The sequence below is a fragment of the Pelobates fuscus genome, chromosome 4, assembly GCF_036172605.1.
Source record: "Pelobates fuscus isolate aPelFus1 chromosome 4, aPelFus1.pri, whole genome shotgun sequence".
Taxonomy (NCBI): Eukaryota; Metazoa; Chordata; class Amphibia; order Anura; family Pelobatidae; genus Pelobates; species Pelobates fuscus.
The window spans coordinates 320,696,007-320,768,095 of NC_086320.1; positions in this window are offsets into that span (position 1 = coordinate 320,696,007).

A 72,089-nucleotide genomic window follows, 5' to 3' on the forward strand; every position below is an offset into this window, starting at 1 on the left:
ATGAGGAATTGTTGATTCGAGCAGAACAGCATTTCACAGCACATGTGCAAGATTCTCTCAAGGCATTGGATTGACTGAGATCTTCAAGACTGATGATCTCAGACATAGAGGCGGAGCCAGGTGGGGCCAGTCGTGGTGATCGAGAAAACGTATGTAGAATACATTAAGAGGGAGGCAAGGGGACCTAAACAGGTATACCAGCACTATAGAGTTCCTTTATTATTAATTCAGTTTTCTTTATCTAAGTGGATGAAGAAAGCAGGAGGAGCAGAGGAATTGATACGTGCCCCTCAAGTCGTTTTTTCGAGGGGGGCTTGGGGGAGTGGTCAGAACCCTTCCATTCGTGATGGTCTAGCTCAAGCTAATTTAAATTGCTACACAGTCAAAAGATATAAAACAAAGTAGGGACTTAATTTTCTTATGGTAAAGTCTCAAGTTGACAAAATGACAAAGCTACCACCATCACTGTATTTCAGGTTCCAGAGCTGCTGCAAGTGGCTGCAGTTAAAATAATCCAATGTATATTTTGAACGCTGCACTCAGGGACTTGATAAACCAATGTGCACTGGTGCTCCATCATCAGGGCCGGTACTAGGATTTTTAGTTACACAGGCAAAGATGCATTTTGGCGCCCCCAACCCTCATAAAAAAAAAAAAAAAAAAATGCATCTTCACCTGTGTGTCTTTCCTCCCAAGCCACAGGCACACAGGCATCATTTTTCAGTCACACAGTCAGAGTCATACAGGTACACTGTCATACAAAGACAGAAATAATCATACAGAGACATACAGTCAGAGACATACAAGCAGAGACATACATGCATACAGAGACATGCAGGCATATAAAGACATACATGCATACAGAGGCATACCGTCATACAGACACATACATACAGACAGGCATACAGAAACATACATACAAAGACATTCAGGCACATACATACAGACATACAGGCATAAAGAAACATACATACAGAGACATACAGGCATGCAGACACATACATACATACATACAGGCATACAAAGACATACACACATACAGACACATGCATGCATACAGAGACATAACGTCATACAGACACATACATATATACAGGCATACAGAGACATATAGGCATACAGACACATACATACATACATACATACAGAGGCATACCGTCATACAGACACATACATACATACAGAAAAATGCATACAAAGACATACAGGCATACAGAGACACACAGACACACACATACGTACATACAGAGACATAAAGGCATACAGTAACATACATGCATACAGAGACATATATACAGACATTCAGAGACAAACATACATCCAGTTACATACATGCATACAGAGACATACAGAAACATACGTACAAGACATACAGGCATACAGACACATACATACATACAGAAACATACATACAAAGACATACAGGCATACACAGACACACACATACGTACATACAGAGACATAAAGGCATACAGTTACATACATGCATACAGAGACATATATACAGACATTCAGAGACAAACATACATCCAGTTACATACATGCATACAGAGACATACAGAAACATACATACAAGACATACAGGCATACAGACACATACATACAAACTGTCAGGATCGGGACAGGGATCCAACACGCAGAGTACAAAGAGTGGAAAGGTACGTATACCGGGCCTTAGAATGGCCGGACTAACGTACCGAGAGTAAAGAATAGTCAGAGACAAGCCGAGATCGAGGGAACGAGAAGACAGATAAGCGAGAGACAAGCCGGGTCAAGGGATAACAGAGAAGCAGGGTAGTACAACGAGCCGAGTCAAAACCAAAAGAGCAAACTAGAATACCAGAGCACTGAGTGACTAGACAAGCTAGAACCACGACAGGGCAATGAGCTGAAGTAAGGAGTAAGCTTAAATACCCTGGCTCTGGATGGAAATCACGCCTCTGACAAGTACCGATTGGATATCGGACACTTGAGTGACAGATTGCTCGTGATAGCGTCATGACGTCACGTATTGAGCGTCCTGCTAGAAAAGGACGTGGATTCCTCGCGGCCGGTGTTTAAGTGACTGGATGAACCGCGAGGAACGGGGGAAACAGCTCGCCTGGACGGATAAACCACCAAGTCTCTACCTCCCTTAGAGGTAGAGGCCTCAGGTACCCTGACAGTACCCCCCCTCTCAGATACGCCCACCGGGCGGAATGAACCGGGGCGAGATGGGAAGCGGAGGTGAAATGCTCTGCGAAGGCGAGAAGCATGGACGTCCTCCTGAGGTACCCAACTCCTCTCCTCAGGACCATATCCCCTCCAGTTGACCAGATATTGCAATTTTCCCCTTGAAATTCTGGAGTCAATGATGGAGCTGACCTCGTACTCCTCCCGACCCTCCACCTGAACAGGACGAGGCGAGGAGACCTTAGAGGAGAATTTGTTGCAAATGAGGGGTTTCAATAAGGAGACATGAAAAGAGTTAGGAATGCGTAAGGCAGGTGGCAGAGCAAGGCGATACGCAACCGGATTGATACGAGTGAGAACCCTGTAAGGGCCTATGTAGCGAGGAGCAAATTTCATAGATGGAACTTTTAGGCGAATATTCTTGGTACTCAACCATACCCTATCCCCAGGAACAAAAACAGGAGCCGCTCTTCTATGTTTGTCGGCGTGTTTCTTGAACAGCGAGGAACTATGTAATAGAATTTGCCGAGTCTGATCCCATAATTTCTTCAGGTTGGCGACATGATCATCAACCGACGGTATCCCCTGAGAAGAGGAAACCGAAGGAAAAATCGAAGGATGAAAGCCATAGTTCATGAAGAAAGGGCTAGAGCGAGTTGAATCGCAAACAAGGTTATTGTGTGCGAACTCCGCCCAAGGAATCAGACCGACCCAATCGTCCTGGTGTTCGGAAACAAAGCAACGCAGATACTGTTCGATCTTTTGATTAGTACGTTCAGCAGCTCCGTTAGACTGAGGGTGATAGGCAGAGGAGAAGTTCAATTTGATGCCCATTTGAGAACAAAAGGATCTCCAGAAACGTGAGACAAATTGAGAACCTCTATCAGAAACAATCTCTGAAGGAATCCCATGTAGGCGAAAAACCTCTCTCGCAAAAATCTCCGCCAATTCAGGAGAAGTCGGAAGTTTAGGTAATGGCACGAAATGGGCCATCTTAGTAAATCTATCCACCACCGTGAGAATAACAGTCTGTCTCTTGGAAGCAGGCAAATCAACGATAAAGTCTATAGACAAACAGGACCACGGTTTCTCAGGAATGTCCAAGGGGTGTAACAGGCCACATGGAGATGCATGAGGTAGTTTAGTCTTGGCACAAGTCTCACAAGCTGCGACGAACTCCTCAATATCTTTTCGAAGTGAAGGCCACCAGAAATCCTTGGATATCAGAGAGTATGTCTTGCGAATACCAGGATGACCAGCTATTTTACTTTCGTGAAAGCATTGTAAGAGCTCCAGTTGAAGTTCAGGAGGAACAAAGTTTCTTCCCTCAGGAGTGTTTCCGGGAGCTAGATGTTGTGACTTCAAGATCTGGTCAAGTAGCGGAGAATGAATTTTGAGACTGGTATTAGCAATAATATTGCATTTGGGTACAATGGAGGACAAAAGTGGTTCAACTGAAGCAGAGGGTTCATATTGGCGAGATAGCGCATCAGCTTTAGAATTCTTTGACCCAGGTCTGTAAGTCAGAACGTAATTGAAATGGGTAAGAAACAACGACCAACGAGCCTGCCTGGAGGACAGACGCTTGGCCTCTCCGATATAGGACAAGTTTTTGTGGTCTGTCAGAATGGTAACAGGATGTAATGTACCTTCCAATAAATGTCTCCATTCTTTCAAAGCCTTGATGACCGCTAGTAATTCTCTGTCACCAATGTCATACCTGCTTTCAGTACCGGTCAATTTTTTAGAGAAAAATCCACATGGATGTAATGGTTTATCAACACCCAACCTTTGAGATAGAACAGCACCTAAACCAGTCTCTGATGCGTCTACCTCAAGCAAAAAAGGCAGAGAAGTGTCAGGGTGAACTAAAATTGGAGCGGAAGCGAAAAGCTCCTTGAGAGTCTTGAACGCAAGGAGAGCTTCAGTAGTCCAATTCTTAGTATCAGCCCCCTGTTTGGTCATGTTAGTGATAGGTGCAATAATGGAAGAATAGCCCTTAATAAAGCGCCTATAATAATTGGAAAAACCAATAAATCTCTGTATGGCTTTAAGACCTGTGGGTAAAGGCCACTCTAGAATGGATTGGAGCTTATCCGGATCCATCTTAAATCCCTCCCCAGAGATCACATAGCCGAGAAAGGTTACCTGGGTTTGATCAAAGCTACATTTCTCCAACTTGCAGTACAAGCCATGCTGGAGAAGCTTGTGCAAAACCCTCCTGACTTGCTTGTGATGAATCTCAATCTCACTAGAATGAATGAGTATATCATCTAGGTATACAATGACGTAATCTTGCTGGAATTCCCTAAGAACCTCATTTATCAGATCCTGGAACACAGCTGGCGCATTGCATAACCCAAAAGGCATAACAGTATATTCATAGTGACCATATCGAGTATTGAATGCCGTCATCCACTCATGTCCCTGCTGGATTCTCACCAAGTTATATGCCCCTCTGAGGTCTAACTTGGTGAAAATTGTAGAGCCCTTCAAACGATCGAAGAGTTCGGTAATCAAGGGAATCGGGTAGGCATTTTTAATGGTTATCTTATTCAAGCCTCGATAATCAATACAAGGTCTCAAAGAACCATCTTTCTTTTTAACAAAAAAAAATCCAGCCCCGGCAGGGGAGGAGGACCTCCTGATGAATCCCTTGTCTAAATTCTCGTGAATATATTCCTCTAGGACTGAGTTCTCCTTTATAGATAATGGGTATACATGACCTCTGGGAGGCATGGTACCAGGGAGTAGGTTAATTTTGCAATCAAAGGACCTGTGTGGGGGTAAGGTATCGGCTTTCTTTTTGTCAAATACTGCCTTTAAATCTAGATACTGAGGCGGAATTTGTGTTTCTGTAAGATTGTCAGAGGTATTCGATGTATTAGTTAATCCAAGAGGTAAGACCTTCCGCAAGCATTTTTCTTGACAATTCTCTCCCCACGAAACTATCTCCCCTGATTCCCAATTAATAATAGGGTTGTGTCTCCTCAGCCAGGAGTACCCCAGGACTATGGGAATAGACGGAGAAGAAATGAGCATTAAGGATATATCCTCTTTATGCAGGATGCCAACAGTCAAGTTAATCGGTATGGTCTCATGAAAAATAACAGGCTCAAGTAACGGTCTACCATCGATGGCCTCGACAGCCAGAGGTGTCTCTTTTAACTGGGATGGAATAGCATGCTTGGCAGCAAAACCCTGATCTATAAAGCTCTCAGCAGCTCCAGAATCGATTAGTGCCATAGTCTTAACTACTCCCTTCTCCCACTTTAAAGAAACGGGTAACACAAGCCTGAGCTCCTTGTAGTTGTGAATAGAGGACAAAGTAGAAACACCCAAGGCCTGTCCTCTAGAGGAACTTAGGTGCGAGCGTTTCCCGAACGATTGGGACAATTTAGGCGTAAATGACCCCTGACTCCACAATACATACATAAACCCTCCCTTCTCCTGTACTGTCTCTCCCTTTCAGTGAGATGAGTACTGCCTATCTGCATAGGTTCAGGACTACGTAAGTCTTCGAACTCAGAGATTTGAAAGGTAGGCGCTAGTTTAAAGGAGGGTCTACGGGTCCTATCTCGAGTGTTCTGCCTCTCTCTTAAGCGTTCATCAATACGAGATATAAAAGAAATTAAATCCTCCAAATTTTCAGGGAGTTCTCTAGTAGCGACCTCGTCAAGAATTACATCTGATAACCCATTCAGAAACACATCTATATAAGCCTGTTCGTTCCACTTAACTTCTGACGCCAAGGATCTGAACTCTAGTGCATAATCCACAAGTGTTCGATTGTCCTGTTTAAGGCGCAACATTAATCTAGCTGCATTGACCTTTCTGCCAGGAGGGTCAAAAGTTCTTCTAAACGCAGCTACAAAGGCATTATAATTATAGACTAGTGGATTATCATTCTCCCATAAAGGATTGGCCCATCTCAAAGCTTTTTCAATGAGTAGAGTAATAATAAATCCAACCTTTGCTCTATCTGTAGGATAAGAGCGGGGTTGTAATTCGAAATGGATGCTAATCTGGTTTAGAAAGCCACGACACTTCTCCGGTGACCCGCCATAACGTACTGGTGGGGTAATACGGGAAGAAGCACCTACAGTGGCTACCTCTAGACCTGAGACTGCAGGAGAGATAGAAGGAGTACGTGTCTCCTCAGGTGAATTACTAGCACGAGACAAAAGTGCCTGTAGTGCCAAAGCCATCTGATCCATCCTATGTTCCATGGCGTCAAACCTGGGATCCGAAGAACCAAGCTGACTGTTTGTACCTGCAGGATCCATTGGCCCTGTCGTAATGTCAGGATCGGGACAGGGATCCAACACGCAGAGTACAAAGAGTGGAAAGGTACGTATACCGGGCCTTAGAATGGCCGGACTAACGTACCGAGAGTAAAGAATAGTCAGAGACAAGCCGAGATCGAGGGAACGAGAAGACAGATAAGCGAGAGACAAGCCGGGTCAAGGGATAACAGAGAAGCAGGGTAGTACAACGAGCCGAGTCAAAACCAAAAGAGCAAACTAGAATACCAGAGCACTGAGTGACTAGACAAGCTAGAACCACGACAGGGCAATGAGCTGAAGTAAGGAGTAAGCTTAAATACCCTGGCTCTGGATGGAAATCACGCCTCTGACAAGTACCGATTGGATATCGGACACTTGAGTGACAGATTGCTCGTGATAGCGTCATGACGTCACGTATTGAGCGTCCTGCTAGAAAAGGACGTGGATTCCTCGCGGCCGGTGTTTAAGTGACTGGATGAACCGCGAGGAACGGGGGAAACAGCTCGCCTGGACGGATAAACCACCAAGTCTCTACCTCCCTTAGAGGTAGAGGCCTCAGGTACCCTGACACAAACAGAGGCATACCGTCATACAGATACATACAGACAGACAGACAGGCATACAGAAACATACATACAAAGACATTCAGGCACATACATACAGACACATACATACATACATACAGAAACATAAAGGCATACAGTTACATACATGAATACAGAGACATATATATAGACATTCAGAGACAAATATACATCCAGTTACATACAAACATACATACATACAAAATTACATACTTACATCTGTTAAAGCGTGTCCCTGGGGTGCATGCTGTCCGGCTCCTTGGAGTCCTGTCCTGTAGCCCAGCCCCATCACTGTGCGCCAGCCGCGCTGTGTGATCCACAGGGAGCAGGGATATGATGTCATATCCCCGCCCCTTCCATACAGCCTGCAGCAGACAGCAGGGTAGGAGGTGGGCGGGCAGAGGCTGGGATCCGCAGGCGGAACGGTAAGGGCTGCGCTCGGCCACGCTACAAGTAGTAGCCGGATAAAGGGGAGCGCAGTGCGCTTCCCTCCTTCCGGTCCGCCTGGTTTTGTGCCCCTAGGGCCAGTGCGCCCTAAGGCAGCCGCCTGGGCCGCCTTATGGTAGCGCCCGCCCTGTCCATCATAGGGAGAACCAAGAACCCCCTATAACAAATCCAACAGTGAGTAAGGAATGGACTTCTTCACTCACTATTGCTGTGGGGACAATACCTTTGCAGGCTCCCACAATCTTGCGAGATCCTCTGGCGCATGAACTCAAGTACAGGAGGCTGTATGACCTTCCCAATATGGTGGAATTTAACTGAAATGCCATATATGGGCTTTTTTATCATGTGTTTTGAATGTTCTAATTATCTGTATGTATATAATAGAATGATGCAAACTCAGTAGGTTATGCACCTGAGGAAGACCAGCTACGGTCGAAACGCGTTGTGCTTACTACTTTTACCACTTATTATCGTGTGTTTGTTTTACTTTTAATTTTGTAATAAAATACAATATTTATTTTACTGCGGTTCCTGACTTTCATCTTACCAACGGGGCCCTTCGACTAAACAACACGCTGAGTGGATATATAACACCTACTGAGTTCAGAGCCGACCTTAAGGGCTCTAAAATATGTGAGTGTTCTCCACATTTGATTTTACGGATATCACCGTTTATACAGTCTACGCTATGTTGGTTTTATGTTCATATTAATAGGTTTTATCCTGTATATTGATGCCGAAGTGAAGTACACCTATCATTTTGTGCGCTATCACTTTATTTCTCTCCAAGACTGAATATGGCTTCTGGCAGATGAAGTGCCCGGAGCTGAAGCTTGAAGAAGGCAGCACCCATGGGAATAACATTTGGTAAGTATAAATCACTTCTGCTGCACCCCGATGCCACTGCACCCTGAACAGCAATCTCACCATCAAAGACCCTGGAAGGTGTCAAAGTTGCAGAACTCCAAAAATACTAAGAATCCTCACTACCACCTCCCCAGTGCTAGAGACCATTTGTGCCCTACAAAAAAACATGTGGTCTAATGGCTACGCCAAATTTCATACTGGCAAGCTGTCCCATCTTCATATTTTTTCAGCTATGTTTATGATTATATATTAGCCCTTTTCAGTCAGACAGATCACAATGACTGGAAGAATGTATACTTTTTTTTAGCCATAGTCATTCTTTTTTATTTTTTTTCCTTTTTGGGAGTGCAAAATATAATCAAAGCTATTAAAAAAAAACCAAAAAAAAACATTTTTTGTGCTGGCCATATCAAGCGAAATATAATTGTTATTTTTCTCTTGATTTTTGCGTAAACAAAATTAGATACATGTACTCCTCAATATTGGAGATGAGAGCTGTCTAAAATTAAACCAGAATGATTAGCATTAAATAGTTATCAGAAATGTTGTTTGAATTACTGGGAAATGAGAAATGTTTCCTACAATGTTTTAACATAATGATAAATTGATTTGCTTTTCCTAACTCAACCTCTGTTCGCCTCTATTATCTCTTTGTGGTCTCCTAAGACGCACAGTATTACCATATTAATTCATTATAATGCTTAGCTCCTAAATGAAGGTAACCTTATGCCCATTTAATAGCATCCTCATTAAGGTTGGGTTGTGAAATGGATGCTGAAAATACAGAATGCATTAGAAAATGAATGATGTATAATTTTCGAGAAACATTACACCTACAGTATTTTTGTAACACATTTTGAAGTCTGATCCCAGTACATGATTATTATATATAAAAAAAATAAAAAAAATTATAAAAAACTTTTTTACTCCTGAGATTAAAGCAATTTTCACAATACCTCCTACCAGGGCCGGCGCGTCCATAAGGCGGCACAGGCGGCCGCCTTAGGGCGCACCGGCTCTGGGGGCGCAAAATTCCAGTGACCGGCAGGAGGGAAGTGCTCCCTCCTGCCAGGTCACCTCCTGGATCCCCGGAGCTGCTGCGCGGCGTGCGGCTGAAGTTGATTAGGAGGCGGCGAGGGAGCTCTCTGATCTCTCTGACCGGCTCCCTCGCAGGCTGTTTTCTGATGCCGCGGGAGCCGGAATATGACGTCATATTCCGGCTCCCGCGGCATCAGAAAACAGCCTGCGAGGGAGCCGGTCAGAGAGATCAGAGAGCTCCCTCGCCGCCTCCTAATCAACTTCAGCCGCACGCCGCGCAGCAGCCTCACTGGACCACCAATGAGAGACCCACGCCAGCACTCCAGGTAGGGAGGCTGGGTGGGACATTTAAATGTATTTTTTTTATTAATTACTGTGTGTGTGCATGTGAGTGTGAGTGTCTGTCAGTGTGTGTGTAAGTGTGTCTATGAGTTTATGTGTGAGTGTGTATGTGTGTGAGTGAGTGTGTGTGTGTCTGTCAGTGTGTGTGTAAGTGTGTCTATGAGTTTATGTGTGAGTGTGTATGTCAGTGTGTATGTGTGTGAGTGAGTGTGTGTGTGTCTGTCAGTGTGTGTGTAAGTGTGTCTATGAGTTTGTGTGTGAGTGAGTGTGTCTGTCGGTGTGTGTGAGTGTGTATGTCAGTGTGTATGTGTGTCTGTGAGTTTGTGTGTGTGTGAGTGAGTGTGTGTGTGTGTCTGTCAGTATGTGTGTCTGTCAGTGTGTGTGTGTAAGTGTGTCTATGAGTTTGTGTGTGAGTGAGTGTGTCTGTCGGTGTGTGTGAGTATGTCAGTGTGTGTGTGTGTGTTCGAGTATGTGTCTGTGAGTTTGTGTGCGTGTGTGTGTGTGTGAGTGAGTATGTATTTTTCTGTATGCCTGTCTGTATGTATGTATGTATCTGTATGATGGTATGCCTCTGTATGTATGTATGTGTCTGTATGCCTGTATGTCTTGTACGTATGTTTCTGTATGTCTCTGTATGCATGTATGTAACTGGATGTATGTTTGTCTCTGAATGTCTGTATATATGTCTCTGTATGCATGTATGTAACTGTATGCCTTTATGTCTCTGTATGTACGTATGTGTGTGTCTGTGTGTCTCTGTATGCCTGTATGTCTTTGTATGCATGTTTCTGTATTTATGTATGTGTCTGTATGACGGTATGCCTCTGTATGTATGTATGTATGTGTCTGTATGACGGTATGCCTCTGTATGTATGTATGTGTCTGTATGCCTGTCTATATGAATGTGTCTGTATGACGTTATGTCTCTGTATGTATGTATGTATGTATGTGTCTGCATGCCTGTATGTCTCTGTATGTATGTTTCTTTATGCCTGTATGTCTGTATGTATGTGCCTGAATGTCTTTGTATGTATGTTTCTGTATGCCTGTCTGTATGTATGTGTCTGTATGACGGTATGCCTGCATGTCTCTGTATGCATGTATGTCTCTGCTTGTATGTCTCTCACTGTATGTGTCTGCATGTCTCTGTATGATTATTGCTGTCTTTGTATGACAGTGTACCTGTATGACTTTGACTGTGTGACTGAAAAATGATGCCTGTGTGCCTGTGGCTTGGGAGGAAAGAAACACAGGTGAAGATGCATTTATTTATTTATTTTTAATGAGGGTTGGGGGCACCAAAATGCATCTTCGCCTGTGTAACTAAAAATCCTAGCACCGGCCCTGCCTCCTACAAACTCTCAGCAATTAACATAATATGGAGAGATAACTTGTGGTACAATCAGTGGTAAGAACTGTGGTTGTTCGCAAAGTAATGTGCCAATGTATTATTTAGTGTACATAGATAGAATATTATTTAAAGTATTTAACTTGTTTAAATGTAACATTTAAAGTATCTATGTCACCTATATTCAGATATTCCCACTCTGTATCTGAGTGCCCATTAATGAAGTTGAAGAGAGTTAGCCTTATCCAGAATCAGGGCCGGTGCAAGGATTTTTGACCCCCCCTCCCCCCGCCCCCTCCCCCCGCCCCCTCCCATGTGACATCACAATGCCCCACCCATATGATCTGCCATATGAACTAACGTCAGTGCTGCACACAGTGTGTGTTTACATTAAAACGTCTGCAGGGACAGGCTATAGACACCAGAACCACTTCATTAAGCTGCAGTGGTTCTGGGGACTATAGTGTCCCTTTAATGTAAGGTAAATTAGAGATTAGTGTCACTAATAATATACTAGATTGCCTACTTACAACCAGATGAGGATGGTGATGGGCTCTGGCTGCAGTTTGGCTCCACTGGTCTGGTGTAGAACAGGATCTCTGGAGGCTGTTTGTAACTGTGGTCACAAAATTCAATGTTCTGGGAGAACAGGAAGCAGCTCCATTTTTGGGGGCCCCTTACACAGCTCAAGGTCTGGGCCCCAGGGCCTGACGGTGAGTATGCCCATAAGGCCCACCCATAAGTCCACCTACATGTTCCACCTATGAGTTCGCTCACAGGGAGTGGAGTGTGTAGGGGATGGGTTGTGTCATTGTAGAGGATCTAATGTGTGTGCTTATGGGATGTAGTGTATAGGGATACCAGTTTGTGTAGGTAATGCAGTGTGTTTGTGTGTAGTGGAAGCAATGTGTTCTTGTGTAAGGGATAAAAAGCAGTGTGTGTTTGAGTATAAGGAATGTATTGTGTGTTTCTGGATGTGTGTAAGGGTTGCATTGTGTGAATCTGTGTATGTAAGGGATGCAGCGTGTGTCTGTAAGGTGTGCATTGAGTGTGTAAGAGATGCATTGTGTTTCTGGGTGTATGTAAGAGAAGCAGTGTGTGTTTGCATGTGTGTAAGGGATGCATTGTGTGTTTCTGTGTATGTGTGCAAAGGATGCATTGTCTTTATGTGTAAGGGTTGCATTGTGTGTGTGTGTGTGTGTGTGTGTGTAATGGATGCATTGTGTGTTTCTCTGTGTGTAAGGGAAGCATGTTGTGGTTCTGTGTATGTAGGGATGCATTGTGTGTTTCTGTGTATGTATAGGGATGCATTCTGTGTGTGTGTGCGCGCGTAGTGTGAAAGAGCTCCCTGTCCTATAGAGCTCTCTCTTCCATCCCTTAGAGCTCTCCCCTGCCCCTTAGTGGTCTTTCCTCTTCCCCACCCTCCCCTACCAGTCTCTCCTCACCCCACCCCTGTGTTCTCCTCACCCCCCTCCCTGTGTCCTTCTTACTCCCCTCCCCCCCTGTGTCCGTCTTACTCCCCTCCCTGTGTCCTTCTTACTCCCCCTCCCCGTGTCCTTCTTACCCACCCTCTCCCCCTCCCTGTGTCCTTCTTACTCCCTCCTCCCCCACCCTGTGTCCTTCTTACTCCCCCTCCCCCTCCCTGTGTCCTTCTTACTCCCTCCCTGTGTCCTTCTTACTCCCCTCCCCCTATGTTCTTTTTGCTCCCCCCTTCCTATGTTCTTTTTACTCCCCCCATCCCTATGTTCTTTTTACTCCCCCATCCCTCCCAATGTTCTTTTTACTCCCCCATCCCTCTTTATGTTGTTTTTACCCCCCCTATGTTCTTCTCACCTCCCCTTGCCAGTGTGGCCGAGCTCCTCTTCCTCCTGTCAGTCCGGCCGGGTACCGCGCGGTACAGGAGATTCAGTTTCCTGTTCCCAGCCGGACTGACAGGAAGTGCCCACTGAGTATGCACTTCCTATTAGTCCGGCCGGGTTGCGGACCAAGAGCAGCTCAGCCATGCTACTGGGAAGGGGAGGTGAGAAGAGACTGAGAGTTGGTGCTGCAGCCACCTGAACGCTCTCTATAGAGCACTCAGGCGGCTGCAGCATTAAAAGGGCCAGCGATGGGGGCGCAGGGCACCCCCTCCTATATGGCGCCCTAGTCGGCTGCCTAGTTCGCCTTATAGGAAGCGCCGGCCCTGCCCAGAATGCTCCCTCGCAATCGCCGCTATCTTCTTTCTTCAGCTTCTGGTACATCATCCCCTATTGAGCTCGACACTGTTGTTCTGTTCATCATGCATGCGGGTACAACGCTGAGGGCTATTGATAATCCACAAGACTGCTTGATCCTCCATAGAGCAACTCTTTAAATGCTCAAGAAGAAAGCTTGTCAGCAGATGCGCCACCTTTTGTCAGTATTGGTTTTAGCCAAAAGACAAGTAGTTCCTACTTTGACTTATGATACATTTTGATAATGATATCTGATCATTTTATTTGCAGCATAACTCAGTAAGTTGGACCTCCTGCATGGCATTGGACACAAATGGTCTCCATTAACGGGACTCATGCAGCACCGGGGCTCCCTGTCAGTGGTGTAACTAACGTAGAGAGGGCCCTGGTGCAAGGAATTTTTTAGGTCTTGCTCTCTGGCGTAAGCGTAGACAAAAGTTAGATGTTCAACTGTCATGTCGTATTCTTGTAGCGCTGTATTTTTGAGCAGTGACTGTGTAATTGAATGTGGGCATGTTTTTGTATGGACTATGTGTGTGTTATGGTACTTTTTAGCAGTAAACCAAAATGTTTAAATGTCTATCTGTTCCTGTCCAAATCAATAAAATTAAATTGCGTATATACGCTGAAGTAATTAAGTCTGACACACAGGGTTCAGGTTAAAATAACTTCGAGAAAATGTATTGGCAAGTGATTAAAAAGCGGACGCGCAGGCCCTTTTAAGAGACATTTTACGTCATCATTGATTATTAGAATATCAGCAAATAAACATCATTAATTGGATTAATTGTTAAGTGTCGGGATTAGTGTCCACCTATCAATATTATTAATTGGCTCAAAAACTAAGTGGTTAGTCCCGTGTCCACCCACCAAGAGGTGGGATTGTTCTGGACACGGGTGGGGACAAGGGGGTCTTGAGCGTCATTTTACACGGTCGGTGATCTCAGGCCTCGTGGCCAGGTGCAAGGTCTCTTATGAATAGAACATTTCATTACTACTGTGTTCTCATGGCCTTCAAATTATACTATGTTGCAAGTTTAAGGAAAAGTCAGCAATTCCTGTGTTAATCATGTCTTTATAGAAAATACAGTCTTTGTCTATTGTATTAGATGTGCTGGGAAATTCTGTCATGTAAGGTAGTTTTAAAATGAACAAGTTAGGTTATGAGGACAAAATGGAGGATTGAAGAAGTCAGGTTAGGAGGACAAAATGGAGGATTGTCACAGTGTAAAGTTAAAATGGAGTTAGTGCAATAATTCAATACAAGTACAATAAGGATTTTTAATAATCCCACATCAGTCCCCCCTATGAAATGTTAGATTCTAAGAGATAAAACTTTATTAAGTTAGTACCAGGAAGACGTGTTAACCCAAAGGCACAGAAACCCCGTGGCCGCTAGCTAGGTGTTAATGCAAAGTGCAAGACTGTCCCTAGATCTGACCCTGATAGGCTAACTCATCCGTCAGTATGGCTCTCGAACACTTCACACCCATGGGTGTCCCATGGCAGCTAACCCACCACTTCTCCACACGGGGCCTTTACCATTCACTGACAGATGCTGTCCCTAAGCTAGTCCCTTCCTAGAATTCCTGCACTTTATCAACAAAAGGGATTGTTTGCAGCGGCAGACAGGGTGAGTTGATGTCTTGGAAATCTTGGTCATCAACTTCGAGATGAGTGAAAGTGGGTGCCGCTTGGTCAACAGTCTTCATGAGGGACTTTCTCAGACATGGGAGGATACAACAAAAGAGAAGAGCAAAGATAAAAAGAAAAATTAGTATAGCCATACCAATATGCATTAAAGCCTTTTGCCATCCTGTCATCCAACCAAACCATCTTTCCCAGGGATCTTTTATCCCAGAATTCCTTTTTAACTCTTCAGACAGGTCATTTAATTTCTCTATGGCTAATGTAACTTTACCATTAGGGCCTGTGTTTTCTGGGATATAGGTACAACATGTCAAGGTGTCGGGCAAAATCTTACAAACCCCTCCTTTTTCGGCTAAGATCATGTCTAGGGCCATTCTATTCTGAAAAGCCATTTGGGATGTGGCCTGTAACTGTTCGGCCAATCCCTGGAGGGCGTCTCTGGTATAATTAACAAAACGCTGTTGATTATAATAAATGTAATTTATCCAATTTAAATTCTTGTTTGTGGTAACTATGGCAAAAAGTGATTCAAATCCTGCAGCAACTTCATCTCTTGCTTTAAACTCATTGGGCACCCCCCAGGCACTCCAATGGCATCAATATACACATGAGGATCAAAACTTCCTTTCACTGGGGTGTCACGCTTAACCTTAGTGTGCCTGGACTCATGGGTGACGAGGTGTGTGTCAGAGATGATATGTATAGGCATAATGGCTTAAAACACACTCCTCTACATCTACTGGCAGGATTAGAGGTACAGTACCCAGGTGAGGCCGGGCACCGCCACACACATAGCATGCAGTCTTATTATGCTTATTAGCATTATATTTCATCCATTCTAACCATAAATTTACATCATTAAAACCTGTTTCAGCGGCCATGGTGTCTTCAAAGGTGGGGTTAGCAATGGCCATCATGTCTTGAAAGGTCTGGATATGAGGTTTTAATGGGTTAGGGACCATATGGGTGGCCCCTTGCCACTCAGAAGAGTTGCACATATCTTTTAGGAAGAAATGCCCTAATTTACGGTAGGAACCCTTTTTCCAATACATTCCCATCACATACTGGTCTGCATCCGTTGGGCTTGGATGCTCAATGTTAAGGATTAATTTCATTGGTGTACCCCCCCCAGGCTTTCTCAAAGTCATTCTCTGGAGAAGGGATCTACCTTGATCATCTACTTTAGATAAGGCACTTTTTGGTTTGTAACCCCAGGCAGGCCCGGCATTCCATCCCGCCGCCCCCCAATGATTACAATTGTGCCCCCATTGCTTGTCAACTACACAAACATATGGGTCCTTTGAATGAGGGATATCTCTGTAGATACTCTGGATTTGTGATGTGGGGAACGGGCATTCTACAATATCACAATAGTCAAAGGTGTAAGTAGCCACATGGGTGCATGATGAATTGTACCAGAAGGTATACCCACTAATATCTTTGGTGATGGCTACTTGTTGGGCCTTTATGAGGCTAATTAAGGAGAAGGTGTACCAGAGGTACATGCTTGTGCGGTATCTGCTTCCTCGGGGGCTGGAGATTTCTTGCAGTGGGAAGCGTGGATCCAATTTGGCCTACCGGCCAGTTTGACGGAGGTTGCGGTAATCAGGAGAACTTGGAATGGACCGTCAAATCTTGGTTCCAGGGTATTTTTCCGCACAAACTTCTTGACCAGAACCCAATCTCCGGGAAGCAGGTTATGGGTACCTGTATCCAATTCGGGATCTGGAATTGAAGAGAAAACTTGGGCATGTATTTTGTTCAAGGCACTTGCAAGTTCAGTTACATAATCTACTAAGACATCTGATTGGAGCTGTAACTGCTGCGGATAATAACAACCTAGTCTGGGTGCTGTCCCAAATAGAATCTCATATGGGGACAGTGAATGCTTCCCTCTAGGTGTGTGTCTAACACTGAATAAAGCTATTGACAGGCTTTCTGGCCAGGGCATTTTCGTTTCTTGTGACATTTTTAACATTCTGGCTTTTAGAGTGCCATTCATGCTACTTTGTGGGTGGTAAGGGGTGTGGAAGGCTAGGGTCACCCCTAGAGCAGTCCAAATTTCTTTAGTCACTGTTGCTGTAAAGGCTGGGCCTTGATCACTTTCAATGACTTCTGGGAGTCCGAACCTACATACTATCTCTGTAAGTAGGCGTCTTGCGGCTGTTTTTGCAGTGATATTGGCCACTGGGTAGGCCTCTGGCCATCCTGAGAACATGTCCACTATTACTAGTGCATATTCATGGGGCCCACTCTTGGGCATTTGGATGTGGTCAATTTGAATTCGCTGGAAGGGGTACATGGGCTTTGCCAGGTGTTTTGCAGGCACCTTGATTGGTCTTCCTGGATTGCATTTTGCACAAATGACACAGGCCTTACAGAAGCTGCTGATCAATGTTGTGATTCCGGGTGCTTCATAATACTTCTGTATGAGGGCGGCCATCAATTCCTTTGACAGGTGTGCAGGCCCATGTGCCCATTGGACAACTGCTGGATATAAATTTTTTGGAAGACAAAATTTGAAGTTGTTGTAATATACTCCGTCCTTTTGGACAGCTCCTTTCTTTTTCCATTTCTGGATTTCTTCAGGAGTGACTGCAGCTTGCTGTTCTCGCAAAATTCGCAAATCAGTAGGAAGAGTTTGCAGAGCAAAAATAGGGACTTCTTCTTCTTCTTGTCCGGACACTTCTTCATCCACTTCCTGCAGATCCCTGGCTGCTAGCTTAGCAGCCTGATCAGCCAAATGGTTGCCCTTTGCTTCATCTGTATCCAATTTCCCATGGGCCTTTACCTTCAAAACGGCCACTTCTTTAGGGAGTAGGAGGGCATCCATTAGCTCCTTGATTGCAGTACTATGCTTGACTGGTGTACCGGCGGTGGTAAGAAATCCTCTTGTCTTCCAAATTAGGCCGAAGTCATGTGCCACGCCCAGAGCATATCTTGAATCTGTATAGATGTTGGCACGTTGTCCTTCGGAAATTTTGCATGCTGAAGTCAGAGCCTGTAATTCAGCTTCTTGCGCAGACATTGCTGGCGGTAAGGATGATGATTTGATAACTTCATCTGTTGTGGTTACGGCATATCCTGTATGATATCTTCCTTCTTCATCAGCATATCTTGAGCCGTCCACAAACAGGGTAAAATCTGGATCTAGTAATGGATTCTCATGCACAGTTGGTAGGTGCACTGTCTCCATTTTCATCTGTTCAAAACAGTCATGAGGTGTTTCGGGGTCATAATCATTCACTATGACCGGATCTTGAAATTCTTTTTCTAGGAAGTGGCGTGGCCATGCTTCCAGAAGGTCAGTTGTTGGGTATTTGACAATACCATTTTCCTGTAGCTGTTCTTCATCCATGGTGGCCCATAACTTTGCCATGGGCCCAAGATCATTCCATGACCTTGTCTTCAATTTGGTAACAGGAATATGTGGGATAGCAGTATCCCAATGGCGGTAGAGGTAGTTAAGTTGTTGAGGTAGTTGGACCAAGACCATGCTATTGCCTTCAGAGTCACAATAGAAATCTTGAGCAGTGAGCTTCACATCAGTCCAGTGGTAAAGCTCATCTTCATAGCAAGGTTCGGGAGTAATGTTGGGTTTGTACCACATGGTACAGAAGGCGTAATCTGGGCCTTCACAGAGAGGCTTCTCATCTTCATAAAATGTCAAATGTGGATGCATGACTTTCTTGATACATCCACAAAGCAGGTAAATGTAGGTTTCATCCGTGATAAATCCATAATAGATACCCCCCTCAGGGAGTGGAAGAAGAGTGGATGGGTTAAGAACTTGACATCTTTGGATGGAAATGTTGTCAGGTAAAAGAAGATGACACTGTAGGCGTAGGTGTCTGGCTGGAGACACGTGCTTGAGCTGGACTTGGTTGATGATGGCAGAAATGTCATGAGGGGCCAAAACAACCAGAGGGTGGCCAAGGACCAGGTCTGAGGTTCTTTCTATGAGCTCTCTTGCAGCAAAAACAGCCCTGAGACAGGAAGGAGTCCCTCTGGCCACAATGTCCAGTTGACATGAGAAATATCCAATAGGCCTCTGGCGGCCTCTTAAGTCATTAGTTTGGGTGAGAACTCCTGTTGCATGGCCTTGTCTTTCAGAGACAAATAATTTGAAAGGTTTGGAGTAGTCAGGTAGGCCCAAGGCAGGAGCAGAAGCAATGGCACGTTTGAGAGCATTGAAATTGTCCAGAGCTTCATTAGTCAAACAGAATGGGTCAGACTTAAGTGCATCATAGAGAGGTTGCATGAGCAGAGAGGCTTCTGGGATCCATGCTCTGCAGTAGGAAATGAGGCCTAGGAAGGCATGAAGAGACTTTGAAGTCCTTGGAGGTGGAATGTCCAGTACAGCTCTTACCCGGTCCCGAGTAAGATGTCTGGTGCCTTGAGATAGGCAATGTCCAAGGAAAATTACTGAAGGTTGGCAGAATTGGAGCTTGATGAGCGAGGCTTTGCATCCTTGTTCTGCCAAATAGCAAAGGAGACTAATTGAGCAATTTTCAGTAGTGGGTATATCATCTCCACAAAGCAACAAATCATCCACATACTGGAGCAGAACAACTTCTGGGTGCTCGGCTTGCCATGGGTCAAGGATGGTGGCCATGGCCTTTGCAAATTGACTTGGAGAATTTTGTGCCCCTTGGGGCATGACAGTCCAGGTATACTGTTGCATTTCATGGGTGAAGGCAAACAGGTATTGACAAGATGGGTCCAGTGGGACACTGAAAAAGGCATTGGCCAGGTCTATGACTGTGAAAATTTTTGCAGATGGTGGGACTCCAGAAAGCAGAGTATGGGGATTTGGTACAAGAGGGGTGTCCAGGACGGTAGCTTCATTGACAGCACGGAGATCCTGAACCATCCTGTACTTCTCTGGCTCACCTTTTGGAGTTTTCTTTTTCACAGGGAATAATGGGGTGTTGCATTCAGATTTACATTTCACCAGGGCACCCTTCTCCAAGAGTGCCTTGATGTGGATAGAAATGGCAGCAGCCTGTGCTGGTTTTAATGGATATTGTGGTTTTCTTGGTAACTTAGCTCCTGGAATAAGCTTTACCACCACAGGGGGAACATTTAGGTGACCTATGTCCTCTGGGCCTGAGGACCATAACTTGGCGGGCACCTGTGTTTTTAATACCTCTGGGAAATTGGACCTTAATTCTGCTGCTTTCTCACGGGGCTTTTCTAAATGCAGCATTAGAGGCAAGGAGCACAAGGCTGAGGTGTCTGATTCAGATAGAGGTGTGGACATTTCTACCTGCCCATCCGGGGTGAAGGTGATGGATGCTTGCAGGCGTGAGAGAACATCAGCACCTAACAGGTTAATTGGGCATGTGGAGGATACCACAAAGCGAGCAAGCAGGCTAGAGCCAACTCGTAGTGGAGTTGTTAAAGGGCTGTGTCTTGGCTGGCCATCCACTCCAACACAAGAGACATCAATATTTGACAGGAAGGATGGGTCTGGCAGGTCTTGTTCTCGCAGAACACTACGGGCTGCACCTGTGTCAACTAGAAATGTAGTAGGGTGGCCTTCAATGGGCAAAGTCACTGTGGCAAGTGGCCCCCCCTTATCCCCTGTAGACACTGCCATTACAGGGGTTACAGACACAGGCTTGCCAATTTCCTAATCATCGGGTTCCTCAATTATCGGAACCTCTTTCTCGGCCTTGGGGGCCGGGGCAGGCCTGGATGGCTTTCTTGGCTCTCTCTTGGGTTCTGGGCAATCACTTTTAAAATGTCCCTTAGCCTTACAATTAAAGCAATGGCCATCCTCCGGTCGGATGCCCTTGGGAACAGGGGTAGAGCGGGAGACCATGAGAGGAGCTGAAGTGGGTCTTCTTGGGGTCTGAGCAGATTCTAACCCTCTGGCAACTAAGAGCAGGGTATCCAGAGGAACAACCTTATATTCTGGGCGGGCAGCAATAATTCCCTTGCGTATAGAGTCTTTAACACCTTGGACAAACGCACCAGACAGCATTTGTGAATGAATCTTGTCAGTAAGATCGAACCCCAAATCTGTAAACATTTGATACAGTCTTGCATGAAACCTTTCCACTGATTCTCCTTTATCTTGCATAACATCAGTAAGGCAAGCAGCCTGATCTGCAAGTTTGTCCTTAGCCCAGTCTCTTAATTGGCTACAAAAAGTTACTCCAGAGGGGTAATCAACGTCACTGCTGAGCAGATCTGTACTGAGGTGTCGGGCCATGCTTGGCCAATATGCATCCCCCGCTTTAATAGCACAAATGCTCAGTAGATCACGCCATGCGGCGGAATAAGTCTTTTGAATTTGAACTATCCCTCGGTAGAAGGGCATAGGCTGCTTTTCTGGGTCAGGGAGTGATTTCATTAGAGCACTAGCTTGAGTGGGGTTGAAAGCAACATATTTAGGAGGGGCCCGTTCTCCCCGACCCTTGTGGCCAAAGGGGTCATCGATAGAACGATGAGCTGAGGCTCCCGCAGCAACCTCCGATGAGACATGGGACACCCTGTCCTCCTCTTCGTCATCGAATTCTATGATATTGGCTCTCTTACGCGGTGCAGGGCCCGCGTGAGGTGAAAGGATCGGGGGTTGGGAAAGAGCCCCAGATGCAGGGGTGGCTAGCGAGTCATAACCTGGGGACAGGTAGTCACCGGGGATTACCGGCATCAGGGCTGAACTGGGGGCCGCCATATTGGAGGCGGGGAAAGCAGTTGCATTAGGATTAAGGGAAGAAGTGGCGGCCATGTTTGATATGGGCACTTCCGGGGCAGACTGAGCCGGACTGGGCATGACCGGAACCTGGGGAGTGGCTTGGGGAAAGGGAGGGTAACCGGGGTAGGGCAGGGCCATGGGATATGGGAAGGGGTAGGGCCAGGCAGGGGAGGGCAGAAGAGTAGGGTGGGTAGGTACATTTAAGGAGGTAGGATATTGGACTGGGGCGGAGCTGGTTATGGGAGGAGACAGGACGGGATTGGTAGGGATGGATGCAGAAGGAGGAGCCGGAGCAAGGGAAGGAGGGGTAGTTAGTTGGGTGGATGCTGATGGGAGGGGATTTGCTACGGAGAGGGATTGCAGGGAGGAAATGGCAGATGAAATGTTAGGATTAGGCATGGAAGGTAGCGTGGGGATGGATGAGGATGATGGGACTGTTAGAGAAGAAGGGGAAGGGGTGAAGAAAGATCCGTCAGAATTCAGGACCGGGCAGACAGGGGAGGTGATGGGATGGGATTCGGGAGGATTGGGAGTGGGGAACATAGTCAGCTGGCTATCACCTATTGCTGACTGAACCTTGGGGATAGACATCCCCTGGGCGCCATTTTGGGGCGCCGGCTGAGGGTAAACCCCAGCAACACAATTATTATGATACACAAACAATTTCACACCTTTGTGATTTATCTCTTCCTCAACCCAACCTTCTAACTGAATAGCCTTCGCTACTCTGTACCATGCTTCAGCAGTCTTTAATAAACCATTATCTGTAAGCTTGCCTTTCATTTCTGCCAGTAACTTGCGCCAACTTTCTGGTTGCAATCTTCCACATGTCGGTACAGCAATTTTACATACTTTTGCAATCTTCTCAACACCTTTAACCATCTCTTCACCCTCTCTGTTCTCTACTAAATCACATGCTAACCAGCCCTTGCTGGGCTTATCTAAATCCTGTCCCATAGTCCCTTTACCCCTATACCAGCGTCCTAGATATAGAGAGAGAGAAGGAAAATTGAACAGGAACGTCTACAATGCTCGACTGCCACCCGAGAACCGTGGGACTTTCTCAGGTGCGTCTTCCCAAAACGTAGACCAGTCACTGAATCCGCCTACCCGGGGTGGTAGACACGGATTGGAGCGAGGTGAGAAGTGTGTGACCAATCACTTCTCTTTTAAGAGGAATGGGAGTGGATAGTATAATAATATAGAAAGTGTAGAAAAGATGAAAGGCAAGGAAAAATCCTTAGAGACAGACACAGGAGTTCATGAGACTCCTCATTAAACATACAAGACAACAATACAGTTGAAATACAGTGCATGCATCACAGTTCAAATGAAATCAACAGTAATTCCTTTCCTTTACTCGTGTGCTTACTCCAAAGTCACCTCCCTCAATCCCGTAGTGTCTCCACTACCTGCAGCCGCGGAAAACAACTGACACCGGTCCGAGTTCCGCCAGCCTCCCTCGACACAGCAGCCCACTAATAGTGTCTGCGCTATCCTCGCCCTTGTAGTGCCCCTATAAAAACCCACTTTATAAGTCTCACTACTCCGTGGCGATGAAAACAGCAATGCCTGCCCGAATTCATCCACCACAAATAAAAAATTGGAATGGCTCCAGCTCAGCGCTCAAAGCTGGAGGGTACCACCACTCTGCAAGCAGAGTAACGTGCACAGAGAAGCTAGCTAGGCTATCAAAGTGACACAAGAAGGATCCCCAGGAAACTATGAGTCTACACAATCTCCACAGATCCAACACACCTCTTTTTCCCTACAGCCCCAGCCACGAGGCTCCTAAAAGAGTTAAACAGGAAAAGATGACCCCCAGGAACACATCCACAGGTCAACCCCCCTTTTTCCCTACAACCACAGCACCGTGGTTCCTAAAAGGGGTAAAACAGGCAACAGAAGACCCAGGTAAATCCCCTCAGGTCCACTCCCTTTATCCCAAAAGGGGTAAAATACAAACAGATAGACAGATATACTGAAGACCCAGGCAAGTCCCCTCAGGTCCACCCCCCTTTATCCCAAAAAGGGGAAAACAAGCAAGACAGAACCCCAGGCAAATCCCCTGCAGGTCCACCACCCCTTTATCTCAAAATGGGGAAACAGGCAAACAATTCAAACACACCCAGGCAACAGATAGACTAAAATGCAGGTAAACAAGTGAGTAACGAGGCACCGGGCAAGATATTACCTGTCTTTGATGTCCTCCCGGGAAGCAGTCACAGACACGTGGACGGGTCAATCAAAGGGGCCGGAACATACCGGTGGCTCTGCAGAAGTCTCTACCGTGTACCTGGAGGTGATCAATCTCCTTTCCTTCCCCCTGGATTCCTCCGTCCACCCTTGTCTTCCTTAGGACGGCTCACCGGCCGGACATAGCCCGATGCCCCACGTTGGGCGCCAAGTTGTTATGGTACTTTTTAGCAGTAAACCAAAATGTTTAAATGTCTATCTGTTCCTGTCCAAATCAATAAAATTAAATTGCGTATATACGCTGAAGTAATTAAGTCTGACACACAGGGTTCAGGTTAAAATAACTTCGAGAAAATTTATTGGCAAGTGATTAAAAAGCGGACGCGCAGGCCCTTTTAAGAGACATTTTACGTCATCATTGATTATTAGAATATCAGCAAATAAACATCATTAATTGGATTAATTGTTAAGTGTCGGGATTAGTGTCCACCTATCAATATTATTAATTGGCTCAAAAACTAAGTGGTTAGTCCCGTGTCCACCCACCAAGAGGTGGGATTGTTCTGGACACGGGTGGGGACAAGGGGGTCTTGAGCGTCATTTTATACGGTCGGTGATCTCAGGCCTCGTGGCCAGGTGCAAGGTCTCTTATGAATAGAACATTTCATTACTACTGTGTTCTCATGGCCTTCAAATTATACTATGTTGCAAGTTTAAGGAAAAGTCAGCAATTCCTGTGTTAATCATGTCTTTATAGAAAATACAGTCTTTGTCTATTGTATTAGATGTGCTGGGAAATTCTGTCATGTAAGGTAGTTTTAAAATGAACAAGTTAGGTTATGAGGACAAAATGGAGGATTGAAGAAGTCAGGTTAGGAGGACAAAATGGAGGATTGTCACAGTGTAAAGTTAAAATGGAGTTAGTGCAATAATTCAATACAAGTACAATAAGGATTTTTAATAATCCCACATCATGTGTATTTGTATGTACTGTTGAATGCAATGGTATATTTGTGTGTAGTGTTGGTGTTTAAATGTAGGAATGTGACTTTGCTTATGTGTAGTGGCAGCATTTCATGGAAGAGTGTATTTGTGTAGTGTTGGTGTTTCAGTGTGTATTTGTATGAAATTGTGGTTTGTGAATGCAGGAGTGTATTTCTGTGTAGTGTTGGCATTTCAATGTTGAAATGTATTCACAGCCACACATATACTGAAACGCACAATAACATGCACACAGAGACATATACACACTTATACACAAATACACATGCACACTGAAACATACACATATAGAAGTCATAATTAACATTTTTCCATATCTTTTGGGTGCAGGAGGTTGGCTTATCTGCAATCCACTGGGATCTGGCTGCAGGGGGTGCTGGCTGAGGCTGATGGGAGTCTTAAGATGATCTAGACTCTCAGTCTGCCCTTCCTCCTCCACTCTGCACATCATCCTCTCCTCTCCTGGGAGGAAGTTATCTGAACCCAGACCCTCCCAGCACCTCTATGGTACTGCAGGGGTCCTATCTGGCCCTATCAGGCCCTATCTGCTGTGTGTGCTGTTAAAGGGCCAGTGACCCCTGATTAGAGATGTTCATCAGATGGCCCGACGTGTAAAGGCCAACAGATGGGACCCCGGCACAACTAGGTGCATATGTATAGTAAGGTTACATTTAGAAAATCATATATATTTGAAGTAAACAAATTTAATTTGCTAGCATGGCATTCGTTTGTACGCATCTCTGTGGTATGGAATCATACCCTTGAAATAATCTATACACAATTTTTGTAGTGAAGTGGTTAAACAGTTTCACCATAAAGAGAACATTTAAAATATAGAAATAATCTCGGAGACAACATTTTCATTATTCAGTACCCCAGTTCATCAATGTTTTAGCATTCGTTATATTTGGCGAAGTTTTACTTAGGAAGATTAAATGCAAACTTAATAATGCAGGTTTAGGGAACAGCCTGCTCCTGTGTTTAATCTTTCGTGGTGGGTGACTGCGGACACACCTCTGGTATATTAATGGCATTAGTGAAGTTATTGATCTCCTTGGCTACATCCTGCTAAGTAAATGGATGCAGATCATGCAGTACACAACACAACAACAGGATACGGCTGATCACGTTGCATCTTGAAACTGTTGGCTAAACGAGACTAATGTCAATTAGAAGTGGCACTGTCTTTGATGCAAAACCATTACAGAAAACAGTTTGAAAAGAACATAAATACTTAAATACGACCAGGTCTTGGGAAGGAGATGATATTTATTATGCAGTTCACTTGAAACGAACACCAAGACATTTCCCACAAGGAATGGTAGCCCACCACATCAGTTAATCTTAATTTCTACATGCCTGGGGCCAAGTATTGATCTGACATTGCTTAGTCAGATTCGTGTTGTTCTCTGTTTATTTTCCCTTGATTAAATGGCATTGTATCTGGGGTAATAATTTGTGTTTTCATAACAATAATACTTTACTAGCATCTATCTATATAGGACAGATGGAATTTGTGTGTGTATATTGCTTTCTCGACTCGAGTTTATGACTCGTGCTTGTTTTTCTGAATGTTGCAGTTGTATATTGTTGATTTAATGAAGATACAATTGCAAAAAAAAAAAAGTCCACTGCTTTCAATGAGCACTCCCGATGTAATGACTCTTTTTAAATGTATAGCAAATATAGTGCTTTAAACAAATGTAAAGAGGAAAAACATCCAATCCAGCTTGGTAAAAGAGTGAAAATGTACTCACATTTGACTTTTCTTCCTAATCATTGTGATTATTATTTGTAGTTTGCTAACATATTCTCCAGTGCTGTGAAGTGGGCAAACAAGGCATAGGAGTAATTATGACAAAACAAGGTGATCATAAATGAACAAATGGCAATGAGGGACCTTCTCAAACAAGCTCACAGTCTAAAGAAAGTTGGGTATTATACAAACGTCAAAAGCAAATTTTATCAAGAAGGGAAGAGAGATTGAATGGTCTGACAAGCACAATTGTTGTCACAGGAAAGGTTGCTATATGATCTAAATAAACAAAACTTTATCTCTCTTACCCTACAACATACCTTCACTATAAGATAAAATTCTATGTATAGCTCTAAAATTAATGCACACAACCTTGTGGAAGTCGAGTATTTTTTTAAAGAAACTTAAAACAATCCACTACACACAGGACAACAGAGCTAATAAACTGTTAGCTCACAGGTTGAAAGAGAGACAGATTAACTTAAAAATCCCATATAGTGTCTCTGTCACTAGAGAGAAAGTAATAATACCAAAATACATTAGTAATGAATTTGCTAGATATTATACTCAATTATATAGCTTGAAGTCTGATGCTCACACTCTTCAACCCACTAAGAAATGTATTGAACGTTATACATTCTATAGTTTTGCCTACCTTGACCCCTGATCAATTCCAGTAACATTGGAGGAGGTAACTAAAGCTATTCAGGAGGCCTTCTCATAAGGCCCATGCTTATTATAAACAATATAATCACTAGCCACCCGAGAATTACTGTTAACACGTGATTACACTATCTAGACTGGGAATATCCCCCACCTATTGATCTTATCCAGGCCCAGTTTACCCGATCAAACAGTGCCCTTTTTTATTTGCAACGCAAATCACTTCTATCTTCTACAAAGGTGAACCCTCTCCATCAGCTGCTAGACTTACCCTTATCTCCTTTTGAGAAAATATGTGTGCAATTAAGTCCAAATAGAAAAGCATTTTCCATATGTCCACACAGAGAGCCCTGAGTTTATGGAGGCTGGTTTAGAGACTTAGGACACATTATTGATGATGACCTTTAGTGTTTCTCACTTAGAATTGATGAGTGCGATATTATATAGATGGTACTTTGTATCGGCTCGACTATCACACTATCACCAAATTATTCCAATATATGTTAAAGATGCCACTACGACATTGGCAACTTCACTCATTTTTGGTGGTCGTGCCCAATCATTAGACCATATTGGGGCACGGTACAGCAATTATTTCCTTCTCTACTTCAAACTCTTCAGAAGCCTCTGCCACAGATCTGTCTATCATTTATGCTGCTGCAAGAAATTCCTTGATTCTCTCTCAAATTGACGTTTCAAGTTTTGATTGCAGCTTTTCTTTGGTGGCTCTCCTTCAGAAATCTGCCAATACTCCAACACAGCTAGACCTTATCCAACAAATTTCTCTGAATTAAACATCTTAATATATGGCATACACACAGTCGAGCCAGGAACACAACAGGCCCAGGATGTATGGGACGCATTCCTAGTTAGGCATATGCATAACTGTACGACATTGCACTGCTTTCCTATGGAAATTTGTACTAATTGCCCATGGCTAGTGCATTGTCCTTAAGACTGAGATCTTGGAAATATGCCGTCCACACTTGGTGACCCCTATACCTCTGTCCACATTTATTTAATCCATATGTTTTGTTTTCTTTTTTTTAATATGAGTATACATGTTTGTATTGGAATTTTCATTATTCATTGAATGCATTAAATAAATCTTGTATGAATTCTCTTATATTGTTGTATTATCTTTGTGTGCAAAATTCAATACAAATTGTCAACTTAAAAAAAATAAATGATTATTGCCAATTAGTGAGTTCCAATATTTATTTATTTATTTATAAAATATTTTACCAGGAAAGATACATTGAGATTTCTCTTGTTTTCAAGTATGTACTGGGTCCACAAAACATTGCATTGTTACAATAGGGTAAAATATTACAAAAATACAATATACAAACAATACATATATATCATTTTCCAAGGCGCTTGCACTTCAACTCAAAAATGTAATACCTGGTGCTCTGGTCGCATAATAGATAATTTTGCACAAAAATACCAACACTCCAGGATTTAGAAGATACATTTTCTTTATTCAAGTAGATCCAAGTGGTCGACATTTCAGCCTCTAAACGGAGCTTTCATCAGGACATATCAAGACTTAATAGTGAGAGCACTGTTAAAGTGAGATTTCTGTTGGAAAAGCAAGTCTTATGGCTTGACTGGTGTGTGTATTTGTGTTTAGCAATGTATTAACTATCCACTTACTTCAGATGGAAGGGGTTTTCATCCACACTTTTTACCCACCACCAGGGCCGGACTGGGAGAAAAATTCGGCCCGGGCATTTTTTATCCCAGCGGCCCACTAAGAAGGGGGCGGGTCAGAGGAGGTGTGTTTTGTCATCACTAATGACAAGCACGCCCCCTCTCAAAGTGAGCATGTTGGTTCAATGCTCTTCCAGGGCAGACCATGCGCAGAGCTCTGCTGAAGAGCTCTAGCATGAGAAAAAAAAAAACTGTATTTGTTCTGCACAGTGCAAGCAAATTTAATAACATGCTTGCACTGTGTTTCCTTGCAACTTGTCTCTGGTGTCTCTATAACTGGATACCAGGAGACAAAAATGCCAGGAAAGAGTATTGTGCATGTGTTTGGAGTCTGCTTGTGGTATTGCGTGTGTGTAGAGTGAGCTGATTGTGGTGTGGTATTGTGTAATAAGGTTAGTTTTAGACATGTTGTGCCTGTGTTGTAATGTGATGCATATGTGGCTAGGGGCTGTAGAGAATGTATGTAAAGGGGATGTAGCATGTGTGCAAACAGGCTATAGAGTGTGTGTTTAGGTGATGTAGTGTTTGTAGAAAGTGTGTGTTTAGGGGTGTAGTATGTGTTTGCTTACAAGGAATCTAGTGTGTGTGTGTGTGTGTGTGTGTGTGTGTGTGTGTGTATAGGGGATTCAGAGTGTATATGTTAAGAGTGTAGTGTGTGTGTGTGTGTGTGTGTGTGTATGTGTATAGGAGTCTAGTGTGTGTTTGAAGGACCCAGAATGTGTAGGAGATCTAGTGAGTGTGTGTTTATAACGATTTCAGAGTGTATATAGGGATCTAGTGTTTATATGTGTGTAGATGATCCAGAGTTGGGTAAGGGATCTAGTGTGTGTCTGGAATGTAATGTGTTTAGGGGTGCAGTATGTGTGAGGGGTGCTGTGTGTGTGTGTGTGTATGTATATATATATGTGTGTGTTTGGAACTATTGTGTATGTGTGTGGTGCAGTGTGTTGGGGGGGTTCTGTGTGTATGTGAGGGGTGCAGTATCTGTGCATGATGGATGCTGTGTGTGAGGGGTGCTGTGTGTGAGGGTGCGGTATGTGAGGGTGCGGTAAGTGGTATGTGAGGGTGCGGTAAGTGGTGTGTGTGAGAATGCTGTGTGTGATGTGTGTAAGAATGTGGTGTGTGAGAGTGCTGTGTGTGACAGTGCTGTTTGTAATGTGTGTGAGAGTGCTGTGTATGATAGTGCTGTGTATGATGAGTGTGAGAGTGCTGAGTGTGATAGTGCTGTGTGTGAGAGTGCTGAGTGTGATGTGTGTAAGAGTACTGTGTACGATGTGTGTGAGAGTGCTGTGTGTGATGGGTTAGAGAGTGATGTGTGTGAGAGTGCTGTGTATGATGTGTGTGAGAGTGATGTGTGTGAGAATGCTTTGTGTGATGGGTGTGAGAGTGCTGTGTGTGATGGGTTAGAGAGTGCTGTGTGTGAGAGTGCTGTGTGTGAGAGTGCTGTATGTGAGAATGCTGTGTGTGATAGTTGTGATAGTGCTGTGTGTTATGTGGGTGAGAGTGCTGAGTGAGTGCTGAGTGTGATGGGTGTGAGTGCTGTGTGTGATGGGTGTGAGAGTGCTGTGTGTGATGGGTGTGAGAGTGCTTCGTGTGATGGGTGTGAGAGTGCCGAGTGTGATAGTGCTGTGTGTGAGAGTGCTGAATGTGCGAGTGCTGAGTGTGATGTGTGTAAGAGTACTGTGTGTGATGTGGGTGAGAGTGCTGAGTGTGATGGGTGTGAGAGTGCTGAGTGTGATGGGTGTGAGAGTGCTGAGTGTGATGGGTGTGAGAGTGCTGTGTGTTATGTGGGTGAGAGTGCTGAGTGTAAGAGTGCTGAGTGTGATGGGTGTGAGTGCTGAGTGTGATGGGTGTGAGTGCTGTGTGTGAGTGCTGTGTGTGATGGGTGTGAGAGTGCTGTGTGTGATGGGTGTGAGAGTGCTGTGTGTGATGGGTGTGAGAGTGCTGTGTATGATGTGGGTGAGAGTGCTGTGTGTGATGGGTGTGAGAGTGCTGTGTGTGATGGGTGTGAGAGTGCTGTGTATGCTGTGGGTGAGAGTGCTGTGGGTGAGAGTGCTGGGGGTGAGAGTGCTGGGGGTGATGGGTGTGAGAGTGCTGAGTGTGATGGGTGTGAGAGTGTTGAGTGTGATGGGTGTGAGAGTGCTGAGTGTGATGGGTGTGAGAGTGATGGGTGTGATGGGTGTGAGAGTGATGGGTGTGAGAGTGCTGAGTGTGATGGGTGTGAGAGTGCTGAGTGTGATGGGTGTGAGAGTGCTGAGTGTGATGGGTGTGAGAGTGCTGTGTGTTATGTGGGTGAGAGTGCTGAGTGTAAGAGTGCTGAGTGTGATGGGTGTGAGTGCTGAGTGTGATGGGTGTGAGTGCTGAGTGTGATGGGTGTGAGTGCTGAGTGTGATGGGTGTGAGTGCTGTGTGTGAGTGCTGTGTGTGATGGGTGTGAGAGTGCTGTGTGTGATGGGTGTGAGAGTGCTGTGTGTGATGGGTGTGAGAGTGCTGTGTGTGAGAGTGTTGTGTATGATGTGGGTGAGAGTGCTGTGTATGATGTGGGTGAGAGTGCTGTGTGTGATGGGTGTGAGAGTGCTGTGTGTGATGGGTGTGAGAGTGCTGTGTGTGCTGTGGGTGAGAGTGCTGAGTGTGATGGGTGTGAGTGATGGGTGTGAGAGTGCTGAGTGTGATGGGTGTGAGTGATGTATAAATGTTAGAATGGATTTTGTGTGTAGGGGGGGGTAAACAAATAAAATAACAGGCATTATGTCCCCCCCTTCCTTCTTACCTTTAGCCTGGGAGGGGGGGACTGGTTCCTGGGACTGGGAGGCAGAGTGGCAGTGTTCCCTGGTGGTCCTCGTGGTGAGTGAACTCTAGCCTGCGGGCTAGAGCTCACTCTCGCGAGATCCGGTCGTTGCCATGGCAACGCTCCGGATCTTGCGAGAGGAACCCGGCGGAGCTGCAAGTTAGAGCTCCGCCGGGTCCTCTCTCAGTGCAGGCTGTCTCCCTCCCTCTCTCCCCGCCGGCGGCCGCATTGGATAGCATGTGGGCCGGTGAGGGAGATCTTTGATCTCCCCACCGGCCCGACATGGAATACAGTGGGGCCGGCGCTCGGATAGTGCCGGCCCTGCATAAACCGGCAGGGGAAGTCCTGGGTCCTTCCCCTGCCGGCCTCGGCCCCACGGCCATCGCGGCCCACCGGGCATTTGCCCGGTGTGCCCGATGGCCAGTCCGGGCCTGCCCACCACAACTCAGTTGGTATGTACTTACATATACATATATATATACATACACACATGTATAAATTTAATACATAACAAATAATAAATATATTCAACCATGACAAGTGCATTCTCTGCTGAGGTGTATTGCCATAGATCTCTTAAAAGATTTTAGATTGAATGAAGATTTGACCGTGTCCCTGAGGTTATTCCATAATTGTGGTGCTCATGGGAAAATGAGGATTAAGCCACTTTATTTTTGTATTGCGGTATGCTAAATATCGTGCTAGTACTGGATCGGAGGTTAATATGAACTCCATATACAAATTGACCATCTATGTGGCTGCAGAAGGAAAAACAAGCAGCAAATTATTGACCTTTGCTGTGAAGTCTAGTATGTAATAATACTTGCCAGCCATAGCAGAACAGAGGTGCATTATTACTATTGCATGTAGCTATAGTCTCCATTGCAACACATGGGAAAATCACCACTAGGTCTGACTGAAAGGAAGAAGAAAACATATATATGTCAGTAATACCTACACACATCTAAAAGAGAGAAGAAAGCATATAAAATGCAATAAAAAACCGAAACATCTCAAAGTGCCTATGAGTTAGCAGGCTAAGCAGAGATTATACACACTAACAAAACAATTACTTGTGTAGACCCTAAAAGATTTCCCATAAAATCAGATACCCTTAAATGCCCCCAATTTTGATCAGTCAGAGTTTAAGGATATATAGTTTTATTGTGGCGTATTTGCGTACATTATAATTAATCATTAGAGCCCAAACAAAAAATATATTTATTGTAACAAACTTGGGCTTGGATACCTTGACAATGTTTTCAGAAAATATCCACTGGTAGGTTCTCGTTTTAAGTTGTCCAGTTTGTCACGAGTTAAAGCAGAAGGTCTTGGTCCATCTCATCTGGTAACCTTGAACCATCTGGAAGCTTTAGCTTCACTGAGTCCGATTGCAACCTTTCTAGCTACAGTGAATCCTTACTGGAGCAGAGTTGAATAACCATCTGCTCCTTTCTTGGAATTTGAAGGAGAGGCTTCAGTGCTTTCAAAAAGCATGAATAAAGTAGCTGACCAATTGGGGCTAATACCATCGAAACTGATTTGTATTAGGATACATGTTGTCCTTGATATAAAAAGGTTAATGTAGTTATGTTTTGAAATATTTATTTTTATGAGCTGAAGAAATAAGCATTGCTCTCACAATGGAGGATCTTCAATAACGGTCTATGTTTCAATGATACTGATTTCTACAAACCCTCATTGGGACAACTTTTAATCAGTGTATTCTGTTTCTCAAAAATCCTGGAATGTTAGGTATGTTTAGTGATTGTATAACAAATCTTTCCATTGGGTTAATCAATATGTACATACTGTTGCTGTGTTATTGTGCAAATTTTTTCTGGAATATATTACACCAGTTCTTCATTCAGCCTGGGTGGTAGCTGCTTGCTTTTGGGATTTGTGTATGGCATCCCCTACACATAAATGGTCTGCCATTCCTGAGAAGAAAATGGTCAGGTGATCATTGGGCATATAAAATGTAAAACATGTGTAGGGTGTAAGAATAAATATGCTTTGTGGAGTAGTAAGGTATTGGGTTTGTTAAAGGCACAGGAACCACTAGAGCTCAAAGGGACACTCCAGACCCCTAAAGCACTTAAGCTTTATTATACAAAAAGTGCAAATTTCAAAAGAAATTGGCACTTTTCTAAATTAATCTTGTAACATCCCCTGGCTGGGCTGGTGGCTGGGTTGGTGGCTGGCTGCTGGTTTGGTTGGCCTGGCTGCTGGGCTGGTGACTGGCTGCTGGACTGGCTGGGCTGGTGGCTAATTGTTGGTCTGGCTGGGCTAGTGGCTGGCTGGGTTAGTGGCTGGGCTGGTGTCTGGTTGGGCTGGTGACTGACTGCTGGGCTGGTGGCTGGCTGGGTTGGCGGCTGGCTAGGCTAGCTGTGTGGCAGGGCATGCAGGAACACAGTTGTGGCAACAAGTGAGCTGTAATCCTCCTGTTCAACTACCTTGTGTGCCGCTCAGTGATGCCGGGAGCCGATTGACGTCATATCCTTGCTCCCAGCATCACTGCAGGGCGCGAGGGAGCTGAACAGGAAGAGCTCAGAGGGCTCCCTCATGCCTGGCCTCACTGGGAGCATTGCAAAGCCTCGGAGGGGCCCTGAGGTGTCCAGCCAGCCAGCTCTTGGGCCCCCCATGAAAGAGGCTAACAGGGCAAATGCCAAGGAGCTTAGGGGTGGCATAAAAAGTGCTGACCAAGGCAAATGCCTTGTTAGCCTCGTGGGAAATACAGAAGCATTGGATTGGTTTTGCTCATTAGTACCGACGATCTCAGCCAGTGGACGCTGGGCAGCTGCAACAAAACCAGAGCACCAGGGAATATAAGATAAGTGGGGAGACAGAGGGACCCAATAATGCAAATAGCTTGTATAACACTCTAGCATTAGGCATACAACTTTGTATTCCTAATACTAGAATGTTCCTTTAACAACATTAATAATATTTCAGGCTGACTCAAGACAAGGATATATTTTACTCCAATACCATATAATAGTAACATTATTATTTAAGCAGGATTAAACTGCGCTTTTGCCCGTATTGAACTATATTCCAAGGTTTTTATTTTATAAGCCTCAGAGGAAAGGCTAATTTGGCCCTACCATTAATAGAACCTGCAGATTAAATGTATTACTAGAATACTAGAAAGTTGGAGCAGTTACCCACTCAGCTACCTTAAGACTAGAATTATGATAATCTTAGAGCAATTACCTATTGAAATATGTTACCAACATGAAAGTGGTGTGTTGAAAAACTCCCTTGTTAATAATGCCACCATACGACTATCCTTCATAAAATGCCTAAATAAATGTAATCTTGCATATGCAATTCACAGACTTTCTTTCCAAACTTAATCCATTGAATTTTCTTAGCAGATACAGTTTACTTTTTAAAACTGAATGCTCATGAAGATTCTGTAATGATTTCCAGTTCCACATACCTTTTGCTGTCTGGTCACAGTTGATGAGAATTATTTTATTACCTTCCATTAGCATGCATATAGTTGGTCAGTGCCTTCCATCTCATTGTGCCATGGCAACATTTGATCTGTCTTTGTGGCATTTATCACAAGTCATCATTGGAAAGCAGCATATAACATTGAATTCCTTTTTCTTTGGGTTGAAGCAGCACTATTTGCTTTAGTCTAATATCGGTTTAATTTAGTGTAATCTGTGATGTAACCTGTTAGTTATATTTACTATACAGACATTAAGCAGGCCTACTACCAAAACTCCTACCAAGCATCATACTGGGTTGTGGTACAAGGTACTAGAGGGAGTCCCAATTCCATAGTATTTATAAATATATATGTATATATTTCTACAATGTATTTGATGATGAGTGTCACAAACGCACCCTACTTCAATAGTGTGCGTGACGTAGTTGTGGTGGTGAACGGTTTAAAGTTCACTATTTGTCTGCACTAGACCGGAAATAATGACAAAATCCCCCTAAACACCACTCAGACTTAAGCATAATAATATAACTATTACTATTTTAAAGCTGCCACCACCAAGACAATTTATAAATGTGATGCCTTGGTCCCCCAGGTAAATCAATAATAAAAATCCACCAAATACAACTTAGCACAATATTTAAGGAATTGCAAAAATACTAATTAGTCTCTTCAGGTAACGTGATTCTTTACCAGACAAAGGCAGAACTTAATAAAGGAATATTTATTATGAGCAAAAAATCATCACAGTTCACACAAAAATATAGATGACAATGAAAAGTATTTACACCAACTACAGATAAAAACAAAAGGGAGGAAATAACAGAAGTCCTAATTACTTAGACAAGTAATACACCTATTTTTAGTTTGTCAATCACTCTCATTGTATGATGATGACTAAAGTGATCCTTCCAGGCACTCCAAGGAATTGAATTTTAACAAGCTTAACAAAGACCACTTAGGTCAAAACGTTGCTGAATGAATTGGGACCTGGTGCTGGTCCCTGGTTTGGTTGCACCCAGGACTGTATGCTTTGCATTAAGTGCAGTTCTGGATTTAGGTTTTTTAAAGTTATCCTTTCAGCACCCAAAACAGTCTTTTTGCATACAATGATGGTTCCAAACAAAAACAAAAACCATAACAAGTACCTGTTCAAACATCAGCATTAACAGATCAAATTGCCTATAACACCTACATGAGTTTTTGTCTTTTCAAATACCTCAAAATAAGTACTTAAAGGTTGAAGATGTCAATTTAGTAAAATCATGGGATGCTCTCTGAAGAGACATTATAAACCAAGTGTTTTGCCATCTTCTATATCAGGCTTCCCCAAAGTCTGGCCCTCCAGATGTTGCTGAACTACAACTCCCATGGTTCTATAAGGCAATAAAGATACCCCAACCACTAAAAAACAAAGACAGCAAACCTACCAAAAAGTGTGCCCTCTTACAACACCAAAAACAATAATGTAACAAATAAAGAAGTAGGGATGCAAAACCAGAGATACACTTCTAAGGTGCAGATATAAAAAATATATATACAACCTTTCAATAACGAAGTAGGCGATATCTATAAAAATAAATCGCACATAGTGTATTACAGAATAAACATAGAGGACACGCAGGATGATAATGTGGAACTCACAAGATTGCAGTGATAATCAAGCCCATCATCCTCAGTCAGAAAATATCTTCAGAATATATGAAACACAATCTTCTATTTTTCCTTGTAAGGTAAAAGAGACCAAATAATAGTGCAGATGTAGATAAAATTTAACAGAATTTATTATTCAATGCACTTACAACAGGGTCCAAATAAAAACGCATAAAATCCACTCCGAAGGTGGTAGTGACAGCATACAAAGTAAGTCCCCCAAATAGTATAGTCCGACGCGTTTCGTCTAGATGACTTCCTCAGGGATTCCCATGGTTCTATGAATGAAATAGATAGGCTGAGAATCATGGGAGTTGTAGTTCAGCAACATCTGGAGGGCCGGAGTTTGGGGAAGCCTGTTCTATATGCTTCAGCCTTCTTTAAAATTACCCCAGAATGGTATTCATTTCATTGTCTTCTGCAGCAAAAAATATTGTCATATATAAAACATTTGTTCATACCGTTTGAATAATTGGTGCATTTACCAGCTGTGGTATCCCACCTGCACATAATGCAAGCACTAGCAATAATAATAACTCAAATAACATCAATCTGGGGTAACCTTGTCCTCATCCAAAATTTTTATCTATTGTTATTTTTATCTTTTATTTCTATTAAAAGTATATTTTAAAGTTTGAATAGTTTTTAGATGGTTATATTTATTCATTATTACTTCCAACAATTTTGAATTCTGCATCTGTTTTGTTAATTACAAAATTATACCTTTGTTGCTATTTAAGGGAATGGAGGAGATGTTTTGTTGTTGTAAAAATATTTTCTAGTAGGTAAGGAATATTATAATATGTATTCATTTACATCAACATAAATCATAAAACACTATTTATTATACTGCTACCTTGGGAAATAAGTAATACACAACACTCATTTTTAACTCAATATCTAGTCACAATTAGCATATATTTCCAGTAACCTCTTAGAGATGCTATGCTACACTAGCTTAAGGGGAGAATATGAGCATATAATCAATAGTATTGAAAAAAAAATCTTAACGTAGCGGAATATATGTCAAATGAGTTTCAATGACTCGAAGTCTGTGTTTTAAAGACCACAAAAAGACAGCTACACTTATAGCACACGTATAGTGTTAACTATTAAAATCTGTATTATCTCTTTAGTAGCATAATCTCACATACAGTACCTTCACTTACGTTATTGTTGCTACTAACCTAGTTCTTGCATGACCTAATCCTGTTTAAATGACACACCTGCATCCAAAACTGAAGCTCCGACATAACAATAATTGAACATGATAACATAACCACACATCTGTCGCTGGCCCGGTGAAATAGAAATGCAGGATTTTAGTAATTTCACACAGCCCTAGACTTGAACACAGCCGTCACTATAGGCATTTTAAGAATAGCCACCTCATTACATTATACTACTGATGCATAACTTAAGCTTGATCACCTTTGGTTAAGGGCATGTCCCCCTTATTGTCTTGCACCGTGCCTACATAAACACCATAAGCTTCTGTGTGTACAACTGTCAAACAAACATTAGACCCGACATGTCTAATACTAACTGCGAATGTTTTAAAGCCTACGACCTTTATGTTATATTATAAAATAAATGTGCTGTTTACATGCCATACTGTGCGATGCAATGAATACGCTTGCAGATGCTGTTGTGGCACTGCTAATCTGTTGTTACCTCTAGCACAAATAAAATAAAGAATTGAAAAAAAAAAAGACCACAAAAAATAAAAACAATGCTAGCTATAATTTTCAAATAAGAATACATGAGCGACTCTCAGAACAAAGCCATTTGTAGTAAAATACATACTTATAATTTTATCTGACACTGTAAGTATAGATGTTTATTAAACAATGGAGTCAAGAAAAGATTTGTTAGAAGCTGTGGACATTCACATTATTTTTGAAGACCTACTCTAGCAATCTCATGTATAGTATTGTGAAGGAAAGCACCTTGACCCAAGGCTAAAGCTACAGATAACCGGATGACCAGTCTGTTTAAAATTGGCCAACTTAGATCATGAAATGCTTTGAACTCTACCCTTGTTTTAGTGCCTGACACATACGCACCAAAATCTCTTTTTCCTTGTGACATTCTGTGGTTTCTGAAGAGACAATTGCAGCTGTCACCCTCAGCCCCCCTTCTTATGCCCTAAGTAACTTTATGGGTTTTTTTTATATATAACCATTGAAATATGCTTAGTTCTGTAAATTCCTTTTATGGTACAAAGTGCCTTCAAGCATCCTGTTTTTGTTGCCAAAGTCACAAAGCTATATTATCTTGCTCTCGAATTAAAAAGCAGAAGCTCTCTTTGATACACAAATGATGGTGTCTGGTGTCTGATTGCTTTCCTGAGCACGCTCAAACTAATAATTTGGTTTCCCCTGAACATATCCTTGGATTATTTTTTTTTGTTGAATTTTTTATTTTTGTTGTGCATATGGGTTACAACAGTGCTTGCATAGCCACAATAGCTGTAACAAGCTCTACGTCACATCAACATGGCTTATATATATCTTGCACATTTTTGTTTTAGTATACTATGACATGCTAGGTTAATTATGCATTGAACTTCGAGTAACAGGATAAGGTACAGTTATGCTTATAATGTGATTTGCAATCTTGTGGTACACCGATAAATGAGGAATAAGATTAGCAAGTTTTACTCGCAGGTTACGGACTGAGGGTGAAGACCCAGAAGAAAATGATATACTATTGTTACATTAGTTTGCAAGTTAAGTAAATGTCGGTCATGACAGGTAGTTTAGGCAGGTCTAAATTGAATGAGCATATAACATTAGAACAAAAGAAACTAGAACCCGCTGAGTTAGCCTGGTGCTGACTATATTTATCATTATGTGTTGCTAGCTAGCTTAAGTCCGGTTAGGTCTCATGTTGGATAGGCCCTTGAACTAACACATATAAAATTAAAATTAAAATAACAGCAGAGCTAGAGAGCTGCTGGGTGCAGTCATGAACGTGGAGCATGCCAGCATGGGTCCCCATTGTACCTTACTGTATGCTTGCTATCATGGGTGTATAGGGGTCCCTGCGTATATGCAGTAAAATCAGCAGAGGTGGAGAAGTAATTAAAAAGCAAATGATAAAATAAAAAGGAGACACAGGCTCTGCTTTACAGAATGTGTGGTAATGCCAGTCACAGTCAACCAATGCCGCTCAGCGGTCTTTTGCCTGGTTCCCGCTGCTCTGCTCTCCTGCCCTGGTGCGTCCAGTTGCAGATTAGGGAGGGTAGGTTGTTACCAGTGTAAGTCCCAGGTAGGAGGTTGTGCTGGTCTGTAGTTAGGGATCCGGCTCTCCATGGCATGTAGAGTTCGATGTAGGGCTGGGGTCTGTATCTTGGCAGTTTTCCCCTCTGTGATGCCGATGGCTTCGCTGGGCTCAGTGTCTTGCGCGCTGGTAGAGCTTTTGCCACAGATGCGTGTTGCCGTGCCCTCTGGAGCTTGCGTGGGGTAGCGTAGAGTTTGGCGGTCGGAAGGGAGCTGATCAGTGGTGCCCTCCCGCTCCGGGCCCGTTGCAGGGACGGCACCTTGTGGCCGCGGACTCGGGGGCTATTGAAGGCCGAGTCCTTCCCTTTCGGGGTAGGTCTGGAGATCCTGGGGTTGGTGGTGTGCCGCCTACCGCGGATGGGTCTCCGCCTGAGTGGCCGATGCACTGGGGTTGATCCCCTGGTGGCCCTGGGCCCAGATGGGCTGGTGTGGAGTGTCTTGGGCTGTGGTTGCACGGCTTCGCCCGAGGGCAGCCTGGTCCCACTCCAGTCCGAGTCGCCATGTTGGCCCCCCGCACCCCCGCTCACTAATAGCTGGAGTCGCTTTGCTTTATGTCGGGCCGCAATCTTAGCCCAGAAGGCTTCAAACAGCTTGTCTAGGCGGGTATCAAGGGAGTCGAGTGTGTTGGGGCTCCGTAGTGGAGGCCCAGTTTGTCCACGAGGTTGCTTGTCTGCCATTTTGGTATCGTGGACTGCTTGCAAGTTTGGTGCTGATAGTGTCCTCTGGGTCTTGCCAGACGAGGCGTTTGGGACCGGGATAACCCCCACCGGTCCGAAGGGGGGGGGTAGTCGTTTGCTGCGGGTGCTGCTTGCGGTTATGGGTTTGGAGAGCGGCCGCCTCTCCGTTGCCCTGCTTAGTATAGTCCCCAGGCCTCAGCTCGGTCATTCCTGCATTTTTCCCGGGCATGTGTGGTATCCCCTTGTTCGCCATTGTTCGCAGAGTAAGAAGTGGTGAGTGGGGGGTCAGGTTTGTCGAGTTTGCCCCCGATTTTAGCAAGTAATTTGCCCGAGGCCTGGGAGCTCTCGTTTCATGCGACTGCACTGCTTCCCAGTCAGGCCACGCCCCCTCCTTGGATTATTTTTATCTCTAACAGTATACACAGGCTAAATTTCATGCAATGTCAAACAATATTTAGTTCATGAAGACCTACTTATCTTAGATTCAAGGAGATATATGTTTGCCATTACGGACTCATGGATTTGTTTTCCCCTTTTTGTGGCATAATTAGAAATGGCTACATTAGCTTTTTTTTCGCCTTCTTTTGGTTCAACAGCATAAAAGAATGAGCTTCAGGGTTGTACCTGATTAACTAAAGTATTTTTTCAACCTATAAAACTATGCAACTATAAAGCCTTCCTCTTAGTAATACTGCTGGTTTATGCCTCTTTGAGAAATACATTTATCTGCTAGGGCTCAATTCTGTCCATCTACCTCGCTGCAGAGGAAATGTAAATGAGAGCCTCCTTGTCTCTCTATACACTCTACAGTGACATAGGCAAAGTCAGTGGCTTTCAGATTGGAATGAGAGCTCAGAGCACAATAAAAAAAACCACTACAAAAATTTTGTGAAGGTTGCAATAATAAATAGCATGACTTGCTATGCCTTTTCTATGCGAACTACCAAGTGGAGGAGAACTCCGGGACTTAATATTGTGAGCGCAGTGCAGAGACTGTGGTACTGTGCAATACAAGCGGTGATCGTGGTTGAGATATGAGACTCTTGCTTGGAGACAAAATGTACTTGTAGAGAAAACGTACGTGTAGAGAAAACGTACCTGTGTAAGGTCCCACTTTCTGCTGTCTAAGCCCTTTTAATTTTATGTGTGTGGATTTCTTAAGATAAACTTTTATATTATTATATTTTTGAGTCTTCAATGTGGACTAACCAAAGGGCAAACTACTGAGTTTATCTAAGCTTCTTGCTGTTTTTATTGCAATGCATTTGCTTGGGCTCTTCCTAAGCTAAAAGGTAATCCAGACATGGACCTCGTGCTCCCTGTGCCTAGAGAGGTATCAACTGCATAATCATCCGGGGTTGCTGTAGAGAGAACCATGCTGTGAGAGAACTTGTGGGCATTTCGGTTCTTGACTGCCCATGGGTGGGATCAGTGTGATGGTATAGGTTCTCTTTGTAATGGCACAAGTGAGCAAAAAAAAAAATTGAGATCTGAGTGGGGACTAATTAAAGGTAAAGTTACTGAGTTTCTCTAAGCTTTTGCCCGTTCTCATGAGTTCTCATATTCGCTGTTTTTATATTATTATGTGTCATTTATTTTTTACAGAGGAATATCCACTATACAGTGATTTACTCATAACATGTCTATTTTATTGCATGTTGTTTTAGCACTCAATAGAACTTTTTTTGCATGTGTTAAAGACTCTTTTATATTACCTTTAATACTCTTATTGTTACTTTTTTATTGATACTGTGCATCATTTGAGATGTCAAAGACTAGGTATAGCAAAGCTCGGTACTCATCCTGAGTATCTCTGTTATTTTCCTCCTTCTAGTCACAGGGTACCACAATTGTGAAAATAGCCCTATCCCGAACACAGCCGGAAATGAGTGTAAGTAAAACAGCTACTACCTTTATTAGCACAAAACACAGATATTTATACAAGGGACAACAGTAAGGGGTCATTAACAGAACAATGAAATAGTTCCTCCCTGGTGCCACCAAGTTTGAGTTATGAAAAACACTGATTAATTAATTAATTAAATTAAGTAACATTGGGGTTTTATTCTAACCACCTTTGCCTAGTGCCAAAGTGCAAATTAACCCTTTCGGTGCTGCAGTGGAGATTAGACCAATTTTGTTTATATGCTAAAGCACTCTGTGAAAACGGCACTGACCAAAGTATCCAATAATCTACTCACTGCAAAATCTCATGGTCGTTACTCTAACCTAATTCTCCTTGACCTTTCTGCTGCTTTTGACACTGTTGATCATCAACAGCTTCTTCTCATCCTCCGCTCTCTCCTGGTGCTCCTCCTACCTCTCCCAGCGCTCTTTTAGTGTTTCTTTCTCTGGCTCTGCTTCTTCTCCCCAATTCCTCTCAGTTGGTGTCCCCCAAGGATCAGTCCTTGGTCCCCTACTGTTCTCCATCTATACTGCCTCCCTTGGTAAACTCATTAGCTCTTTTGTCTTCCAATATCATTTCTATGCGGTTGACACGCAAATCTATCTGTCCTCTCCTTATTTCTCCCTGTCTTGACTAATGTCTCTGACTGCCTCTCTGCTATTTCTAACTGGATGACTGCCCACTTCCTTAAACTCAACTTGACCAAAACGGAAAATCTGGTCTTTCCTCCCTCAAGTGTTGCTACTCCTGTGTCTCCCTCCAAGTCAACGTTGCCAACATTAGCTCCACCACACAGGCTTACTGCCTAGGTGTCCTCTTTGACTCCGACCTCTCCTTCACGCCTCATGTTCAGTCTATCGCCAAATCCTGCTGCTTCCATCTCAAAAACATTACGCGCATCCGACCCTACTTGCCAGATGCGACTAAGGTGCTGGTCCATTCCACTGTCCTTTCTCGCCTTGACTATTGTAATCCACTTCTCAGTGGTCTTACGTGCTCCCAACTTGCACTGTTACAGTCCATAATGAATGCGGCGGCAAGGCACATCTTCCTGTTCGCCCGCACGTCCCACGCCTCATCCTTCTGTCAGTCCCTACATTGGCTTCCTGTAAGATATAGGGCTCAATTTAAAATTCTGGTTCTTGCTTTCAAATCTCTACATAATGCTGCTCCTATCTCTCTATCCTCCCTAATACACAAATATGTCCAGTCTAGGCCCTTAAGCTCTGCTAAAAACTTACGTCTATCTTCTGTCCATACTCCCACCTCTGATGTTCGCATTCAAGACTTCTCGAGGGCTGCACCCTTCGTGTGGAACTTCCCTCCTCCATTAGATGCTCACCCAGTCTCCACTCCTTCAAAAAATCATTAAAAACCCACTTCTTCATAAAAGCGTATCAATTAAACTATTAATAGCTCCCGACTGATTCCTCTCTTGCAACTGTCATTAGTCTAATACTATCCTTACCTTTTGTGTCGCTTTACCCCACTCTCTCTAGCATGTTAGCTCATTCAGCAGGGCACTCAACCCCTCTGTTCCTGTGTGTCCAACTTGTCTGGTTTAAAACTACATGTTTGTTCGTCCACCCACTGTAAAGCGCTGTGGAATTTGTGGGCACTATATAAATAATAACAATATAACAATAATAATAATTATTAACAATAATAGTAATAAACCTGTTTTAAAAATGACACAGAAAGTAATGACAGATAGTCTATAAAACATTGTATCCTCCAATCTTTGCAAAGAATGAAGTAATACATCAAAACTTCAAATTGTGTAAATGTTTTTACATATCTGGTGGTCCTGCACACGGCTAAAGCCATTTTGGGACACAGTTAGGGACGTCATACGCGAGGTAGCAGACGAGATGCTCCCAAGATCCCCGGCAGCCTTCCTCCTCCATCATACCAACATGGCCGCGCAAACATACAGCAGGTCCGTAGTACCGAGGCTGCTGAACGCAGCTAAAGCTATAATCCCCATATATTGGAAGCAGGGAAACGTACCCCAGATATCGAGATGGGTGGAAGAGGTAGAAACCACCAGGAAATACGAAGATATAAAGGCAAACACTCCGAAGCTCAGAGACCGTTACGTCTCACGCTGGTTTCACTGGTTGAGGATAACCACATCGAACGACTTTCAACTACGCCTAGTCCAGCAGTAACCGGGGGAGACGAGAGGAAGGAGAGAGCAGCAGGGGAGACCGGAGGGGGGGCGGAGGGGTGCGGCGGAGTGGAGCGGCAGCAGGGGAAGGAGCCACAAATGACTTCATACCCATACACCAACCCCACCATCCCCTACCAAACGGGGACCAGATCCACTACCATATCACACAGGACAGGCACGGCAGCGAAACGCGACTGACGGACATGGGAGGGACACTCCCCCACTGAACACGACGGACTGGAGACACTACACACAAGGTACAACCCAACACAATGACACAAGAAACCCGTCCCGGCTCAGATACACAAACAACCGAGACGCAGAGAGAGACGCCACCGAGGTCAGCCTAGGGGAGTCCTACGCACACAAGAAACATAAGCCAAACAATTCGCAACGAAGTACACGCACACATACACCCAACCAAGACAATCCGCACCTAACACGCAGAGACAACACAATACGAAAACAATCACCACACAACGAACACCAATAAGCACCGGCCATCACATAAACCAAACGGAAAACACTGAGATACTCTTAGTCGCATATAGCGTTATGCAGCCAGGCAAACGCAACATCCACACATATTACAAGGACGTACACGGCACACGAATCGTGGAACACAACCATAACGCACCAAGGTACACAAGACAACAGAAACTCAGAGACATGGGTAACATCCCAATATATACACTAGAACAACACAGGACGATGTTGAGGGACTGGTATGTGCCCCTCAGAGGGGAGGGCTCTGGGTCATTCCGCTCAAACAAACGTTCACTGGCGTAACAGAGGCAAAGGCACAACACCAGCTACATGGAGGCCGAGCGCAGACAGCTGAACATACCCGTTTTAACCGTATCACACCTGCAAAAAAACAATCGGCCTCTACGTAGGTGACGAACTGCGCATTGATGTATATACCGAATGCATGCGCCCCTGCGTGGGCAACCTCAGCTGTATCATATACAAAATTGCTACACGCAAATACGCCACGACAACAATAATCATATTTAAAACAAAAATAATTTAAACAAACACACACACAGACACCAGAATCCGAACCGAACTCTCTGACGAATACGGCCCATAGGATTGAGGCACACACACAGACCCACATAGAACACACACTAAGACGCTAACCATCTCAGCAGGCCAGCTACACTAAATACCAGACCGCACGACCAATTGTTTGCATGCAACCGGAAATATGCTGGTACACACAAATGTGCAACGGCCTAAAATGCGTAACGAAGATATACTCATCAGTTAATAGTTTTTAACTCGCTCCATTTGTTATACTAGCTCATTACAGCATGTTCTTGTTTTGATGTTCAACTCTGCATAGCTTATGTAAACTTAATATATGTGGATACATGCCTACATAGACTCATATGCCTCTGCGCAGGCAATTACAAGATACTCAGACAAATCCGCATTATGTTTGCCCCATGTTAACTGAAACTTTAACACGCACGCCTCTGCGTAGGCGACTACCCGCTTTAACCGTTTTATACTTGACACCTGCATTTATATTGTGATAACCATAAACATATTTAAAACAAATTGTGTAAATGTACATCTTTTTTCTTTTTTTTTACATATCCCTTGATAGAAATCTGTATGTCATTTTATAATATCTTTATGTGCCACTGTTGAACCCCTTGTTTCAAATAAATGTTATGCTATTTATTTAAAATGATAAATAAAATAGATTTCAGAGTCTAAGCATTCTGAAATGATTGTTCCCAATTTGGCACATTACGTATGATTGATTATTTTTATGCTGCTAATTTCTAAATTGCACATTAGTTGTATCTACAATGACTAAGTCATAAAGCTTCTATGAACGGGCATGTTCTGACACAATGAATGTTATCTGTATGCACTAGTCCTATCCACATCTATTTTTCATAATCAAATGGTGCTGCTGCTTCAAATTTCATTATTATTACTCAGAATTCCATTTAAGTACTATCTTGTTAGGTTCATAGACTTGACTCGGGCATACTACAAACTTAATTTATACATTTTAATCTGAGCAAATCAGAACTCACACTGTACTTATTCTTCCTCTACAAATGTAAATTATTCAAACTAACGTCATTAATTTGTTTTCTAGGAGAAGAAAAATTTGTTTTGTCATTTCATCTATTGAAGAGAAGCATGTGACTCAGATCAACACATTATTTATTGTAGGCTGTTAGACTTAAGAATTGCAGAACGAAAAAAATGGTAATACTCACTGAAATTGGAAAATTTTAATGAATATCAGAAGCAATAAGAATAATTGATTTTGACCACGAACACATCATCAGACGAGTAAAGACTATGACAACCTTTCTCCTTTAAACTAGGCGTCTTAAGAAAAATATATTGAATTAAGAACATTTCTATAGATTCCTTTTTCATATATATTAACCCCACCAATACAGACTTTTTTATTTTATTTAAAAAATGTGAGGCCTGTGAGGACTAGCTAGTTGATTAACGTGGGGAAAACAAATCTATGTATAGATTGCTCTTAAGGGAAACATAAAAACTAGAATTATGTAAATGTATGCAATTTTATTTTTTACAGAAATATCAAGGTGACGATATTTTAAATATTATATGGTTATAATAATATGAACCTATCTATCCTCCCTTATACACAAGTATGTCCCGTCTAGGCCCTTACGATCTGCTGAAGACTTACGTCTATCTTCTGTCTGTACTCCCACCTCTGATGCTCTCCTTCAAGACTTCTCGAGGGCTGCACCAATCCCGTGGAACTTGCTTCCCTCCTCCGTTAGATGCTCACCCAGTCTCCACTCCTTCAAAAAATCATTAAAAACCCACTTCTTCATAAAAGCGTATCAATTAAACTGTTAATAGCTCCCAACTCATTCCTTTTCTGCAACTGTCACTAGTCTAATAGTATCCTTACCTTTTGTGTCATTTTACCCCACTCCCTCTAGCATGTAAGCTCATTGAGCAGGGCCCTCAACCCCTCTGTTCTTGTGTGTCCAACTTGTCTGGTTACAACTACATGTCTGTTCGTCCACCCATTGTAAAGTGCTGCGGAATTTGACGGCGCTCTATAAATAATATAATAATAATATTAAGATCAGATATCTTACTTAGTGGTACTTATAAAGAACCTGCCAGCGTTCTTGCGAATCCAGCTTTCCACATATTTTTACCAGAATATAAGAATAACAACTCTACATGGAACAATGCTCATATACTGCAAGTACAGCTGACTGACTAACACTAGGCATCTGTACTATTCAGGACACTACAAATGGCTATTGCACGCTATAATGAACATCTCTGGTATGTCCAAAGCACTACAGCATCTCTTGCTACTAAACTGCAGAATTTTACTTTACTTCATTAAAGATGCTGTTATAGTCTCTCTTTGCACTATGCCTGGGGCAGGCAACCTTCAGCATTACAGATGTTTTGGACTACATATCCAATAATTCCCTTACTTAATCTGGGGAGTTATTGTCTACAACAGGGCTGTCCAACCTGCAGCCCCCCAGATGTTGCTGAACTACAACTCCCATGATTCCGTGGCTATCTGTTTCATTGAAAGAATCATGGGAGTTTTAGTTCAGCAACATCTGGGGGGCCGCAGGTTGGACAGGCCTGTCTACAACATTTGGAGTGCCAAAGGTTGCCTGCCCCTGCACTATGCAATGGTGAGTCATTTGTTTCTGTGTGAAGATTGTGTGGGGCCAAGGATTTACATCTAATTTTGCATTGCTTTGCAATGTAAAATACTGCTGTGTCTAATTATATACCACTCTCTCTCTCTCTACAAACCATAGTTGTCAGGCAAAAATGTAGAAACATTTCACAGGATAACTTAGAACAATACATGAATGCTGTAGCAGTATGAAATATCAGGAGTGAACTGCACTGATTTTTTTTTTTTTTTTGAAGAGACAAGATGAGTATTATAACAAATGACAGTAACACAGGTCTAACATTATAAACAAGAAGGCAAAGTTCATGCTAGAAAAGACTGTAGCACTGAGAGTGTTGCAAGAGGTAAGTACCACTGGGTACATTAGCTAAAACATTGTAGGTAGGATAGGAGAGTTTAAGGCTAGGAGAGAACAGTAGCCATAAGAAACCATACGTACAATATCAGCAGTGAGACTGTTAATCTGCAGGTTAAGCTGAAGTGTCATCTAACTGATGTCCAAGGGTGGGACGTTCCAGTATTTCCCGCTGACAGTATCCCCTCTGAGGCCTCTGCTCAGACAAGCTCCTAGACAGTCCAGAGAAATCCAGTCTATGGAAGCAGCATGTTCACCCATCGGTACTCACAGCTGCAGTCTCCTGCACACCAGGTAAGCCGGTGTTCTATCAAAAAGACATACCCCGTGAAAAAGACATACCCCTCGTCACTTCCGGTGACGCGGCCCTACCGGAAGTGACGTTCGGAGGGGGTGTGCGCCGCCGCGCAAGCGCACAACGACTGGGTAGGTGATTTTACATCAAGAAGGGGACATAAAGCCCACAGTGCGCACGCGCCTCATAGTACTCCCGTCGGAGGGTCATCGCGCGTGCGCACTGCTGGGCAGAGAGCGCTTCACACACCGCGCGTGCGCAGTTGAGGGGTAGGTAATTTTTATGGCCATTTCGCCTGTCTTTTTCGTATGTCTTTTTCACGGGGTATGTCTTTTTGATAGAACACCGGGTAGGGAGTACCAGGGACAGGTGAATAAAGCTGGATGCAGAAAGATTCACGTCCCCGCTGTCGGGTCATGTGGTAGTGAGTATATGGCTTGGGCGGGCAGTCGTTTGTCGTCGCGGTTTTCTGCACCCACCCCTCCAGGGCGCCTCTTTGGATACCTGTGGGGGAAGCTGATGTCTGTGATGGCGTTCCACAGAACGGCTCGGAGGTGCCGCGACCCAGATTTCAGGCACAGGGGTGAGTCCTCTGCGTGCAAGCTTCACCCAGAAGGCTTCACAGACTCGATCAAAGGCTGCAAGTAGTGGGTCCTTGTGTGTGGTTGATTCTGGGAGGGTGTTCACCTCAGCAGGCTCAGGCAGGGAGGCCATTTTAACTCCTAGGCCCGAACTCCCCAGTCTGTCAGGTAACTGCAGACCTTGGCAATATAATCACAGCGAGACACCAGTGGGACCAGTATATCCCCCACCGATCCAAAGGGGGGGAACAGGGCATCAGGGGAACAGGCTCCAATTCACGGCTGGGGATTTTGCACCTCCCCACCACGAGTGCAGCTACAGGCCAGAGGAAGGTCTTGACCGGGCTTTTGCAGGAACTGGCAATTCAAATCAGCAGCAGGGTGCTCCACGGGGTTAAGGACAAGCTTTTTAGCCAAAATAAAAGCAGTTAAGTCCAGTAACAGGCTTAATAAGTGGATTTCCCTGAGGAGCTCCAGCACCATGCGTCTGTCTCAGTTAGCAGTCAGGCCCCGCCCCTGAGGGTTTTGTTTTTATTTAAACTGAAAGTTAAATGTATTATAGCTTCTGTGTATATAATTTCATAATGAGTACATAAAAGTAAATGTATATACAATTTTACTTTGCACCTCTTTAAATACCCTTAGTCCATAGGGCAGCCATCTTTAAATCTATCCAATCAAAGCCCGCTCAGGTCATCCAAAGTCAGTGCATGTTCAAACCTGTGGTCAAGTGCTTTACATCTGAAAAAAGACCTCTTAGCTTGGTTCAGCCATTCAGATTGTGCATGTTCTTGACAGATACAAGGTGCTTTGGTTAAAAGAAGACTTAAAGATGTCTGCTCTCTCAGATCAAGAAAAAGTCAGTCAATAAACAGAAAAGAGGTATTTAACGTATATGTAATACAATAATACATCATATAAGGACCATACGACATATATACATTTATTTGCAATGGTAATAAACAGTTATGACAGTTATCCTTTAATAACACTCACAGATTTTCTTCTAATTTATGATAAGCAATAAATTTAATTTTCTAGAAGAAATGCTCAATGAATATACATTTTGTTAACACTAATTTATTGTGCCATAAGATTACAAGTACAGTCTTGTCCATCTGAAGTATAATAGTCTTCTGTCTATTCAGATGTTCAATCATTTTAAAAATTTCCACATATGCCTAATCCTCCAGAATGAAGTGTAGATACACGGAAATGTTGTTCCCTCTTTCAATCCAGCACGGAACTGAAAGTGATTAATCAATCAAGGGGGTTACTCTATAACGATAGTTGCTCTATTGGCGTCATAAACACCCATGGGAATTCTTACAGTGTTCTTAGTGAGATCCATTCACCCAAAATAATTTCTGGCACCTGAAAAGTTGCTAGATGTGCCCAGAACACTGTATCAGAAATTACCATATTTTACCATGTATAAGACTATGTTTTTTTCTAATTTTTTCTAGTCTAAAATTGGGGGTCGTCTTATACACGGGATGTCACTGCAGGAGTTAAAAAACAAAACACTTAAATCTAATTATTAAGCCAAATACTTACTGTACTTACTTACTCATCACAATTTGAGCACGAAACTTGGCTGCTCGCTGACAGAACAATCAGCTGACTGTTGGGTTTGTTCCTGCAGGCATAGGCTGTGTTGTACACCTCTGCAACCTGCTGACATACTTGAAGCAGAGGAGGCACTTCTGCGTGAATTTGAGCGATTGTGTGCGCGGTTCTGGGAGATCTTGCGCAACCGCTGGCTTCCTAGCATCACTCTGGACCATGCCAAGACCTCACAGCTCCGGACTACAGATAGCCGCCGCAGGGTGAGGCCTTTCCCAGACATCCCTCCGTAGGTTACTGTGGGCTGAGGGCATCATTGCTGCCAACAGCAGGACAGTGGTCCAGGGAACCAGTGTCCAGACGTGCTTGGACCTCGGGGAGCGGCCTGCCTGAGTACGAGGGGGCCAGGGACTGGTGGGGACTTCAGTGCTATAGATGTTTAAAATATGTATTTCTTAATTTTGGTCTCAAAAAATAGGGGGGTCTTATACAAGGAAAAATACGATAGCTTCAAAAAGGTTGTTGAATTGCTGAAAACGAATCTGTTCAGACCACCTTATTAAAGTATTTAAACATACATAAACAAGAAAAATTAATTTCAATCTACAAAAAAATATTTTACCTAATGAAAAATACTATAAACATATTTAAAATATATAATATGAGCTTTTAGCTTTGTTAGTATTATTCCTATTATTTTATTTGGCTCTTATATCCTAAACCTTTTTGTAATTGGAGATATTTTCTGTAAAAATAACTGTTAGATATAGTAAGCGCAAACAAAATGTGTATGACGGGAATATGTGGAGACATCCTACAATAGCCCTATCTGGGATTTCCCGTTTATCATATCAGAAACAAAATTCCACTCTCTGATATATTAGAAGTTTTTTTGTATTCCATTCTTAATACAGCAACCTGAAACATTAAGAGCTGCTTGTTTTCTGATACATGAAACATCATATTTGTTCTTACATTGCGGTTAGACCACGAGTGGTGGTTGAGAAGCTCTTTGATGAAACTGATTCCTTTATACAAGGTCATTGTATTGAACCAATATATAAACTTGCATTTTAACTATGATGGTTCTTCTTAACTGACAATCATACCAGATACTATTTTTCCTTTCTGTTAATTACATTATGGTTTGTTTATTTTTTTATTTATATCAAATGTTTTACCAGGAAACCGACATTGAGATTCCTTTTGCTTTTAGGTGTCCTGGAGTACAATTGCAATCTCAATGTTACACATATACTAAAAGAAACATAAATATAATTATACATTAAAATGTGATAAGATTAAATGTATGACTAGTTAAGCACTTTCATCACCAAGTTCCTTCAAGTTTAAAGTGAAATATCTACATAAAACAAGAATTACAAGGCTAGCACATAAATTAAAGGGACACTCCAGGCACCCAGACCACTTCTGCCCATTGGAGTGGTCTGGGTGCCAACTCCCACTACTCTTAACCCTGCAACTGTAATTATTGCAGTTTTTTATAAACTGCAATAATTACATTGCAGGGTTAACTCCTCCTCTAGTGGTTGTCTACTAGACAGCCACTAGAGGTCACTTCCTGATTTCTAGCAAGGATTTTCCTTGCTAGAGCGTCGCTGAAGATTCTCACGCTATGTGAGGACCTCCAGCGTCGCCCATTTCCCCATAGGAAAGCATTGAAAATCTTTTTCAATGCTTTCCTATGGGTAGCGCTAATGCGCATGCGCATTAGGTCTCCTCGGCCGGTGGGCGGGATCAGTCTCGCCCACCGGCCGACTAAATCAGAAGGAGGAGAGGCGCGGAGGAGGAGACAGCGACGAGGGACATCGCTGCTGCCTCAGGTAAGTGACTGAAGGGGTTTTCACCCCTTCAGTAACCGGGGATTGGTGGGTGGGAGGGAGAGGTACCTCCAGTGCCAGGAAAACGGATTGTTTTCCTGGCACTGGAGTTTCCCTTTAAGGACAAAATCTCAATATTACCATGTATAGATACAAACATTATGGTTCTTTGCAGAGGTGGTTCCCTAATTAGTCCTCGTGCTCTCTGGGGCCTCGTGGGCATTTAACTTGCCTTAGAGCAGACTGATCGGTGGGTCCCGACACCAGGTGATTGAAGGCCCAACACCAGAAGGCTATGTCTCGTGGCCTGCCCTGTATGCCATCACTCCATGCATTCTGCCCTGCGAAGGTGAGTGAGTCCATTGCCTCCAGTCTGCAGCTTTGCTGGTTGCAGACTTAACTTAGATGTCAGGAAACTCCTGTGTTCTGTCAGAAGTGCGGACCCAGTCACAAATCAAGACCCATGTCACTTCCCGTGACACAGCATCTGTGGCCTGTGCTGCACATACGTGGTCGGACTCTTGACGGGTCCAGAAATCATATGCAGGCTGGGAGCATGCGCAAGACCACTGCGTCACACTCGGTGGCATCATAACTCCTCCTCAGCAAGATCCTGCAAGGTAAGTAAAGCTAGTTTCACATTCACATTACAGTTAGGGCATTCACTAAAGCACAAGCACATGGGACACTTAGGATTAAGTGAGGGTTACTCTACACAAATATGAGTGTTTTAGAGCAGTTAAATGTATTATACTGATAATATCCTCGGTGAAATGGCAGTTTATGTGTGAAAAATGCAGAAAAACGTATATAAATGCTAATTTTGGCCAAGGTGTGTGACGAAGTGGCTACTAAAAAAGATTGGACATACCCCATTTTGAACACCGTGGGTTGTCTACTTTTACAAATAAAATGCAATGATAGGGTTAATTTTCATTCCTGGGCTGCTATACAGTCTCAAAGGCAACATAGAATTAGTGCATGGAAAGAAAGTGTTAAAATACCACCATTTGAAATACAATAGGGCATGGGTCCTCAAAGTCCGGCCCCCCAGATGTTGCTGAACTACAACTCCCATGATTCTTTGAATTACATAGATAGCCAGAGAATCATGGGAGTTGTAGTTCAGCAACATCTGGGGGGCCGGAGTTTGAGGAACCATGCAATATCTACTTTTCAAAAATATATGGTTTGATGGGGTAAATTACATTGGCCGGGTTCAAAAATGTCCCAAATAGGACATGGGTGCATGCTGACCATCTGTGAAAATTCCAAGTTGAAAAACTGGAATGTGCACCCTCCAAATAAGGTATTTTAGCCCCCAGAGAACCTGACACACCTATACATGGGGGGATATCACTGTACTCGGGAGATGTTGCTGTACACATATTGGGGTGTTCTTTGGCAGTAACCCTTAAAGTTATCAGTACATGTATTCCTAAATTGCTATGTGTGTCAAAAAATCACAAATTATTATTTTTTTTTTACTTTGGCATAGATTGGTGGTAAATCGGTTGCATGAAAAGAGTCAAAATACCCCAAGTTTAATACCTTAGGTTGTCTTGTTTTAAAAAATATATACATGTGAAAGGTTATTCATGGATTCCTGACAAATATCAGTGTTACAATTTAACTTTTTAGGAAAAAATGGTTTGGAAATAGCAAAGTACTTGTACTTGCATAAAAAAAGAACATGTTAACATTGGGTATTTCTCAACTCAGGACAACATTTTGAAACTATCATGAGTGGTTTTGGCAGTTGTAGATGCGTAACAGATTTTGGGGGTCAACGTTAGAAAAAGTGTGTTTTTTTACCATAGTTTGTAATTATTTTTTATAGTAAATTGTGGTATCTTTAGAAAGACCATTTAATGAAGAGAAAAACGGTATATAATATGTGTGGGTACAGTAAATGAGTAAGAGAAAATTTCAGCTAAACTCCGCAGAAATGTAAAAACAGTCCTGGTCCCAAACGGTAAGAAAATTGAAAAGTGGTCTGGCCACTAGGGGGTTAAAAGGTTTTATCTCCTCCTCTGTATATTGAACTTGAATCAAAGAAGAAGGTTCCTGCAGGGTCTAGCAAACTTATTAGCAACTCAGAAGATAAGAAATTCTAAATTTAACACAATTCTCAATAAAGGAAGTGTAAACATTAATTCATTCTTTACAGGAAGTATTTAGGAAGTCGGTGTGTACGTCACATGCAGGGAGGTGTGACAAGGGCTGCATAAACAAAGTTATTTAGCTCCTAAATTGCAGAGAATGGAGCGGTGAGACTGCAGGGGCATGTTCTATACACCAAAACTGCTTCATTAAGCTAAAGTTGTTTTGGTGACTATAGTGTCCCTTTAAGAATGAATGGTTTGCATCAGAATGTGAAAGTGAATGTTCAAAATACTATTTTTTTTTTTAATTCTAAATATTACATTTTAACTGATGAATATTCTTTCATAATATGTCCATAGCATGTCTACAAATCTGTTTTCATAGGCTGCCTGATTATTTCTATATTTTGTGGGTGCTTTAAAAAAGCAGCGGTTGCCAAAACATTATCCAAGGAAGACGATGTGTACTTGGTGCAGATTTCAGAATATACATTTCACAGCTATGCAATTTTGCAAATGGAAAAGGGTTTTTTCTTTCACATGTCACACATTGCAATATATCCCCCAGGGCACTCCCATTGTTTCTCCCAAATCAGATTCTCTCCAAAGCAGATCTTCTTTCAGTAAGAAACTTGAATTACACGAAAACTTTTTTCAGACGCCTTTGTGGATAGATTAGAGATGTATAGGGTTCTATGGGACTTGTATACCTAACGCAATAAAAGAAATGGCGTGTCAGTCTCTCATTCCATGCCTTGAAATTCATAAGCATGAACAGAAGCAAAAATGCTTTTAACTTGTTTGCTGTTTGTAAGTGACCCCTGACTATTTGATGTGAAAGTGAAAGAATTAGTACATTCAGCCTTAGAAATCCTACAGAACTCCCCAAGCCAGTAACCTTTACAGAGCAATTTATACACTCCTAACGTCTTCTGCATTGTATTTCCAAAAGCTCTTTATTTGCTGAGTTAGTCACAAGAGTTTTACTGAGAAATAACAATATTCCTTATGATGAGAAACATATATTTATATATATACAATTATTTTATTATTTAAATAAACTTAGACTGTAGGGTTTATTCACTAAACCAGAACTGGCCGTGGAATATTTGCATTTAAGGACAAAATAGGAAAACTGTTATTTTTCTAATTCAATTATTTTGACCTATGAATATTAATTGGTAAGTATCCCATATCCATGCCTACTCTCCTTTGAGGGGTAAAGGCTTATTTTTGCAACATAATAAAGGCAGCATGAGATCTCACCATTTATTGGTTATAGTTATGCCTATATGACACAAAACTCTGTAAAGTAATACAATGTGGTCAAGATATTACTTTGCTGCAGAGGGATTTAGATAGACTAGGGGACTGGGCACTCAAATGGCAGATGAAATTTAATGTTGAAAAAAGCAAAGTTATGCACTTTGGCGTAAAGAATGCACAAGCAACATATACCCTTAATGGAAGGGAATTAGGGATGACCGCACATGAAAAGGGCTTGGGAATTGTTATAGACAACAAACTATGCAACAATGTGCAAAGTCAAACAGCAGTGGCTAGGGGCATTCATTCTCGGGATTAAATATAATTTTGCCTCTTTATAAATCACTGGTAAGACCACATCTTGAATATACTGTAATTTTGGGCACCTGTTCTAAAGAGGGATATTATGGCACTGGAGAGGGTGCAGAGGCGGGCTACAAGATTAATAAAAGGAATGGAACATATCAGCTATGAAGAAAGGTTAACAAATTTAAACCTCTTTAGTTTAGAAAAACGTTGTCTCAGAGGGGATATGATAACATTATACAAATATATCCGGCGCCAATTCAAACCATTGTGTGGAAATCTATTCACAAACCGGACTTTACATAGGACACAAGGTCATGTGTTTAGACTGGAAGAAAGAAGATTTTGCCTAAAGCAAAGAAAATGATTTTTTACTCTAAGAACAATAAGGATGTGGAATTCTCTGCCTGAAGAAGTGGTTTTATCAAAGTCCATACAGATGCTCAAACAGCAACTTGTTGCATACTTGCAAAAACAGAATATTCAAGGATATAATTTTTCAATGTAGTGTATTAGCTTCTTGGTCCAAGGATTAATCTGACTGCCATTTTGGGGTCAAGAAGGATTTTTTTTCTAGTTTGTTGTAAAATTGGAAGTGCTTCAAACTGGGGGGTGAGGGGGGATGATTGCCTTCTTTTGGATCAACAGCAAAAAACAAATGTGAGGAAGGCTGAACTTTATGGATGCAAGTCTCCTTTCAGCTATGTAACTATGTAACTATATCAAGCACACAATGACTGTGCATGAGCAATATGATGAATAGCACCGAGACGTGGCATGATATCATCTTTAGTTTTCTCCATGTTCTCCATGTTCCTGGCCTGCACAGTGTGAGGTGTGTTCTCTTCCTTGCAAACCTTGGGTTAAACCAAGAAACTATTGACCATCGATCGCCCTAGATTGATCTCTCGACTAGCTCTGGTGCTCTTCAATATCTGCCTTGTAGCTATTTGCCTGGGATTGTCCCTCAAATCCAGGAACTTCATGTTGCACCTTAAACTCCCATTCATCTCCTTGATTTAAAACAGAGTAGTGTTCTATTCTGTAGGGAGAATTGAAAGGAACATTCCTGTATCACAATAATGTAACCTCGAATAGAATGCAAGGTGCAGTTCTTGAAGATTCCTCAGAACATTCAGCATTTTCATTCAGTTAACTAAAATTTCCATGGCTAATTAATTCTTACAGAAGGTTTCAGGCAAAGGGAATGGCACATCTAGCAAAACAGATAAATGAGCAAAAAGTGCATACAAACAAAAATGTCATGTTTTCAAATTTCCCGCACACAAATACAAATTACAAAAAATACAGCAGTTTAGGGTTCTAGTTTTTCTGAAGAACATTTATATCCATGTCATTGTTTGCATTGGATGATTATTATTATTATTGGCCCATAACATTTTCTTGATATCCTCACTATTACTCAATATTAAAGTGAACGTGCCACGGCAAGTTCAATGTTTGTTATAACAATTAGTAAAGCAACTAATTAATATCATAAAGATAATGTTTTTATATTAGTAAAGCCCTCTCCAGTGTGCCTGCACCACCATGATTGAAGGTCCATGGTTGTTAAATTACTGTAGAGCCTGTTCTCTTGTTCCTCCTTCTTTCTGGAACCTCTATTAGAGAACATTTTAAGAAGCTGGCATCAGTGTCTGAACAGAGTGGCGTTAATCATCCCACTCTAATATTCGCCCAGTAAGTGAGAGACATGTTTGCTATGGGAATATCTGTGACTGCGAGCAGGAGAACTGCCTGTAGGAGGATTCTCCTGTTCTCCTCTGCCACACATTTGTCAACAATGAAGTCTATGCTGACAAATGATTCATAGATAAAGAGATGGGTCAGAACAATTCTACTTTATATTGGCTCTTCTCTAATTTAATTTAATGTTGTGTGTACTATGACAGATACACTTAAAGGAAAGTTATTAAACAGATACTTATTGTGAGATAAATTCCTGTAACAAATATCAGAGTATTTGCGGGGGGAGGTCAGCTTTGTGACTTGAATTTAAAAAGGAAAAAAAAACATGTAAATTATGTTGCTCAAACTTGCTTTATAAGGCAAAGCCAATGAACACATTTTCTCAAACAAATTGATCATAAAACAATCAACTATGGGAGACATACCCTAAACAGAGATGATTGTATAGATGTAATAGTGTAAACAAAGTATATCGTGTGTATTAAATGGTTGCTGTCGGAGACTGTGCAACTAATGTTTTAATGTACAGTAATGTGGTAATAAACAAACTGCACAGATAACTACCAAGGGTCAGGTTTAGCTATAGATCAGACTCATTAATTTTAACACAGGTAGACAATGTTCCCAGTCATGACAATTAAGGTTTTGCTCTATCGCTGTAACTACCTCATTAATTTTCCTATTGGGATTTGGGTTATCATTGTATATATTTTCAAGTTTTCCCACATAGACTTTAGAGACTTAGAACAAATCTATTTAATTCTTTATTTTTGTGGATAAAGCATTGTGGTTACAATTTCACATGTTAGCATAACTTTGAATACATAACATTAGTCTGAATAACAATTATAACATGTTTGCGGGGACTATCCAATTTTTAAATGTGTGATAGCCTTGGTCGCCCTCTCTCGCCCGTCCAGGTGGGGATTAGTGTTGTGCCGGGGGGTGCATGTGTATTGCGGTGGGTTGCGCACTGCATTAATAAAGGGCACATTAAAGAGGGGGGGTAAGGTGCTGGGAGTCGCTCGCTTAGCGCTGTGACTGCCCATCCGCTTTAGTGTGGGTATATTAATGTGCCTTTTGGCAAAGGGCACGTCTGGGAAGGTAGGTGTCTGGCTTGGGTCTTTTTGGACCTTGGCGGAGCATACACTTAAACCAACGCCTTGTGATATGGCCTAGCTCGCTAGCCGAGTGTGTGGGTAGATATCGAGTTTAAAACTGGTTTTCACGGGGGCGGAGTCTGACCGCCAAGCTGCACAGACGTGCATGGAGGGAGCTCCTGCCAGGCGGGCAGCAAAATGGACCAAAACGGAGGCTATTCAGCCCAAAAACGCACCGCGGTGCGCTACCCACACTGGGGGTGCACCGCAGACTCGATGGACACCTTCCCGGAGCCTGTCGGAGCCCTGAACCCGAAAAGAGACCTGCGGCCGCTCTCTCCGGCACCGGATCCCCTCAGAGGCACTCCGGATCTCCCATCCCCCCCCCCTTGGACCGGAGGGGGTTATCCCGGTATCCATAAACCAAGCGGACCGACACGACGACGAAAGACTGCAGCCTCGCAGCCAGCAGTGACCCCAGCTTGCCACGGCACACCCAAGATGGCCGCCCAGCACGGGCCTAAAGGCGGGAACACTAGCGCTTACACACGCGCTCATCAACTGGAAGCTCTAGACCTCCTCTGCACAAGCTTCCACAAGCTCATGAGCGATAAGGGACTGTCCCACCGTCAAGCGGCTCGAATGGTGGCCTCATGGCTCCGTCCGGAGACTCGCCGCCGCCACTACGGACTCCCACAACAAGCCCTCAGGGCAGCCGCCCGACCAACTGCACAGCGACGACCGCAAGGGCGGGAAATCCCAGGCGCAAGCACCCAAGCTTCCACAACCCAGAGAGAGACCTGCCGGCCCACACAACTTGCTCCACACTCAACGTACCCGACAACCTCGGGCAAGCAGGGCTCAGCCCCAGATGGGAGGAAGTGGAACCAAACACTGCAAACCCGGGGCGAAGTGATGCTGCCGACCAGGAAGGCCGTGACTCAAAGAGAGGACGGGCGCAACACGCACCAAGCACTGCCACGTACCTGCAGCCAAGCAATCAGGAGAAATCACAGGGACGACATGGCTGCACATACAAAAATAAAGAATTAAAAAAAAAAAAACTGGTTTTCACATCCATAGTACGTAATGGGGAGGGGGGGAATAACTTAACCGGGTAATCTGGACAGTAGCTGTCGGAGCCAGTGGGGGGAGGTTATAAAAAAAAAACAATTAACATCTTTGGGAACTATTAATGCACCTGTTGTTGTAACAGGTAAAAGTACATGGAACCTGCGCAGCTGTGCTCGTATCAGGTAGGTAGGGCAACCATCTGCAGAGCCCCTCCTCTGGGCACGAAGGGGGTAATATCTGCGACAGTCCAGGATGGTTGGGCTTTTTCTTGGGTTGTTTGCGCCTGTATGCCTAGCGATCGTAGGAAGGTTGGTATTTCCGATGTATGTGTTAGCTTGTGTATCGTGCCAGCCTTGTCCACTTGCAGGCGACATGGTCCCCACTTGTATGGGATGGCTTGTTCCCGTAGAAGTTGCGTGACCTGGCGAAAAGATTTCCTCCATTGTATGGTGTGTCTGGAATAGTTTCTGTAAAAGGCTAGTTGCGCTTCTTCGAACTGCACCGTGGGAGAGCCTCTTGTGGCCCCCATTAGTATTCCCTGGTCTGAGTCTCTCACGAATCTTATCAGTACATCACAGACTCCAACATGCGGCATGGAAGGTGCCCTGGAGAGTCTGAAGCAGGAATCTATGGTTACTTGCTTAGCTTGCCGTGCCAATTATGAGTGATGATTGGTGGGAAAAGACACAGAAAAGAAGCAGAAGGTGATTACCTCTACTCCTCATAGCTTGTAAGCTCGTTTGAGCAGGGCCTTCTTCGTGCCTTCTTTATAACTTTACCTTTTGCCATATTTTGCTATAAATGACTTTGTACACAAGACTAAATTGTCCTTATTTTTATGTATATCATTTGGAAAATGAATAAATACTTCAATATGCATGTGTTTTTGAAGACACTATCTTAATAAATCTTTATGAAAAACTCTGAACTGTTCTAAGAGATTCATACATTGACCTTGATTATTTTATATTTGTATTGTTTTTTTGTTTTGTTTATTTTGTTTACAGAACTGCAAAGTATATTGGCAGTTAACTAATTGATTAAATATTTTATATGCTGCTTCCTCTAATATATTTTTTGTACAGTGAAAATATCTTGCTATCTTACAAATAGAATATTAATAACATAAATTAAATAGACAAAAATTGAAAAATATGTTTATTTGATGATATTTTTTCCTAATTGCAAATTCTTATGTACCATGGTGTATATAACACAATGTTCTATCCCGGATAAAATTTTAAGTTTGTATAGGATATACCATATGTCAGTTTTATAAAATATTTCTACTGGGAATATTATCATAAAATCCCAATTTTATCCTATAAAAATAACTATTAAAGTCCAGGCATGCACAAACAAGGTAATATGCAATAAATTGTGAAATGGTAAGACACTTCGAATGTAAATTTATTCAACTCCCATTGCGATGCATGTAATTTCCATTGCTTTATTAGAAATCCAGCCGTCGTTGAGCTTCACCATTGACTTACAAATATCGTAGCAATGAGTCAGCATGCAAATCCCTTCTGTGAAAAACAATTTGAGAGATTTTATAGCCCAAAGCTGTTCATTATGTTATCTTATAGAACAGTAATGCAAGTTCATGTGCTAAAACATGCTGAGAGTAGAATTCTCAAAATAACTTGTTTTTGACCAAAATAATAAATATTATAAAAAAAAATGCACAAGGACAAATCAGCAGGGGCGAAAGTGTTAAAGAGCTATAATATTCCTAAATTGTATCCTCGGTAGCAAATGTACAATAAGAGGTAAAGTGTTTATCATGTTCCTTGTCATAAGTCACATATCCTAGCGAAAACCATGTTTTATAGGTTTCAACAGGTAAGCACAGAATAAAAGAAATAATAATAATTTCAACTTGATACAAATCAAAGAAGGAAGTGAATAAACGCAAATCTATTGATTAATTGAAAAAATAGTATAATAACATTAAGGCAGGGATTTCAGATCTGCACTGTCGAATGTTAATGGTTTACAGCTCCCAGAATTTTTTAATGCAACAGATGACCAGAGAATCATGGGAGTTGTAGTACTGCAACATCTGGGAGGCAGAGAGGGGAGGCAGAGTTTGAGATGCCTGCATTAGTTTCTTATTTTACAAAGCTGCTAATATCAGCTATCAAAATAAATATTGTCATTTAGTCACATCATATGTTTAAGACCACTGCTGCTTAAAAGGTAGCCTGATATAGTTGGGTCCTACACTAATCTTAACATCAGAGATAATCAGATCATTTACTGGACTGTATTGAAAGTAATTACACTCATTTGACCGGTTAAAGGCTAGAAATCATACAATGGAATATAACACAGATAATCACCTATAACTTGTGTTAACCTTTTACGTGTGATGCTTAGTATTCCTAGTAAATGTATATTATTTAGCACAATACATCACAATTCAGTTCACTGCAGGCACAGCCAGGGCACAAAATGCAAATGATGACAAAACCAGTAAATGTTTATAAAGTTTCAAAAAAGAAGTATAGATTACCAAGGGTGCAGTATAAGTCAAATTGATACAAAAAGGTAATTACCCTTTTTTAACAAGGTATAACAAAGGATTCCTCTCAATCCTCAAACACAAAAGGCAAATAATAGGATATACCTACAGATATAAAACGGAGAAGAATGCCACATAGGGTAATAGCTTTAAAACATATAGAAATTGTTTGAATTCGAGGTTACACTCAGAGTTGTAGATAATTCAGGCTCATCAACAATATGCAGACTCCCACAGATTCAGCAATATTCATATGTTGAATGGTTCATGTAAAGAAAAAATTAAAAACACCATAGTGCAACACTTACACAGAACAAATGGATAGAAAGCCCATCAGTATAATCCTATAGTCCTCTACGTTGCATGGTTTGCTGGAGTCCGCACAGGAACCTTGGCAGGAAATATAACAGCATGCAAAATAAAACAATAATGCCTCTACGCGTTTTGTCTATTATCTATAGCAGGCATAGGCAACCTTCGGCACTGCAGATGTTTTGGACTACACCTCCCATGATGCTTTGCCAGAATTATGGGTGTAAGAGCATTATAGGAGTCCACAACATCTGGAGTGCCGAAGGTTGCCTATCACTGATCTATAGACTTCCTCAGGAGTAATAAAAGTGCTGTTTTAGTGCATATATTAAAGTGCTGTAGTCCAAATGGAAATCGAAGCTTCCTTTTAAAAATCCCTCCCAATGTGACTGACCCGTCTCAGCCAATCCGTCTTCTTGACTTCATCTGTTCACGATTCGTCTAATGGCCTTTTCCTTATAAGGAGTTCTGGCCATCGTCCTTTGGAACGGATATGCGTTCCACCTACCCAGAAGTGGATGCTGCTGATGATGATGTATATGTCGTGCGTCTGAAACGCAGATGTGTTCCAAACAGTCCATAAATCTCTTGACAATGATAATGTTGTCTTTATTTAAAGTCCTCAATGTGGTTGTAAATATCATTCAAAGAAAATAGAGATGTGAAGAGTTAGAAGGACTGATTATCTAATGACAGTTTGAATGAAAATGTATATAAAAATGTATATCAAACATCCAAAGTCCAACTTATTCAACTTCATTAAAATACAATGTCATACACAGGTATAAACATATAGTCCCACTCATTGAACTTTATTCAGACACAATATTACCAAACAGGTATAAATCTATTGTCACAAACAAGTATAGACACAGTGCTCGTATATAAGAAATAAAGAGTGCACAAAACACCACTTGTGGTTATCTATTTGGGAGGGGCTTGGAAACAGATTAAGTTAATAAAACCAAAATAAAATATAATATAAAAGACTTGGGAGAGAAATAAGAAAAAATAGAGCAACAGAATGTTTATGTTTCTTTAATTCCACTAACTGTGTTCAATGGCACAATGTTTGATAGAGATCCAAGGTGGAGTCGCCCAGTTGCAGGACAGAGATAAATACAGCAGTGTGGATTTCTAAATTGTATTTTATTTTACAGAAATCTCAAACACATATTTTCTAAAAGTAGGACATAAGTAAACATAATATTTAACATCCTGGAAATTGACAGTTCTCCATTAGTATCCATATGTTTTCTTTTGAGCCAATATCCAATAACCAATTTGTATTTAAACAAATTTATGCACTAATAGATGAATTGAAAGGAATTTGAAGTAAATTCAAAGTGAATTTCTATTTTTATTTTTTTTGGCAGCAATAATCAAATTGGAAAAATCATCCATGGTTCCAGTTAATCGATTTTAGCTTAAAATTGGAAATTAATTTTGGACTTTCAGGTTGTCCAGTGCACCATTTAGGTGTAATGGGTCATGACTGCCTTACACACATGTGCTAAGGACAGTCTTCTTAGGCTGTTATGGATTGGTTAAAGCGATATACATTTTGAAAGTAAAGAGTTATATATTTGTTGCTACTTACCACCGTTCCCATCTTGCTTTCTTTCAGCCCGTCTTGGAGTGCCTTCTGGTGCTGGACCAGGCTGCGGATTTGGCCCAGGAGAGACTTTTGTGTTTGGTTAGCCTGCCCCTAGTGACTCCTTAAGAAAAGCCATGCAGTCATGGCCTCCTTCACAGCTGAGTATCAGCCCAGTTAGACTTACACGGGGATAGGTGGTAGCTGGGGAGTTTGGCTCCTCCTCAAGGCTCTACTCTTTGTTTCAGCATGCAGCCCTGTAGACCTCAGCGCCTGGCCTTGCATGAATCAAGATGGCCACCACATGCCTTTCCACATCATGCAGAGGTATTGGAGGACTATGTCTCGACTGTTCCCTGCATTGCTGAGTTGTCCAAGTGGTCTGGGGGCCGCCAGTCCTGGAATCCAATAGGAGATTCAAGGGCTTCTTCTCGCCAAGTTGCTTGTGATAGTAGTGAGCCTTCTTCTGCTGGTAGAAGATATGATAAGTCTACGCAAGTCCTTTATACCTTTCAAAAATAATTTATGCTTCTGTTTTGTGCAAACTTTCCGTGGCTATGGCTGGGTTTGGTTTGGGATAAACTCATGGTGGAGGTTTCCATTGGTAGGATGCCTTTTCTCAGAGCTTCCCTTTTTAAGTCTTCATGTGTATAGACTCTATGGTATGGTATGGTTTCTGTGGCGAAAATGACCTCGCCACTGGTTTTTGGAGGGGCCTGTTTGTCAGCCTCCGGCCCAGTGACTGAGTTACGTACTTTTGTACTCCAGACAGAGAAACCGACCGTTAGCCCTGATTCTATGGAACTGTTTTGGGCATGGGGCCATGCTTGCGGTCGGTCAAAACTATGACTTCCAGGAAATCTGGACTTCCAATCTGGGTGATTTTTGAATATGTTGTTCACCCAGATCGGGGCTATCTGGGGATGTGACTATGGGGATATGTTGTGTGTTGGGGTGTTTTCCAGACTTTGTAAAAATGTATGTTTTTTTTCTGCTTATAGTTAATTGAGTTAGTCCATTGTCTTCGTTAATTGTATCACAGGCAGAGAGGAGGGATTGTGTACACTGTATGGGAGTGACTGAATGTAAAATACTGTTTTGATTGGCTTGTTGTTCCTGTGTCCCTGTGCCCCACAAGGTCCACCTGGGTGGTAACCTTGTGGAAAAAACTGTATAAAAGGCAGTGTGCCACAGTAAACCTTCACTTCCTGTTTTACCCTCAACATAGAGTCTCTGTCTCATGTGTGGGGGAAAAGGCTGCATCTACACTGGGGATTGCTATACTCTGTATACTCCCCTGGGCTATAATCACTAAGCTCTTTTAAGAGCTGTTCCTGCTTGACTCTCTGGAGGAAGAGAGGTTCACCCACTGGAGCCTGGAGCCTTGTCGTAGGTCCAGGGTGTGTAGGAGATGGCGAGCTGTAACGATGGACTGCGGTGCTGATGGTGTCTGGTGGAGTGCTTGGAGTCCTTGGTGAGCACTAGGAGCATCCATCAGCGGAGGTACCCAACCGGGGTACAGGTAGCTTTGTTACAGTTTCTAAGAAAGATTCTGGTACATTTCAGTTAATCCACCACCTCACCTGTCTTTTCCCAGGGGTGATTCTCTTAACAACATACTTCCAGAGGCTTCATGTAGGGTTCATTACATATTTTTAGACAGGGCATTAAAATTGGTTAGATTAGCAGGTAGGTTTATCCTCTTGTCTTAATCAGATATTCAGTTAGCATTTTGCCTCTCTCTGATCCATCCAGATTGTATTCATCCTGCCATCTTTTTGAATGTTTTTCTATTTTTTTGGAACAGGACATTGCGGAGGAGGCAAATAGACAATCATTACTGCATTAACTGGATGATTCCTTGTTCATTGGACTGGTGTGCAGTTCCTCCTGTGATGACTGTGCTGACTCATTGGCCTCTTTCCGCAGTGTCATGGAGCTCTTTGAGAAAACTGAGTGGTCAGTTACAACCCTTTCTATCATTGGGGTTGAGATTGATACTTTGGACATGGTTTTCAGACTGTCTTCAGACATGCTGGAGGCTCTGGTTATGAGATAAGAGATAGTCTTTGATTCTTCCAACTTGGGGGTGGTTCAGGTCATTGATGGGGCTTCTCCCAGCTCTCCTCCAGTTTTAGAACTCCTCTGCTATTTGATTCTTAAGTGTCTGGATCACAATACCTGGCCTGTTGGGGTTCCGGTCTTCCCCTGTGTCTCTGGTTGCAGACTATTTTGCTTCTTATCCATCTCACTCCCCGGTCAAGCTGAACTCTGCCCCAACCAATCATGAAGCAGTAGGGACAGAGCTATGGCTACAAATCTCGGAGGGTGTGACAATAGATTTTGACTTCTGATGAAGCCTGAGTGTAAGAAGGAGGAGGGTAAAATGCGTCTTCAAAGAGGGGAGTTACAAACCAGCACAACACAAGATTTGGAAAAACTTTGCAGAAATTCAGCATTTATCAGCAAATAATGGGCTTTTGTGGGTATTATTATTTGGTATACACACCACATTTTAAAGGAAGCAGTTTCTTGTCTGTGTGCTGAATAAAATGATTGTGATACTGTGCCATTGGAGTTCCTGATTTTGTCTCCTGTCTGTTTTGCCAGCCTATCCTCAATATTTATCAATTGCCACAAATGTAATACGAGGTTGTGGGATCCATTCCTTCTCCAGTTGATCTTCTCTCACCCAGGGTTGATAAGGCTCTGTAACATGTGAGTTTAACCCCATATGTGTAAAAACATCTTTATATTGCGCTGTGCCAGATTGTCTGCACTAGTATTTTTTATATTATTTGTTATAGGTTTCTACTGAAGAAATATTATTATTAAGTATTAAAGTACTATAATCACATCACTTTATTTTTGGTTTTATACTGTTTATCACTCTTTATTTTATTTTTATAATTGAAAAGTTATTTGCTGTCTTTTAATTTAACCTTCCTGATAAAACTGATCTTTTAAAATATTAGCCTGATCTATCAAAGTTGTTTACCCAGGGTTACTTATTAGGATATGGGTTATGCAGATATTGAGTTTGGGATATATTATTATTATTATTATGGTATTTATATAGCGCCATCAAATTCCGCAGCGCTTTACAATGGGTGGACGAACAGACATGTAGTTATAACCAGACAAGTTGGACACACAGGAACAGAGGGGTTGAGGGCCCTGCTCAATGAGCTTACATGCTAGAGGGAGTGGAGTAAAATGACACAAAAAGGTAAGGATAGTATTAGACTAGTGACCGTTGCAGAAGAGGAATCAGTCAGGAGCTATTAACAGTTCACTTGATACGCTTTTATGAAGAAGTGGGTTTTTAATGATTTTTTGAAGGAGTGGAGACTGGGTGAGCATCTAACGAAGGAGGAGAGCGAGTTCCACAGGAACGGTGCAGCCCTCGAGAAATCTTGAAGGCGAGCATCAGAGGTGGGAGTACGGACAGAAGATAGACGTAAGTTTTCAGCAGATCGTAAGGGCCTAGAGAAGAGAAGAACCAGATGTAGAGAAGAACCAGAATTTTAAATTGAGCTCTATATTTTAGAGGAAGCCAATGTAGGGACGGACAGAAGTGTGAGGCATGGGAGGTGCGGGCGGACAGGAAGATGAGCCTCGCTGCCGCATGTTATATGTTAAAACGTCCCCTTTGAACACCATGATTTGTGACTATTCCTCTACTCAATAATCTACACTTACACCAATGACTTAAATAATACTATATTTGACAATAGAATGCATGTATATGAGTGGTAAGAGAATCTGACATACAAGGCTATTTAATATAGCTACACTATTCAGATTGTCTATTCAATAAACTCAATATCTTCTACTATCGGCGGTCCAGGAGAAGTCTATTCCGTTTATCCTCCTCTAACTGCTGCACATAGAAAAGGGGGTTAGCCAGAACTTGCTCAGCTCTCATTATTATTATTATTTAAAATGTTTTGAAATTTACTTTTTGGTGTGTATGTGCAAGGAATTAGTTCACATACATTACCTTTACTTCCACAACAATAAACAAAGGAGTGGTTGCGACAAACGCTCCTTCACAAAATTGTTTGCCACGGACTCCTGGAGGAGTGCAGAAGCCGGCCTCCTGCCCACCGACTTCAGTTCTGGGACACTGTTTGGGAGTTACCCTGCCTAGCCGCCATTAGTAGCTTTCCCTGGGTGTTCCTGGTTCGGCACTTTTCCTTCCTGCGAATAGAACCGAACGCTGTCTCTCTGGCAGCCGTTGGCATGAACCAAACCCACGAATAATCCCAGCGGTACTTAGCCGTGACCGCTTTGGAACTAAATTCCCTGTGAGGACTTTGTGGGTTCCCGGTCACCACAGCGGAACTTAGCCGCGAATGTTATGGAACTGTTTTTGGCATGAGGTTACCGTGTGGTTCCCGAACAACTTGGTTCGCGGTTTTGAACGACTTTGAAATCTGCCAGAAGAGCACTTTTTGGAGGGAAGGTGCCTGAGACTAAGGGGAACAAACACTACCTTAGTATTGTGGCCACAGGAGCTCCCGAAAGTAGACCGGCAAAAGCACCAAACGCCCTGAAACTTTTTTGGGCATAGGCCCACGTGTGCAGCTGGTTAGAGCTTAGACACATTGGCGTTTGCCCTACACTTCATGGATCTGAGCGCTATTTGGAGAACTTGGGAGCTCAGATCAGGGCTATTTAACAATGTCTTATATGTGGGATTATTTTATGTTTTTATTATGGGTTTGGGTAGTTTTATGCTTTATATGTTTATGTTTGCCTTTGGTAGATAATTAGCTTACTGGTCTTTAACGCAATTATCTCCCAGACCCAGAGATTCCTGGGCTTGTGGTGAAGACAATGGAGAACCCCTACTGGGATCTGTGTATAAAAAGGCTGTGTTTGGATGCATTAAACCAGTTGTACTCCCAGAACTATGCATTGTCTAGTTACTGGGAGGGGAAGGGCTATAATCACTGCTTAGCACCTTGTTCCAGCTCATGGAGTATCCGGCGAAGAAAGTCCTTGTAAGGACTAGAGCTCCCGGGACTGTGTGCCGTCCAGTCCCTGGGAAAGAATAAAGCTAGTCTCCTATCCTGCTCCAGGACGGAGAGGCTCCAGGAGGACCCCAGTCAACCCATGGTGACTGGGGAAGAAGCGCTGACGTTTTCCCCTGTTCCAGCCAGAAAGCAGTCCTTGGCGGAGGTACCCAGCCAAGGTACAGGGAGCTCCGCTACAGTGGTTATTTTTGAGTCAAGGTAAAGGAGTTTTGAGTTGCAATTAGCTATTTCACATTAGTGTTCTTTTTTTCTCTCTAAAAACAGCCCACCAGAGGAAAATACTCATAAAAATAGACGACCAATAAAATGTTTGCGTTTTTTTTTTACCCAAAGTTTTATTTATATTAATAAATAAAATACCAAACAGCAGAGGATAATGAAAAGATTAGGGCAAAGGTGAACCAAAGGGCAAATGGAGGGTGTCAAATTATAAAATGGTGAATAGATGGGTAAAAATGTAAATTGTTCAAAACAAAAAAGAAAACATTTAAATTAACTATGTAAAATATAAATTGAATTAGTCTGCTTCTAGAACTTTTTGTCTTCATTTTGAACATTTAGAAAAGTCTCAATATCCAAATTAGGTAAATGCCAACCTCCCTCAGAGGATGTCACACACTGATTTGGAAACGAGAATGTTAGCAAGAAGAATCATTTTCAAGCATACACCGCTCTAATTGTTCATTATATCCAAGCAAATTACAGAGGCTTGTTATTTTAGTGATTCCACAGGGAAGTATGGCATTTAAGAAATGTAATACAGAGGTTATAATTGACTTTATGCTGTTTTATTGCACTTTGTGAAATAGTGGATCCCAAATGTGTTGTTTTATGTAAATATTGGGTATGTTTTAAAATTCAAAACTCAAGTGTCTAATCGAAATATCTGTATAAAAATAGCCCTGAGCACTTAACGCTATCTGTAGCAAGAAATTAGATTGTCATCAAGTAATAGTACAACACAGAGAAAATAATGTTTCTAACTAGATAATTTTTTACTATCCAGAAATTCAAATAGTTTATTAATCATCACAATTTTTGTTTGATATAGTTCTTTGTTTGGTAGTATGAAGTGGAAATGTAAGAAATTTAATCAATAGAGTTGTATGTTGTACTTCTTAATTCTCCATCAGATTTTATTAGTGATATAAACATTATCCTGCATATCCTCCAAGCGCCCTAGCTGCCTACCACCCTGTTATATTTTGATTTTATTTATTTTTACATACAAAACATACAATGAAATGTCAACTCCCACAGCATTATTTTAAGAGCTGCAAAAGTTAAATGTTTGCAAAGTTTTTACGTAGGTACACAAATGAATAGGGGGGTAAAAATCGCCTTTTTTTGTCTACGTTAGCTTTCAATGAGAAAATGTTTTTTAATTCAGTTGTTTTATGAATTGCATCACTTGCTAGTAATGAACTACTCATTCCATAAATCCTAAATGTACAGCAGGCTTATGATAAACACAGAGCCATCCTGAAACCAAAAACGAACAGGAGTCGTGAGAAAGAGCTACCACTCCATGGCTGTATGCAAAAACGCAAGATTTGCGGCAACCAAAAAGAAATTGGGGGGGAATTATCTCAATAATGCATTCAAAAATAGAACTGGTGGGTATCCATCTAAGAAATGTTTGGGGTTAATAGAATGTGTAGGAAACCAGGTAAACCCAGATATAATCTTAACAATGCTAGCAAGAAAATATAGCACTAGGTTTTAACAGAATCCACTATTTTCTACAAAGATTCTTGATTCTTCATATTTCCTTTTCTTTCTTGCTTTTACA